We start from the raw sequence: 60,948 nt of genomic DNA, 5'->3' as shown, positions 1-60,948 counted from the left end.
ATTCCTACCCGGCTCCCACATTAGGGAATTAACATTGGGGTGCTGATACTTTGCCGCCGGCAAGGCAAGCAGAACAAGGTGCCCCCTCAGTGTTGTGTTAGTCCTACTTGGCCACTAGCTCTGGTCCATCGCGTGATGACAACAACGAGTTGCCTCTGCAGAGGTAACTCGTTGTCGTTGCACGATGGACCAGAGCTACATGGCCAAATAACTCTGACAAGAGATGGTATTCAGTGAAAGATCTTGACCACATGAGTTGAGAGACTACCAAAGATCATGGCCTGGTCCAAAACTGTAAAAATATACCCAGACCTCAGGAGCTGAGGCCTAGACAGTCCCAGACCAGAATCATGTCGATGTGGTCTCCAGTGGTGTCAAGATCCAGACTTCACACTCCGTCCAGACTCTATCCATGTCTTTTCTTTTAACCTGATCAGCCTATTTTAAAGAGTGTCTTTGCACTGTGTCCCCTCCACTATTTATACCAGGCATATAACATCCTGTGATTGTGATCATCACATAGTCCATCACCACCACATTCCTCTACTAATAACCAGCTTTTCCTTCTACATTTCCTTCGACACCCTAAATTGTGTGTGTGTGAGAGAGAGAGTGTGTGACATTCTCTCTGTGAGCAGTGGCAGTGAGTATAGAAGATAGACATTTGCATCATTACTCCTGGTAGCGGAACTTCTGCTAGATGTCGAAGATGTGTCGCTGCAGTGGCAATGATGATGATGATGATGTATGTGTGTGTGTGTGTGGTGTGCTCACACGTGTGTGTGCATGTGTGCGTGAAAGCATGTATGCACATGTGTGTGTGTGTGTGCATGTGTGAGTTTCTCAATCTACCCATCTAGCCCTGTGCTCCCTCAGAAGCCCTTTACATGGCAGTAGGCCTCCAGGCTGGAAAAGAGGATGTAGATGAACCAGAGGCCAAAGAAGAACAGGGTGGTGAGCACTTTGGTGACCTTGGGGCCCCCCAGCTCACCCCCTACAGACGGCCGGCGGCGGAGCATCAGCACCCCCATGTTGATGAAGGCGAAGATGGTGAAGAGCGTGACCGAGAAGGCCAGGGAGCCGGGGTCCACGCGGAAAGCTTGACCTTTGGTCTCCCAGTAGATGGCAGCGATGGACCACGCCACCCCGATGCCCAGGAAAACGTTGACCGCATTGCTACCTGTCACGTTGCCCACCGACGCGTCGGCATACTGGTCCTGGGTGGCAGCGACTTTACTGGCAAAGGTGTCTATGGAAAGAGGTTGGGGTTAGAGTTTAGAATATGGGGATGGGTTGAAAATAAGGTTAGGACTAGGATGACTAAGGCTGGGAGAGGTTTAAATAGAGGTAGGGAGGTATGGTTTGGGGTTATAGTTCAAATCAAATCAAATAAGTGAGAGTTAGTGCAAGAGTTAGGTTTAGGGTAAATAGCTAGCTTGGATTGAAGATAAAGTAACTTAAAGCAGACACTCAATCACACACACACACACCTCCAACCCCCCCAACACACACACACACTCACCAGGGATGGAGGTGCCCAGAGCCACAAACACCACAGCAGTGACACTGTCTTTGAGGCCCACGGTGCAGCCGAAGTGGGAGGCCAGGTCCCCGATGACGGTGGTTAGTAAGCCGATGACAATGATGGACACCACAAAGCAGGCCCAGCCGTTCCAGTACTCGGTAGGCGGCACGCAGGCAAATAGAATCTTCCAGAATACCGTCACAATGTGCATGAAGTAGTCAAAGCAGTTGGGCAGTCGCCGCTCTACTCCATCTTCCTCGTCACCTGGCAAAACAAGGCAGGTAGAGGACAGTGACAGACAGCGTTTATCGATGAGCATTTAGTATTTATCGATTAGCATACATTTGCCGGAGAAAAGACCAAACCATGATACAAACAAACCGTACAGACAAACAAACACGCAAGCACACACACACGATATACTGTATTATATACACATTATATATACGTATCAGTACATATGTGAATTATACAGAGTACCAGTCAAAAGTTTGGACACACGTACTCATTCAAGGGTTTTTCTTTATTTTTTACTATTTTCTACATTGTAGAATAATAGTGAAGACATCAAAACTATGAAATAACATATATGGAATCATGTAGTAACCAAAAAAGTGTTAAACAAATCAAAATATATTTTATATTTGAGATTCTTCAAAGTAGCCAACCTTTGCCTTGATGACAGCTTTGCACACTCTTGGCATTCTCTCAACCAGCTTCATGAGGTAGTCACCTGGAATGCATTTCAATTAACAGGTGTGCCTTGTTAAAAGTTAAATTGTGGAATTTATTTCCTTCTTAATGCGTTTAAGCCAATCAGTTGTGTTGTGACAAGGTAGGGGTGGTATAAAGAAGATAGCCCTATTTGGTAAAAGACCAAGTCCATATTATGGCAAGAACAGCTCAAATAAGCAAAGAGAAACGACAGTCCATCACTACTTTAAGACATGAAGGTCAGTCAATACGGAACATTTCAAGAACTTTGAAAGTTTCTTCAAGTGCAGTCACAAAAACCATCAAGTGCTATGATGAAACACGCTCTCATGAGGACCGCCACAGGAAAGGAAGACCCAGAGTTACTGTTCAGAGGAGACTGCGTGAAATCAGGCCTTCATGATCGAATTGCTGCAAAGAAACCACTACTAAAGGACACCAATAAGAAGAAGAGAATTGCTTGGGCCAAGAAACACGAGCAATGGACATTAGACCGGTGGAAATCTGTCCTTTGGTCTGATGAGTCCAAATATTAGATTTTTGGTTCCAACCGCCGTGTCTTTGTGAGAAGCAGAGTAGGTGAACGGATGATCTCCACATGTGTGGTTCTCACCGTGAAGCATGGAGAAGGAGGTGTAATGGTGTGGGGGTGCTTTGCTGGTGACACTGTCTGTGATTTATTTAGAATTCAAGGCACACTTAACCAGCATGGCTACCACAGCATTCTGCAGCGATACGCCCTCCCATCTGGTTTGTGCTTAGTGGGACTATCATTTGTTTTTCAACAGGACAATGACCCAAAACACACCTCCAGGCTGTGTAAGGGCTATTTGACCAAGGAGAGTAATGGAGTGCTGCATCAGATGACCTGGCCTCCACAACCACCCAACCTTATCCCAATTGAGATGGTTTGGGATGAGTTGGACCGCAGAGTGAAGGAAAAGCAGCCAACAAGTGCTCAGCATATGTGGGAACTCCTTCAAGACTGTTGGAAAAGCATTCCTTATGAAGCTGGTTGAAAGAATGCCAAGAGTGTGCAAAGCTGTCATCAAGGCAAAGGGGTGTCTACTTTGAAGAATCTCAAATATAAAATATATATTGATTTGTTTAACACTTTTTTTGGTTACTACATGATTCCATATGTGTTATTTCATAGTTTTGATGTCTTCACTATTATTCTACAATGTAGAAAATAGTAAAAAGAAAGAAAAACCCTGGAATGAGTAGGTGTGTCCAAACTTTTGACTGGTACTGTACATGACATAACACAGGTTATGTCTGACCTCCTGAACTGACTGTGACCGCCTCAATGAACTGTTCTCTCCAGGAATGAGTTCCAATCACCACGGCCAGATTGGTGTCCTTCAAGAGTTTGTCCACGGTGCTCTATCAAAACACAAAAAAAGATTAGCAATGAGAGTGGGCAAGTATTCAACTACAAAAGCAGCTGAAAAAAGCTGACATGGCATGCTCTGAAGCACAAACACATAAAATGTCACACACATTCCGTTTCATGACTTCTGTTCTTATCAAAACTGAAGTTAGGATAGACATGAGGGTAGAAGAGTAGCATCATTACATTACATAAATGTCCTGTCTCATCACTTACATGACAGTTTGTGTGAAAATGTTTCTTGGCTTTGATATACTGTACATTCTATCTACATTTACATTTTACATTTTAGCCATTTAGCAGACGCTCTTATCCAGAGCGACTTACAGTTAGTGAGTGCATACATTTTCATACTGGCCCCCCGTGGGAAACGAACCCACAACCCTGGCGTTGCAAGCGCCATGCTCTACCAACTGAGCTACAGTATCTAGTCCAGTGTTTCCCGACCTGGTCCTCGGACAGCCCCCCCGAGAGAATACCCCAGCGATTCCACACGTTTTTAGAACTAGCTCACTTGATTAAACTAGTCATCTAATCACCAAGCCCTTGATAAGTTGAATCAGGTGTTCTGGTGGTGGAATAGACCAAATATGTAATGGCTGGGAGGGGGCAAAACTAGGTTGAGCAACAGCACTGCTCTATTTAATTTTATATTTACATTTTTTACCCCTTTTTCTCCCCAATTTTTGTGATATCCAATTGACAGTTCCAGTCTTGTCACATCGCTGCAACTCCCATACGGACTTGGGAGAGGCGAAGGTCGAGAGCCATGCGTCTTCCAAAACACGACCCTGCCAAGCCGCACTGCTTCTTGACACACTGCTCGCTTAACCCGGAAGCCAGGTGCACCAATCTGTCAGAGGAAACACCGTACAACTGGCGACCGTGTCAGCGTGCATGCGCCCGCCCCGCCACAGGAGTCGCTAGAGCGCGATGGGACAAGGACATCCCGGCAGGCCAAACCCTCCCCTAACCCGGACGACGCTGGGCCAATTGTGCGTCGCCTCATGGCTCTCCCGGTCGCGGCCGGCTGCAACACAGCCCGGGATCGAACCCGGATCTGTAGTGACGCCTCAAGCACTGCAGTGCCTTAGACCGCTGCGCCACTCGGGAGGCCCAGCACTGCTCTATTCTGAAAGATGAGAAAGTGTAGTAGGAAGTAGAGATCATCCAGTTCGAGAGACTCTCAGTTAAGAGACACCTCAATCCTGTCTAATCAATCCCAGAGCACACTACATGCTAGTGGCTACAATACCGGGTCTAGTATCCCATTTGGAGTCATTCCCTGTCGGATCTGTTGGGTGAGAGGATGCCAGAGTGGGAGGGGTTAATCAAATATAACACAACACACATACAGACACGCACGCACACACTGTATATGACACAGACAAACACACACACCTTAAACTCGTAGGACTCCTCTATGATGACCTCTAGCCTGCTGTGCTCCCCTAGAATGGGCTTCCCCATCTCTGAGATACGCCTGGCGTCCTCCTCTTCTGGAGTAGGGTTCCCTAAAAGGGGAGAGGAAAGGGGAAAGTTACCTTACTACAATACATGATGGGACTATTATAAATGGAGTTAAACAAATACATATTTTGTAGTTATGATGGGGTTAGACAGTTGAACTAAGCTCATTATGCTTTTATAAGCGATATTGTTAAAGAATCAAATGGGTATATATAATTTTAATGTTCAAAAACGTTTGTAAAAATCACAGTGGGCCTTTCAATTGTTTGCAAAACATATGAGATCTTACCCTGGTTGAGCAGCAGAGCTGCAATAGGAAGAGAAAACAATTAATTTGTGATTTTGAGATGTGATTACTTATCATGCTAATCAAGCTAAAGTGATTTTTGTATTGAACCTTTATTTATTCAGGTTAGTCTTATTGAAATCAAATGTATTTTGCAAGAGAGGCCTTGTCAAAATAGCAGCAGTCGACAAAAGACAGAAGTGACCCACCTTAATACACAGTACACATGCAATGATTTGATCAACTGAGAGACATACACTTTGCACAATGTACAAACAATAAATGAATGACAGATTTATCAGATCACAATGAGCATTCTGAAAGCAACCATGCAGTGAGGACAGAATCAGTACAAATTAACCGACAACAAATAAAAAATACATATATATTCCTGCTTCTCCCTCGGCTACTAAATGCAATAGTCCAGTGAGCACATCCAAAGAGGAATAGGCTTGACTTCCATCAATGTGAAAACAAATGTGGTGGTGCTTTTTTCAATGGGAGGCCATGGGAGAGGCTGGAGCTCGGTCAACATAAAAAAAAAGCTCATTCACTATGTGAGGCCTGTTTGATTGACTAAGAGGTGCATAATGCTTACGTTGTTACTTTGGTACTGGTATGAGTGAACGAGCTTGACATCACTGTTATGTACTGTCCGTCGTATTGTGCATTTGTTATGGTTTACGACAGTGTGCTGCTTTATATATGAATGGTTGTCAGAATGAGTGGCACATGTCATTAAACGTCAGAGTGATTTACAATGTGAAACCGTGCAGACGTGCATTCTTCTACAGCAAAGCTAGATGTAACAATCATGCCGAATTTGAGAAAAACAACTTTATATCAGAGACGTGCCTACTGTGCACATACACAGTCTTGTTCTGCCTAGTGACAAACCTCTCTGGCATCTTATTGGCTAAGAGTTCCAGCCTTTCCTCTGACTTCATGGACAACGATTCCCATGGCAAGTCCCTTATCTTGTCAGTATAGTTTAAAATCTTTGGCACATCTCCCAGCCTCACTACATTCTCCCTTTAAAGATGGGCTGAACTCATTCTTCTTCTTCTTCTGTGGATTTTATATGGTGGTTGGCAACCAACTTTAAGGTGCATTACTGCCACCAACTGGACTGGAGTGTGGACCAGAGACAGTGAAGGTCTAAATCCTACCCAATAATCTTGTCTCCCTAAGGAAAGGAAATACATAATTAAATACTACATCCCCTGAACATTTCCCCAGCAGTTCACTTAATCCTGGCTCTTCAACCCCATTACTCCTCAAATCTATTAACAATCGCTCCCTTTCTCTCACATATTTCTGGCACAAATAGAACATGTTCCACTGTCTCCATCTCCTCCTGACAATGATCACACCTCCCAGTCGGATGTTTCCCCACCACTTTCAATGTACTATTTAGCCTTGTATGTCCCAGTCTCAGCCTTGTGACTACTATTTCCTACCTGCTCCCACCTTTTCCTGGATCTTATACAGGTATCTTCCCTTACTCTCCCTGTTCCACAACTCTTGTCACTTATTGTTAACCACTGTTCTTATGGGCTGAACTCATTGATTTGGCCTAGTATTTTAGCCTGCTGATTAAAAATGCAAGAAGCCATGAGCGAGAGCTGTTTTGGGGGTGTGGTTTGATGTGGGTGTGATATCCCAAACAGCCACCGTACCAACTGCGTGACGCAGCATGACACCGTGAACGTGATTGGTCAAGAATCCCAAGCTCCGAGTGTTATGAATTTCCTCTTCTCTAGAGTAGTATCTTTGACTGTGCTTGAATCTGAAAGTGCGGCAAGTGAACTGTGTGACAATAAATCGAAAATAGTGAAATCAAAGAATGGAACAAACCGAGCAAAAGCTTTAATAGAAGACAAGGACCGGTCCAATAATGCATTTCTTATTGGATTTCGTTTTTTGGACAAGGAGATTCATTTGGGAAATCCATTTGTAATATCGAAGACTGAAGAAAGCAGTGGGAAAGGTGGATTCAATCAAGGTGACTAGAAGCGGCCTTGTTTTGGTTTATTGTGTTGATGAAGAACAGAAGAAGTGTGCACTGGATCTAGCAAAATTGTCCACATCAGAAGTAACATCTATTGATATTTGGAGCAGGGCACCTGCCAAAGGAGTTATAGCTGGAGTCTCGTTGGATATAGATGAGTACCTTCGTCAGAAGATCCTAGGAGTGCACGTCGCCTGACCCGTATGGTAAATGGAAGGAAGGAGAAAAGCCTATTGATATTATTGTTGTTTGAGGAGACTCTACCTGAATATATGAAACTAGGATATGTGAGGTATGCGGTGAGAGCATCTGTGTCCAAACCATTATAGTGTGGGAATTGTAAAGGATATCAAATCAAATGTTATTTGTCACATGCACCGAATACAACCGTGAAATGCTTACTTAAATGCCCTTAACCAACAATGCAGTTTTAAGAAAATAGAGTTAACCAAATATTTACTAAATAAACTACAGTAAAGAAATATATATTGAAAAAAAGTAACACAATAAAATAACAATAATGAGGCTATATACAGGGGGTACCGGTACCAAGTCAATGTGCGGGGGTACAGGTTAGTTGAGGTAATTTGTACATGTAGGTAGGGGTAAAGTGTCGGTAGGGGTAAAGTGACTATGCATCGATAATATACAGCGAGTAGCAGCAGTGTAAAAACAAAGGGGGGAGGGTCAATGCAAATAGTCCGGGTGGACATTTGATTAATTGTTCAGCAGTCTTATGGCTTGGGAGTAGAAGCTGTTAGAGCCTTTTTGATCTAGACTTGGCGCTCCGGTACCGCTTGCCGTGAAGTAGCAGAGAGAACAGTCTATGACTTCGGTGACTGGAGTATTTGACAATTTTTGGGCCTTCCTCTGGCACCGCCTAGTGTACAGTTCCTGGATGGCAGTGATGTACTGGGCTGTACACACTACCCTATGTAGCGCCTTACGGTCGGATGCCGAGCAGTTGCCATACCAGGCGGTGATGCAACCGGTCAGGATGCTCTCGATGGTGCAGCTGTATAACTTTTTGAGGATCTGGGGACCCATGCCAAATCTTTTCAGTCTCCTGAGGGGGAAAAGGCATTGTCGTGCCCTCTTCACAACTTTCTTGGTGTGTTTGGACCATGATAGTTTGTTGGTCATATGGACACCAAGGAACTTGAAACTCTCAACCCGCTCCACTACAGCCCTGTCGACGTGAATGGGGGCGTGTTCGGCCCTCCTTTTCCTGTAGTCCACGATAATCTCCTTTGTCTTGCTCACATTCAGGGAGAGGTTGTTGTCCTGGCACCACACTGCCAGGTCTCTGACCTCCTCCCTATAGGCTGTCTCATCATTGTCGGTGATCAGGCCTACCACCGTTGTGTTGTCAGCAAACTTAATGATGGTGTTGGAGTCGTGCTTGGCCACATAGTCGTGGGTGAACAGGGAGTACAGGAGGGGACTAAGCACACACCCCTGAGGGGCCCCCGTGTTGAGGATCAGTGTGGCCTATGTGTTGTAGCGTATCCTTACCACCTGGGGGCGGCCCGTCAGGAAGTGCAGGATCCAGTTGCAGAGGGAGGTGTTTAGTCCCAGGGTCCTTAGCTTAGTGATGAGCTTTGTGGAAACTATGGTGTTGAACGCTGAGCTGTAGTCAATGAACAGCATTCTCACATAGGTGTTCCTTTTGTCCAGGTGGGAAAGGGCAGTGTGGAGTGCATTGAGATTGTGTCATCTGTGGATCTGTTTGGGTGGTATGCGAATTGGAGTGGGTCTAGGGTTTCCGGGATGGTGTTGTTGATGTGAGCCATGACCAGCCTTTCAAAGCACTTCATGGCTACCGACGTGAGTGCTATGGGACGGTAGTCATTTAGGCAGGTTACCTTCGCATTCTTGGGCACAGGGACTATGGTGGTCTGCTTGAAACATGTAGGTATTATATGGTCACGTGTCACATGTTTGTAGATGGGAGAAGTATGGTCTTGAAGAATCTGTGAATGGAAAATGTTGCAACTGTGGTGGGGATCATACTCGGGACTTCCTTGAGTGCCCTGTTAGGGTGAAGGAGGTTGAGGTGTCAAGGATCAGGGCTGTGCAGCGGATCTCCTATGTGGAGGTGGTGAAGAGAGTCGAAGGGGCAAGAGGCAACAGTGTTGAAGATATGGCGGTGGATGCATTGCAACCAGTTGCTAGTGTTTTAAGTCAATCGAGTGATCTGAAGAAGGTGGATTTTGTGGCATTTATAGCCACGGTGATTAATTGTACAGCACAAGTGTCTAAGAAGACCAATAAGCTGGATATCATTATATCTGCAGCCGAGACGTTTTTGGGACTCAAAGACTTTACGGCAGAAGCATTGCTAAGGACTATTGTCGCTGGGAAATGTCTCGCCCTCACAGGAATCTTCTGAGCCTGTGTAGGGACCTGATTATAATTGTTGTTTTTACAGAAAAGCAGGTTGATTTTGTTTAGTAATTATTTGTTTGTTGTTGGTAGTTTGTATATTATTTTACTTATTTTTACCCAATTAAATTTTCTTTTTTGGGATCCTTAATATCCATCCGCACAGTAGGTGGCGGAATGCACATCCAATTAATGCAAACGTCATTATACCATAGAAGAAGAAGAGTAGTATCTTTGATGACAGGTGTGTTTGTGATGCTAACGTTAGCTAAATAATGTGAGGATGTTTGAGTTGGAAAAAACCCAAGCTGTTTATGACGAACAAGTCTTGTTCTTTCAACATAACATTGGCGACAATGTATCTCTCGTTCTTTGTCTCATGTTATGTCAATCAAACTAGTCCAGAGACGCTGTGTGCGAATGCCTCAATTGGTGTCAATGAAAAAAAGGGCGGGCTATAGGTTTGTTTCTACTGCTACGATTGGATAGCATGCAGCTGTACTGTAGGTTGAGCCTGTACGAAGGTTGGGGGTTATGGACACTGGTACGAAACGCACTGCATATCAATTACCCAGAGCTCTTAACGGTGTACCTGGCACTCAGGCGCTTCCCCCTGCTTTTCTCTAGCCGGCTTGTGCTGGTCAGAACCGCCAATATGTCAGTGGTGGCGTGCATTAAAGCAATATGAATGTCTAGTTTTAAATGTGGTACTTGGTAATAATGCTCATTTAACTCTAGCAGGGGTATATCGCCCCCCCCTCAGCTCCTCCTTGTACTCTATGCAAATTATCTGATATACTGTCTAATTATGCAAACTCTGAATTACTGATTTTGGGAGATTTTAACCTGGATTGGCTTTCACCAGTATCCGATAAATTAAAAGATATTTGTACTGAGCTAAATCTAACTCCGCTGATAACTAAACCAACCCGTCCCAACTTTAAGAATCCAGTAAAATCTACTCTACTAGACATTATTCTAACAAATACCCCCCATAAATACACAGCCAGTGGGGTTTTTTCAAATGATATCAGTGACCACTGCTCTATTGCTTGTATTAGAGATACCAGGCTGAAACACTCTGATCCCTGTATAATCTCTAAGAGAAATTATAAACATTTCTCACAGCAAGCTTTTATCCTTGATTTATATCACTCTGAGCTTTTATCCACTTGCTGCTTTCTGGACCCGGTTTTAGCCCTTGCTTTTTTCTCTACTATTGTTACCTCTATGTCTGATAAACATGCCCCGCTTAAGAATCACAGAGTAAGAAACCAAACCAGTTCTTGGTTCTCTCCTGAATTGTCAGATCTTTTTCTGCAAAAGAATCGGGCCTGGGCCTTGGCGAGGAAAACAGGTACTCCAGCTGATTGGCTGTTTTTTAGGCAATTGAGAAATAAATAATAATAATAATATGCCATTTAGCAGACGCTTTTATCCAAAGCGACTTACAGTCATGCGTGCATACATTTTTTTTGTGTATGGGTGGTCCCGGGGATCGAACCCACTACCTTGGCGTTACAAGCGCCGTGCTCTACCAGCTGAGCTACAGAGAACCACATGTACTGCAGCTGTCAAAAAGGCAAAATCAAATTACTTCCTTAATGCTATGAGAAATTCTGCAGGAGATCCTGCAAAATTCTGGAAAACCGTTAATTCACTGAAACGGGGGAATTCTGCTGTTTCTCTTCCTAAGCAAATTATCTCAGACTCCTGTATTCTAAGTGAAAAAAATGATATTTGTGATGCTTTTAATAAGCATTTAATCTCTGCTGGTTTTTTATTTGAAAATAAAAGTGTGGTACTGGCCAGTTAGTTGATTTTTCGTCTTGCTTTTCAAGCGTTACTCTGAAAAATGGTAACCCTGTTTTTAGTTTACAGAAAATAACTGAAGCAGAGGTTCTAGCTGCCCTGTGTGCCATTGATACTAAGAAATCCTTAGGCGCTGACAATTTAGACCCGTACTTACTTATGTGTGCTGCACCTATCATTGCTGATTCAGTGACACACATTTTGAATCTAACATTAAGCACAGGAAATATCCCTAAGGTGCGGAAAGCAGCTTTTGTTCTGCCATTACATAAGGGAGGTGACGGTAGTGATTTGGAAAACTATCGACCCATCTCTAGGCTCCCTTGTCTGGCAAAGATCCTAGAATCTATAGTCAACAAACAGTTACAATCTTTTCTTTCAGTTAACAGTATTTTTAGCCCCAATCAATCTGGTTTTAGATCTAAACACAGTACCACATCGGCCACTATGCTTGTTGTAAATGATATTGCAAATGCCTTAGATGATAGAAAGCACTGTGCTGCGTTGTTTGTAGATTTGTCAAAAGCTTTTGACACTGTAGACCATGCTATCCTTTTGAGTAAGCTGTCATCTATAGGACTGGGCACTGATGCCTGTCGATGGTTTTATGACTATCTTAAAGATAGAACTCAGGCCGTCATGGTCGACGGGGTCAAGTCTGACCCCTTACAGTTACTTAAAGGGGTCCCTCAGGGTTCAATAATTGGCCCACTATTGTTCTCACTTTATATAAACAACATTGGTGATGATGTCAGATATTGTAAATTCCATTTATATGCAGATGACACAGTGATGTACTCTATTGCTCCAACAGCGGACCAAGCTTTAATGCAGTTGGAGTCTGATTTTAGGATACTACAGGGGTCTCTTTTACAGCCTAAACTTGTTTTAAACGCTAAGAAAACAAATGTCATGTTTTTTTCTAGGTCTAAACTCAATTAGAAACACTTTTGTAATCACTAGCTTGGATGGTACTCAAATTAAACAGGTCTCTGCATATAAATACTTAGGGGTATGGTTAGATGATAGGCTTTCTTTTAAAAACATGTTACTGAATTGGGAAAAAAGCTCAAATTCAAGATAGGGTTCCTTTACAGAAACAGGGCTTGTCTGTCCTCCGTAAATAGAAAACAAATTGTGCAGGCTACTTTTATGTCCGTTTTAGATTATGGTGATATTATCTATATGCATGCATCGGCAAACACATTAAAACCACTGGATGCTATTTACCATTGTGCACTCAGGTTTATCACGGGTGATAGTTACGAAACTCATCACTGTTTCCTATATCAACATGTGAGTTGGGCCTCTCTATCTGTGAGGTGAGAGCAACATGCTCTCTTGTTTATTTATAAAGCACTTCTTTTAAAACTACCTCCATATATATCATCATTAATTTCCACTAGATATACTAATTTTAAAACCAGATCACAGATGTGGATTACATTAGAGACTTCTGTGGTCTCCACAGAGTTGGGTAGGACTGCCTTCAGTTCCTTTGCACCTTATTTATGGAACAAACTGCAGATCCAACTTAAGTTAGACACTCTGGTGTCCCTTGCCCATTTAAAAAATGTTATGGAGGATCAATATGATGTTGTCTGTGATTGTTTCTGTTGAATTGTGTTTTTGTTTTGTATGTTTGAAATGTTCTTGTCTGTATGTCTAAAACTGTACATGTCAACATGTTTACACAGGGCACAGCCGTAAAAGAGATCCAGGTCTGTTTTTCCCTGTTAAAATAAAGATTAAAAAAAAAAAAAAAACAGACAGGGAGAGACTCTAATCTTGGCTCACTCCCTATTGCTGGGGAGCAGTGAGCACATGCTCTCGCTTCGGGTGAATCATGTCCCCAGTTGACTCAACTCCGGTGTAGATCTTTTATCCAGGTGGAGTGGAGGCTACACCCCTGGGTGGTCTCCCTAATATGGGAAATGTTTGGCAGAGCCGACGTAGATCTTTACGCATTGCAAGAAAATGCCCAGTGTCGTTTTTTTTATACAGCAGTGTATACACTGTGTGTCCAGGATGATTTTCCCCTAGGGACAATAAAATTAAAGGGATACTTCAGGATTTTGGCAATGAAGCCCTTTATCTACATCCCCAGAGTCCGATGAACTCGTGGATACCATTTGTATGTCTCTGCGTGCAGTTTGATGGAAGTTGCTAACGCACCTAGTATTAGCGCAATGACTGGAAGTCTAGGGTAAGTGTTTGCATGCTAGTTAGCATTGGCTGGCGAAACGACCTCTAACTTCCTTAATATTGGCTGCAGAGACATAAAAATGGTGTCCATGAATTCATCTGATTCTGGGAAAGTAGATACTGTAAATCCCGAAGTATCCCTTTAATCTTATCTTATCTTATAAAACTCTTCCAGAGAGATTGCAAGTGTAGTGGTAAAAGGGTTCTAACAATATGTGCCAAACGTCTATTTTCGCTGTGTGTAACAGTGGATAGTAGGTTGAACAAACCTTTTGAGATGGCCATTTTATTCACTAACACTAACCCTCACACACAACATACCCCACTGACCTGAGATTCCTCGCTTTAGCCATTTGGGCTCTTCCAGCACAATGAAGAAGTTTTCCTGCTTCTCATATTCCTCCACATTTACAATGCGTACCTGTAGAGTCTGACTGTGGAGAGACATGCAAGCATGCACCCACACATGTGTACACACACACACACATGCATGCACCCACACACACAGAGAGATAGAGAAGAGGGTTGTCATCAATACACATTGTTATATTTGCAGACTTTTTAAACACTTTTGATGAGGATAAAAGGAAAACATGTTATGATCACAACAATCACAGGACACCAACGATAAATATTTTGTTGAATAATACAACTACAAACACACACACGGGCGCATGCACGCACACACACACACATTTAGCAGACACTTATCCAGAGCGACTTAGTTAGTGCATTCATCTTAAGATAGCTAGGCGAGACAACCACATATCTCAGTAATAGTAAGTACAAATTAAGAGTATTTCCAAAACGCTATATCCACACATTTTTCACGTGTTTTTTCATCAGAAATGATTGCTTATGGGTACCTTCATATGCGTGTAAAATATTAATGTTCTCAGATTTTCTTATTCATAGATTTTAGATGTGTTCTTTTGCAAAACACTATACAGTATATCCATTGTTTAGCTGGAATGGAATGTTCGTATCCTGTATATTTGACTGTGACATGTGGTTGTCTCGCCTCTCTATCTTAAGATGAATGCACTTACTGTAAGTCACTCTGGATAAGAGCATCTGCTAAATGACAAAAATGTCAAATGAAAATGTTTTATATCCAGATCTCATAACTGTATTGAATTATTATTTATTTATTTCTGTCACAAATGTGTAATTTGTACAGTTCTTTATTAAAAATGTAGTTATTTGTTACAGTTGACTGTGTAAAACCTAGCAGTACTACTTATTTCTCTGAGAGTGACGTGGATATATAGCATAAAAAAAAAAAAACATGATTATTTGTCTCTCTGAAATGAAACGATCAAGTAACAGATTTTAAACAAATACATGTCTGACATTGAACAACCCTATGCCATGATTAGACAGTGAAAAAACACACCAATCTCTTTCATAATTTCTTTAAACAATAAAAGCTAATTTACAAACATTTCTGAAAATGGATATATAGCGTTTTGGAATGAAACTCTTCAATTGTTCCTCAATAAGTGCGAGTGTTAGTTCACAAAATGCAAGGGTTTAATTTCTGCTGCTCCATAGGCAAGCACCATGTAGTGGACACAGACTTCGACTGGAAACAGTGGAATGTGCAGAGGAGCGGGGTGACATGGGAGAACATGGGCATGTTGAACACCAGGCGGGCTGCCGCGTTCTGGATAAGTTGCAGGGGTTTGATTGCACAAGCGGGGAACCCAGCCAACAGAGAGTTGCAGTAGTCCAGACGGGAGATGACATGGATTAGAACCTGTGCCACTTCCTGTGTGAGGTAGGGTCGTACTATATGGATGTTGTAGAGCATGAACCTGCAGGAGCGAGTCACTGCTTTGATGTTTTCGGAGAACGACAGGGTGTTGTCCAGGATCACGCCAAGGTTCTTTGCACTCTGGGAGGTGAACACCTGGAGTTGTCAACCGTGATGGAGAGGCCTCGCGACAGTCCCGTGAAGCAAGCAAACAATAATTTCCTACCCTCTGAAACATTAACAAACACCCTGCCATTTAAATCACATCAGTAGCTGAGGTGGAATAAATAATTGTACACATAGTGGAGGCTAAATAATTCACAGTGCATCACATACACAACACACACACAAATACACACATGAACTAAACAACAGATAAACAGTACCTTAAACACTCATATTGGCATGAGAACATAGGCTACATGTACCGTTGGCCAACTTACATAAGTAACACTATGTAAAATACAATGTATTTAGCCTAAATGTTGACTACTAAGTGTGATAGTAAGTATGGATGATAAATTAGACAAAGTATGCTAACTCCAGATCACAACAGAGCAATTTCCCCTCACTCAGACTCACTCACTCACACTTTGCCACTGACTCTCCATAGCTGTTCTCCATCTTATTATTACCATAATACCTACAGTATATGACTCAGAATTACATCACTGTACAGTATAACTACTACCACTTACGCCTCGATCACACCGACAGCATCCTTGCGTTTTGGTACACCAGAAGTATATTCATTTCCAATGGAACACTGCGTTTGCCTTGCAGCATTGCGTAGTAAATGCAGTGGCAGTGCGTTCTGTGTGGTGCATTTGTTGGATTTATCGAACGTATGCATCAAAATGTATGCGTAGATGGCTTGACAGAAATGGTAGCAGACAGTGAATGTTTAACTTTTGTTGCACACATATCCAGATGATACTGCGTACCATTTTGCACATTGATGCTGTAGGTGTGATCGAGGCGTTAGTGCACCATTACTGTAATACCTACAGTATATGACCTGAAATGACATCACTGTACAATATGAGTACTACCGCTAAGTGCACAATTAGTACAACATGCAAACACAGCTTATATTGTCTGAAAGTTTAATGGGAAAAGGATCTGTCCGCTAACATTAGCAAGAGGCATGAAGCCCCTGAACCCGGGCATGATTATCATTCGCTGTCAATAATCAACTAATGGACGCTGCTCCACATGGGAATCACTGACTGACACAGTGACAACCCATAATAATCCCCATCACCACAGTTACTGTAGCCTTAGGACACATTTCCATCAATATAACAGTCTACAGAGAGTACATGTGGACACCTACACAGACACACACACACATACTGTACATAAATATAACATGATCCCATTCGCTTAATGGGAGTGATTCGTATAACATTCAGTACATGTGGACACATACATAGACAAATGTGGACACATACTGATGGAAAAACACATTTACAGACATACAACGATGCATTTACACTGAACTGTATGACCGTTCCCTCTAGACCTCAACCCTCATCTGTACTCTGGTCAATTACAGCACTGCTGCTAACAAACCTTCCATCTGGTGCTTTAGCGGAGAGAGTAGGCATTAGGCAACCTTGTTTTGGAGCCACAGTGTCTACTGGATTTCTCAGCTCCCTGTCTGCACATCATTGATTTGTTTGTGTAACTAAGTGCACACAACTGGTTTTCCAGGTGTAATAAGACACCATTTAAAAGGAAAGAGCAGCAATCAGTAGATACTGTGGCTAGCAAAATCCAGAGTAACCCTTCCCTGGTCAAATCTCATGTACCAGGCTATAGGCTCTTGACTGTTAAAAGAGACTACCTAGCGTAGACATCTGGTTGAAAATATGTAATTACAACCAGATTATAACTAGTTTACAAACAATTGGTTGTAATTTGGTTGAAATCACGTTATTAAGTTGAAATTACATCATTACAACCGGTTTACAACCAACAGGTTGTTATTTGGTTGTAATGATGCCATTTCAAACAGTTTTTCCCGCTGGGTACCGTCCCCCTACTTTAGAGTTGGCATAGAGCAGGCCTCACCTGGTCTGTTCGTTGGAGAACTCAAGCTCGCCCTTGTTCTCCTCGTAGTCCACGCCGGCACGGGCGCTGCCGTCCTCAGTGTGGTAGGGCAGCATCACGGTGCCCCGCGAGCCCGAGTTCCGCACCACGGTCACCACCATCGTACCCGAGCTCTCGCTCACTCGCAGCACGCGCTCGCCGAACGTGAAGATGCCAGCGTGGTCGTCGTCCAGAATGGTAACCATGGCGACTAACGGCTCCACCAGCCGGCCCTTGGGCGGCGTTCCCGGTGAGACTTCGTTGCCGCCCTCATCCAGACGGAGGTTCTGCAGCCGCACAAAGAAATGCTCGTCTTCCTCAAAGACGTCGTCGTCCAAGATGCCCACCTGAAAAGGACAGGGGACACACAAAAGTTGTGATGGGGATTACTGTATGTATTGAGACAATCTTATTTAAAGGCCCAGTGCAGTCAAAAATGTGATTTTCCTGTGTTCTATATATATTTCCAGGGTGAAATTGTGAAAATGATGATAATGCCCTTTTAGTGTAAGAGCTGTTTGAAATGTCACCCTGTTTTGGTGGGATGGAGTTTTAGCCTGACTGTTGACATACTCCAATAAGAAAGAGAGTTCTAAACCTCTCTGCCAATAACAGCTAGTTTTCAGTTTTCCCCTCCCCACTCAGACCACTCCCAGACAGTCCTAGCAAAATTCTTGCTTGAGAAATTGCTCTTGCTAAGAAGCTATTTTTGTTTATTTTTTAGCATTTTGATGGAAAACAATCACAGTAAGGTACTTCATTGTTACCCAGAAATGATTTGATATTGAAGTAAAAACGGCTGCATTGGGCCTTTAATCTAATCTCATCTGAAATTATTTAAACTAATCTCTAATCCATCCAAGAGCAAATTGTGCCTTGCCACTGTCGCCTCTTTTCACTCTTTGGAGGTGCAGGCCCTGACAAGTTGCTAACAAGTACTGTACTTTTATTTGTAAAAAGTACTGTAAACAAATACAAGTTAATTAGTTAATTGATTGATTATTTGGTTGACTGAAGTATTACTCAAAACTACAGTAAACAGCTCCTATTCATCTCCCTCCTCCTCTCATCGTTTCCCTCTCTCTTTTCCCCTCTCCTTCCTTCTCTCTCCTCGCCATCTAACCTTAATCTCCTTCCGGCTCTCCCCTGGTTTGAACACCAGCGTCCCCTCGCTAAACTCATAGTCCGCCCCGGCGTTTGCCGAGCCATTCTCTGTGTGGTAGTCCACATAGAAGGTGTGCTGCCCCATGCCACCCTCACAGATCACCGCTAGGCTCAGGGTGCCACAGTTCTCCGTGCACTGGTACTGGGCACGCTCAAAGGACAGGTGGGCGCACGTGGCCCTGTCGTCTTTCTCCGGGGCTCCGCCCTCCATAGCGGCGGCTTTGCGTCGCGTGTGCTCGGCGGCATGCTTCTTGAGCACGTTGCCGGCACCGATCATCATGCGTGTGGCTTGGATGCGGTAGAAGGCGCGGCTCTTCCTCTGCTGCACCAGGGCTGAGTAGTTGGCCATCTCGATCAGCTGCTCCAGGTCTTTGTCCGGGTGCTTCTGTTTCAGGTCCTTCAGGATGCGTACCACCTAGGTTAGGTCACAACATTAACACAATATTAACTAAATGTTAATACCAGGCTTATACAAGGCTAACAAAATAATACCGCAATGTAAACACAATGTTAACACAATGTTTGAAATACAACGTTAACACAATGGTTGAAACACAGACAGGAAGATATATATTTTTTTAAAGACACGGAAAGGAACAGCACCAGGGCAAAGACACGTAAAGGACCACAATCATCTCCCTGCCCACTCCCATATTGCTAAACTCTTCTGACTCGTCCTGACCATTCTCTCTCCCTGATCCCCTTGTTCAGCCTACCTCATCTCTGTTCTGGTCCAGCTCCTTGCCAGTCTGAACAGAGACTGTGCAGACACTGGAGGAGTTTCCAGCTGTGGAATTGCCATCCGAGAACTTAGCGTCCATGATTACGTCGATCCCCTTGGGCGCCAGGTCACCTTCCGTTTCCACAACGATGCCATGCCGCTTGTCGGCACGGTAACGCTTATGCATGTACTTGTAGAAGAGCAGGCGGCGGTCGGCGATCCAAGCCAAGATGACACACACAGGGAAATAAAGCAGAGTGACCAGAGCCTCCCATACCTGCAGAATCAACACACAACATTTGTATAAAAAACAACACACACAAATGCATACAAAATCTGTCTAGAAACCCCCGCTGACACACAAATACACACACATGCAAATAATACAAACACCCACAACTCACCCCCCCTCCCACACAAACAAACAATGCACACAAACACACACAGACCTCCACTACTCCAGGGGAGATAACGGCTAGGATAAGGTAGAGCCAGATGTAGGCGAAGATGCTCCAGAAGGCTGTGATGAAGAACACTCGCAGATGTTTGATCTTTCGCGACTCCCCGTCGGGGATGACCCACACACACACTCCGATGATCACAAACATGTTGAAGGCAGCGCTACCCACGATGGTGCCTGGTCCAAGCTCCCCCGCGTCAAAGTTGTGCCCACACACCTGCCGTCAACAAGACAGAAAATAAATCAAGTTGAATAACAAAATAAGCTCGGGTTATGCTACTTCCATTACGGTATCTGTCAATGGGGAACCCAGTCGAATTTAAGCAAATCAAAGGTCCCTCAGGTGTAGCATGTAGTACAAAGGTTTTGTGGGGACACTCAGGGGTAGTGTGTAGAGCCCTGCACTGGCATTAATTTTAAGCCTGAGCCCTACCCATGCCATTCAGGCCCTACCAGGCCGATTGCTTCTGCCAAATTGAAGGCCTTGCCCTGCCCGAAACCCAAAATCAGAAATAACTTCCTCTATTAGTAAATGCATTAGCTGCTCCTCTCTGTCTGTCACTCGCTTCCTGCGTACAGCTCGCTCTGCGCTCTGCTCATGGTGCTCTGAGTCTGTGAGTATTTGAAGGGTTTGTTGGGTCACCGGCGTACCTCGATGACAGAGAGAAGGATCTCTGGTGCAGAGGAGCCCAAGGCCATGAGCGTGAGGTTGGACACAGTCTCGTTCCAGATCCGCACAGTGGTCACTGACGTCTCCCCGTTGGGTTTGGTGATAGTCACCTCTTTCTCCTACAAAGACAACGATTGAAAGACACACATCAAAGTTAGGGGAACATGTAGCTAGTGTTTTACCAGCAATGCAGTGATATTGCCTAGGCTCTGATGCTAAAGGACACTATTCCAAAAGTTCCAGATACTTCACCAAAGTTCCCAGGTTTTTCAGAAATCCCGGTCGGAGAATTCCCAGAACCATTTCTGAAAAACTTCTGAAAAACCTGGGAACTTTGGGGAAAGTTTTCAGAATCACCACAGGATGGGAATGACTGAAGAAGGACAAAACAAAGAGAGAAGTGGTCACTGGTCACCTGGGAGGTGATGACCTCGATGGAGGCCATGAAGCGATCGGCGATGATGGACACGCCCAGGAACATGTACATGAGGCAGGCGAAGTAGACTATCGCCCTCCCCGTCTGCTCCGCCAGTGGAGGGCTGAGTGGCAGCCACACAGGTAGCACGATGCCAGGTCTACACATCACCTTGTCCGTGCACGCCCGCTTGCCCCCTGTGCTGTTACCAGAGGGGGGAGATGGGGTGCCCGATACAGATGCCCGCTCCACCACCTGAGGCTTGGAGTGGGAGGAAGAGGTGGCCGGGTGGGGCAGGAGGAGGAGGATGGAGAGGAGGAGGAGGAAGGATGGGAGTGGGGGATACACAGGGTGGGCTCCCATGCTATCCCTGAGTTAGGTGGTGCCTGTGGTCACCGGAGGAACAGCTGGGTAGAAACACTCTCCTGAGAGAACATTGAGAGAGAAAGAGAGCGAGAGAGAGAGAGAGAAAGAAAGAGAAAGAGAGAGCGAGAGAGTCCAAAAGAACAAAAGGGGTTGAGGATGTGGCTCTCTAAAATGTTCACTAGGGTATGTTAATAAGGTCTACAATACATTCAACTGTGCCACTCTCCACATACATGAATGCCATAGCGGTACTTCTGAGATTAATTAAAGGGATAGTTCACCCAAAAATAAAAATAAATGTTTCCTGACCTACCTACTTTAAAGTAGTTTATTTTAACATTCTGAATGTCAGCAATGCTGCTGTAATTACAATTGTATTATTATTAGTATAATATGTATTGCTATTTTTTGTTTGTTTTGAACTGTTTCTGTTTCTTGTGCTATTTTTTGTATGCTGCCTTGGTGGGGTGGATTAAGGACTGGGGATGTTGTACTGTTGTCGATGTCTCTATGTTCAACTTGAAAATCTACAAATAAAGTTTAAACAAGTAGTTTGTTTCATATTTGTTTACTTAGCTACAGTCACCAACGGTTAATATTAGCAGCTAGGACTAATACACAATGGAAGTAAAGGGACCCGAATTAGCATGCTCTACATTGTCCAACATTACCTTACAGTAACTTCAAACCCGAGTTCTCCAGAAACGTACCATTGTTTTACAGTCATCAATGCCAATGCTAGTGGTTGGGCACTGGAGCTTAGTAAACAAAACCCAAAGCATGGATTGCAGTCTCTTCTGGCCCACAGACCACTCTCAAGGTAAGGAAATATAGACGTAAAAATGAAAAGAACAAGGACTAATGAGTGTGTCAGTGAATATGCATGTTACCTCACTCTGGCTGTATCAAATGCCAGTCTAGACAAACGCAGAGTGTTATCAGTCAGCAGCGATCTAATAGAGAGGAGAGGAGACAGAAACAAGAGAGAGGGGGAGAGAGAGTGAGGAGGGGGAGAGAGAGTAGGGGCACAAACAAACACAAACTGAGAGAGAAGGTATAAAGACACTGATATAAGACCACTGCAGGACGCAAACAGTAACAATGACATAAACAAAAACATGAAAGAACATTCAAACACAGAAAGATATGAGGCCTGTATAGTGCTAAAGGTGGTGCAGTGGTAACACTTCATTTACGTACCATTTAAAGGAAGGTTTTACATCTAGGTTATAGACTGTTAATTATAGCTTTAATATGTTTATAAATCATGAACTAATAACTAAATATCTAAACTTCTTTTAAAAGGGAAAACCCTTTACCACCCCCCTCAAACAGTATCTTAATGTAAAGTCTTGCCAGAGTACCTTTGAAGGTGGAGGTCAGATGGAGGTGGGGTAACACTAAACTAATCTGACTTCAACCCATCCTTACCCCAGAGTGGAGCTGCCCACTGGCCATGGGGGTCTATGTCACAGTGTGAGGCCACCTATAGGGTCACCTGTCACCAACCCCCCCACCTACCTCTGCATAGGTAACCCTAGGGTGGTGTGTGTGGCACCATGTGTTATTCATTGAGAACTTAAGGTCATTACTTGTTCAATTAGTCATGCCAGGCCCAAGCCTGGCTGTGACTGGTCCCCAATAAACATGCATTATGAAAAATGGGTCCTTACAATGGAAAGAATCTGGCTATTGGCAGGTCAAGCATGCTGCCACAATCACTTTGAAAAACAAAATGGAGGCAGACTTCTTAATGGTTATTGATGATACTTTTCTGTAACTAGCTACAAATACGGGGTACATTTTCAGGGCTAGAACAAACAAGACCTATGCTTTAGGCTAATGCTAATTTTAACTGTTAATAAGTAAGAACTTTAATACCCATGTATGTCACCTAGGCAGTGGTCCCCACACTGTGGGTCAGGAACCACTTGTGGGTTGCGGCAGGGGTACAGATGAGTCGCAGGATGACTTTTTTTTGTGCATTGTTACAAGTCAATTCATTAAAATTGGTCAAAAGAGCGCATAGTCAAATCTACATACAGTTCAATATTTTAAAGAGGATGATTGTATAATTACTTTTTACTTATTGTCTGGTCTGGGTATGTTTTTTCACCACTCGACCCTTATGGTGGGTTGCAACTCAAGACACCTAAATTGGTGTGTCAGTACGCAGAAAGTATGGGAACACCGGATCTAGGGAACACACACACACTTACTGTATTCAAAATGTGCATGCATGCTTGAAAAAGAAAACTTGGCTTGACCACAAACCCAAGGGCTCTTTTAAATGTAACCAGTGCAACCATTGCAGAAATATTGCACAGAAAAAGTATTTTGTTGACACAGATTCCAAAATGGAGTATGACGTCAAGCATTTCATTAACTGCAAAACCACTCATGTCATCTATAGATTGGAATGTCCTCAGTGCAAGGTGTTCTACATTGGACGGACAAAGAGACGCCTTCAAGACCGCTTAGCGGAACACAAGTACGCCATACGGGTAGGCAATGAAGACTACCCCATGGCAAGGCACTACAAGTCCTTACACCATGGTAACCCTGCCTCCCTACAAGCTATGGGTACTGATCATATTCCGGCCTCTATTAGAAAAGGGGACCGTCTGAAACAGTTAAACCAAAGGGAACGTTTTTGGATTTACAAACTACAGGCCACTAAATACCCTGGTTTAAATGAAGATATGGATTTCTCACCCTTCCTGTAGGGTTGTGATAGGTCCATTTGCTGTCATCTAGTGGACATAGTGCTCAATTGCCCTCAGCTATGGGGCAACTGTTGTTGTTCATGTTTTGCTGGTTTCTAGTGTACTATGGAATATATTGCTTTCTTATTTTTGACACTTTTCCCAGTCATATTTAAGGTTAGAACTACCTTTCTAAGTGTTCTGATACTTCTAACTTGGAGTTGTATTTGTATGATGACATAGTTACAGTATTTCACTTTTTAATGTGTATAGTATTGCTTACTAGGTGTGTCCAATCAACTTTGTAACCACTCCCTCTTCAAAAAAGATTCTAATTGGAAAAGCTGTTCAAAAGAGGACATTGTATTATTTCTTTGTACTCCCTGACGAAGGCCATACAGCCGAAACGCGTCAGATAAAAAGAAAATCTTGTTTCTATTGAACATGCCATAGTAATAAAGGCATTTTAATTAATTATATGAAGAGTGCCTTGGTCCTCCTTTCTTTTTGATGACCAATTCACCCCTTTGACCAAAGAGCACCTTCTGTCTACCAACATTTACTATTGTGTACCTTAGTAGCGCTTCCCTTCCTCCTCTTTCTACACACTAACGGTATTCAAAATGTGCATGCATGCTTGAGTGTATGTTTGTGTAAGTCAGTGCATGCGAGGTTGTGCATGCATGCATGCATGTATGTAACATGGATCATATATGCATGTATGTGTGAAGAAAATATGGATGGGTCATCTATGGACTTTAAAGAATGTGTAGAGTATGAGCTTGTGTGTTTGTGGGGGGGAGGGTGAGTGAGTGAGAGTGAGTGAATGAGTGAGTGAGTGTGAGTGACGGAAATGGAAGCGTGCTGGCAGGTGTGCGTTGCCCACGGTAACAGACACCGCAGTGCTGCATCATTGATGCTGCCTGTGCCTTGGCAAGCTCATTATTAGGTTGTGATTGAGAAATGTGGCCCCGAGCACCATGCACCGCATCGCATTTCACTTTCCAAGGCCTGCTATGGTTACCATGGCCTCAGACTGAGGGCCACCTTACACCAGACAGTGAGGGGCCCGAACCAAATATATCCCACCGACTGTTCACACCTGGACAGGAATACTGCACAGGTGACAGAGCACAGCAAAGAGAGATGTTGTAGTAATACTAATCAACAGACTCACAAAATACATAAACACACAGGGAGTTTAATACTCCTTGTGACTCTTCGGCTGTCCTAATATGGACACCATACACACAAATAGAGGACACCGCTATGACACCCTACCAGAAAACAAACCTCATCGACAGACACCTAGCTGCCTGTGAACTCAAACTCTGAGGCCCGGTCCAGAAACAACCCCTCGCCCGTAAACCTATACACTTCATGTAGATCTGAGAGGATTGAATAGATATAAGCAATATACACTGAGTAAACCAAACATTTGGAACACCGTCCTAATATTGAGTTGCACCCCCGCCCCCCGCTTTTGCCCTCAGGACAGCCTCAATTTGTCGGGGCATGGACTCTACAAGGTGTCGAAAGCGTTCCACAGGGATGCTGGTCCATGTTGACTCCAATGTTTCCCACAGTTGTGTCAAGTTGGCTGGATGTCCTTTGGTTGGTGGACCATTCTTGATACACAAGGGAAACTGTTGAGCGTGAAAAACCCAGCAGTGTTGCAGTTCTTGACACAAACCGGTGTGCCTGGCACCTACTACCATACCCCGTTCAAAGGCACTTAAATATTTTTTCTTGCCCATTCACCCTCTGAATGGCACACATACACAATCCATGTCTCAATTGTTTCAAGGCTTAAAAATCATTCTTTAACCTGTCTCCTCCCTTTCATCTACACTGATTGCAGTGTATTTAACAAGTGACATCAATAAGGGATCATATCTTTCACCTGGATTTACCTGCTCAGTCAGTCATGGAAAGAGCAGGTGTTCTTAATGTTTTGTATACTCAGTGTATTAATAGCTTCACCTTGTCCTCTGATAGGCTTGGTAGGACTTTCACCATTTTGCTTCTATCTGTCAAATTATTTCAGATCTCCACAAGTGATTACGGGTGCTGTATTGTCCGTTATTGAGGCGTTTTCTGCTCGGGACCTAGACCCATTCTGTGGCAGTCCAAATGTGTTTGCATTGTGTTTCTGATTGGGTGGTGCACTCACTCTGGGTTTACAGTGCATGTTGGGATCAATGGCCTGTAGGTTCTCCCTCTGGACCACCATCAGGCAACACTGCCGATGAAACCCATTTGTGAGAATAGTCGATCGATAGAGTCATTAAGGTAAGAGAAGTGCAGAGATTATTTATCACTCCTATAAGTCCTATAATAGACTTACAGTGCATTCGGAAAGTATTCTGACCCCTTGACTATTTCCACATTTTGTTACGTTACAGCCTTATTCTAAAATTGATTAAATCAATGTTTTTCCTCATCAATCTACACACAATACCCCATAATGACAAGGGAAAACAGGTTTTTTGAATTTTTTGCAAATGTATTAAAAACAAACACCTTACATAAGTATTCAGACCCTTTGGTATGAGACTCGAAATTGAGCTCAGGTGCATCCTGTTTCCATTGATCATCTTTATCTTTGAGATGCTTCTACAACTTGATTGGAGTCCACCTGTGGTAAATTCAATTGATTGGACATGATTTGGAAAGGCACACACCGGTCTATATAAAGTCCCACAGTTGATAGTACATGTCAGAGCAAAAACCAAGCCATGATGTCGAAGGAATTGTCCGTAGAGCTCCGAGACAGGATTGTGTCGAGGCAGAGATCTGGAGAAGGGTACCAAAAAATTTATGCAGCATTGAAAGTCCCCAAGAACACAGTGGCCTCCATCGTTCTTAAATGGAAGAAGTTTGGAACCACCAAGACTCTTCCTAGAGCTGGCCACCCGGCCAAACTGAGATTTTGGGGGAGAAGGGCCTTGGTCAGGGAGGTGACCAAGAACCTGATGGTCACTTTGACAGAGCTCCAGAGTTCCTCTGTGGAGATGGGAGAACCTTCCACTTCCAGAAGGACAACCATCTCTGCAGCACTCCACCAATCAGGCCCAGATGGAAGCCACTCCTCAGTAAAAGGCACATGACAGCCCTCTTGGAGTTTGTCAAAAGGCACCTAAAGGACTCTCAGACCATGAGGAACAAGATCCTCTGGTCTGATGAAACCATGATCGAACTCTTTGGCCTGAATACCAAGTGTCAAGTCTGGAGGAAATCTGCCACCATCCCTACGGTGAAGCATGGTGGTGGCAGCATCATGCTGTGGGGATGTTTTTCAGTGGCAGGGACTGGGAGACTAGTCAGGATCGAGGGAAATATGAACGGAGCTAAGTACAGAGAGAATGGGAGAAACTCCCCAAATACAGGTGTGCCAAGCTTGTAGCGTCATATCCAAGATGACTCGAGGCCGTAATCGCTGCCAAAGATGCTTCAACAAAGTACTGAGTAAAGGGTCTAAATACTTACGTAAATGTGATATCAGTTTTTATTTTGTATAAATTTGCTAAAAATCCTAAAAACCTGTTTTTGCTTTGTCATTATGGGATATTGTGTGTAGATTGATGAGGGGGGAAAAAAACAATTTAATCCATTGTAGAATAAGGCTGTAATGAAACAAAATGTGGAAAACGTCAAGGAGTCTGAATACTTTCCGAATGCACTGTAGTTCCCTGGCTAGAGTGTGTTTTAAGATCACAATGGGTGTGAGCTTTTATGGGCTTATGACTTCCGTTGTGTTTCAGTCTCTCTGCTCAGCAGATGTGGCCTCCGATCTGCAGGGGGCAAACTGTTGGGATTGTGGCTGCTGCTGCTTAGCTGTTTGTCTTATGTGGCCAAATGCAGCCCACTTATGGAGCGATTTCAGTGCTAACAGAAATTGTATTTGAATTCCATAATTTTGAATTTGTATTAGGATTTTGTATTTTAATTTAATATTATTGCATTTGTAATGCATCTGAATGTAATCTGAATGCATATGATAAGTTGAATATATGAAACTTTGATTAACTTGAAATGATGGTTTATAAACTTGATACACAGACAATGAATGCAATATCTACAATATTGAAACTGAATATATAAATATTGAATTTGAATATAACATTTAATTGAAATAAACTTTCTAAATGGAATGCAATATTAAATCAATTCAGTTTCAAATTATGAAATAGAAGTTCAATGTATTAATTCAATGATTCAATTTGTACATTAAACATAAACAAATATTACATTCAAATTCAATATCCTAATACAAATTAAACATTATAAAATTCAAATACAATTTCTGTTTGCAATGAAATCACTCCATACCTGCTGGCCAATTCTTGCATTTGTCACAGTGTTTTTGTGTGCTTGTTGACTAAAACCAGAAAGTATGTAGAAATTAGCTCAGTTGGTAGAGCATGGCGTTTGCAACGCCAGGGTTGTGGGTTCGATTCCCACAGGGGGCTAGTATGAAAATGTATGCACTCACTAACTGTAAGTCGCTCTGGATAAGAGCGTCTGCTAAATGACTAAAATGTTAATGTTAATGGACTTAAATATTTTAATAATTTAATCTTTTAAATTATTTAACTACTTTCTAACTCTCTAACAATGATGAATAATGAGATTTAAGCATTCCACGTGCCTTCCAAGTAAGCCCGTTTCCCCTCTCCTCTCCGAGGTGTCAGTACCGTAAACCGTCTCCTCCATCGCCTGTTCTGTTCCTGTACAGGACACTGAGCTGTGTGACAGCTTTTCTCCCGTTAACCCCAGCGACACGTCCGCTGTCTGTCAGCGACACCGATAAGTGATTGCCTGGGATTAATTTACACAGATAGCAGCGTCAGCAAAATGGGAGTTAGCACCTTTTACCGTTTCATATTTTCTCTCCCCACATGGTGACGGAGGGGAAGCGTCAGGTAAGGTAAGGGATACTGTCTCTCTAGGTTCAGGTGAGGGAGAGAGTGAAAGAGAGAGAAAGTGAGAGAGGAAGAGACAGAGACACAGAGTTGAGTGTTTTACACTTAAGCAAAGTGAGGTCTTTCTATGTAAATGGACCCCGCTGCTGAAGGAATAATACAAGAGAATACACTCAAATGGACCAAGAATGGTTTTTAAAATTATATAGAGAAGAAAAGTTCCTATCAAAATGTTTTTGTTGTTTCATTTCATAATAAAACAATATACAGTATTAGCCTAAACATGCTACATTGATATTTGGTTAAAAAAAATATTATATTACCAATGCTTATGTTGACAATGGCTAGTTAAAAAATACCAAAGTGTGGATTGCAGTCACTTCTTGTACATAAAGCTCTTTCAAGGTAAGGAAATAAATGTCTAAATATGCCATTTATCTGAACTGTTCCTTGTAATAAATGTAATTTCTCTGAACTATTCCTTTAATAAAATGCCTGTGTTGCCATTTTATAGCATTTAACAGGAGTAAAGAAGACCACAAACCTTCACTCAAGTGAACTGTAACCATCATGGTGCAGGTGGCTGTATACTCCATTTGCATTGATTCTGTCAATGAGAGCATGCAGGCTCCATTCTGGCTCAAACACAAAACACTGGACTCTCTACAGTGGCTCTGTTCTGGCTCAAAGACAACCCAGTTTCAAGTCTTTCACTGTGTTTTTGTTCCTAAAGTGACCGTGTTTCAGGAGGGTTAGCATGCCAAAGTCTGCCTGGGTTCTGTGAGCACTCAGAGGCCTGTAGACAGCATTAATCCTCACAAGGACGGCTTAGAAATAACCCTTTTGGTCTTTTCACGGAACACACTTAATTATTTCAATGCCCTTGAACATTTGCCACAGCAAAACCACAAATGTGATAGCAAAATGTAGCTATTCGCAATAAAGCAAACGATCCATTATGCCGTAATGGTAATGCTAGTTCGAGTTACCCCAAATCATGGCAGTTAGACAGTCACCCTGTTTGCCGTTAAACGAAAGAAAGGAAAGTGATCCATCCCTTTAATAAGTAAAGCGAGGGCTGTCCATGGAACCTGTAAGAACCAGATGAGTCAGAGTGTAAACTAATCTACCTCTGGCCCCGGGCCACACAGACAGACTATCATAGCACTGTTACAATTAGACCTATTATCATTAGGCCTACTATCATAAAACTGTTACAATTTTGATATAAGGGAGGGATATGTGCATGTAGATGTTCAAGATTATTAAGAATAGGATTGGCAGACACACAGTCATTTATGGTTACCGGTATTTCGCAGACGCTTTATCCAAAGCAACTTCCATAATGTTACACTTGTGACTTCACTGAAAAACGAATTTTTTAAGAGTAATTTCTGGCCAAAACATTGCATCTGTTGAGACAGAGGTAATAATTACCACTTGAAAATGAATTGGATCCTGGACCTTTGGTTCAAAGTTAGGCCTAACCTAGGATTTGTTAAACAATCTCCCGGTTAGGTTGTTTTCCTTATTAATTTTTTCAACACATAATGACTGTCCAGAAATATGTGAACCTTTTCAGTTTTGAAACTTTCCATTAAAAAAGGGATGATAATAGGGATGCAAATGTCTGACTTAAAGGGAAGTTCAGTACTTCACAACTTAATGTTAGATGGTTACTCAGCCTGAAAGTAGTCTATGGGCCAGGATAAACTGTAATCCAAGGTTCAGATTTTTTCAAACAGCCACTACAAACTTCAGCGAACTTTCGCCACCGCTAGCTAAAAGTCAATGGTAGTAATAGGGGCAACCTCAACCGTGCAATTTACAAAATGTCATGGCCAAATCAACTGAAATTAACTTAATTATTTTGTTTGACATTACTTAAAAGAGATTCTCTGGTACTTTTGTATACTTTTTAGGTAGTAGTTCTGAAAGTAGAACTCACGAGCCAAAAGTGGTCCACGAAACATGCATACAACGTCACATATGTGCAGATATGTGCACCATGCATTGCTCTCTCGCTCTGCTGTGTGTGCATGATGTGCCTCTTGCTAGCTGCCACTCATATGGCAAGGGGCTGAAGCTCATTGGTTGAACTCAAATTGCTAGGGGACTGGCCCATGTGGTAGAAAATGTAAGAAATTGTCAGAATGCGACGGTGAAATGCGGTAGGCGAAGTCAAACGCAGAACACAGAGCTTACTGGAAACGTACTTTACTCGAAAGTAACCAGAGTAGAAAAAACTATCTCCACATAAGGAGGATAAACAACCCGCACACGAACACTGCCGATGACGAAATACAATAACACACAACACACAATGAACGACAGAGGGTTAAATAGGGAATACAATACAACATAATGGGGAACAGGTGTACACAATCAGGACAAAACAAGTCAAACACCGAAACATAGATCGGTGGCAGCTAGTACTCCGGGGACGACGAACGCCGAAGCCTGCCCGAGCAAGGAGGAGCAGCAGCCTCGGCTGATTCCGTGACAGTACCCCCCCTTTGACGCGCAGCTCCAGCCGTGCGCTGACCCCGGCCTCGGGGACGGCCAGGAGGACGCGGAGCAGGGCGAGTCGGATGACTCCGGTGGAAGTCCCTCAACATGGAGGGATCTAGAATGTCCCTCCTGGGGACCCAGCACCGTTCCTCCGGACCGTACCCCTCCCACTCCACGAGATACTGCAGGCCCCCCGTCCGACGCCTCGAATCCAAGATGGAACGGACTGAGTACGCCGGAGCCCCCTCGATGTCCAACGGGGGCGGAGGAGCCTCTCGTACCTCACTCTCCTGGAGTGGACCAGCCACCACCGGCCTGAGGAGAGACACATGGAACGAGGGGTTAATGCGGTAATTAATGGGCAGTTGTAACCTATAACATACCTCGTTCAATCTCCTCAGGACTTTAAAGGGCCCCACAAACCGCAGACCCAGCTTCCGGCAGGGCAGGCGAAGGAGCAGGTTTCGGGTCATGAGCCAGACCCGGTCTCCCGGTGCATACACCGGAGCCTCACTGCGGTGGCGATCGGCGCTCGCCTTTTGCCGCCTGATGGCCCGCTGCAGATGGACATGCGCAGCGTTCCTAGTTTTTCCAGAGTGCCGAAACCACTCGTCCACCGCAGGGGCTTCGGTCTGGCTCTGATGCCAAGGTGCCAGAACCGGCTGATAACCTAACACACACTGGAAAGGCGTAAGGTTAGTGGACGAATGGCGGAGGGAGTTTTGGGCTATCTCTGCCCAGGGAATATATCCCGACCACTCCTCTTGCCGGTCCTGGCAATATGACCTCAGAAACCTACCCACATCCTGGTTAACTCTATCCACCAGCCCATTACTCTCGGGGTGAAAACCTGAGGTAAGGCTAATCGAGACCCCCAGACGTTCCATAAATGCCCTCCAGACTCTAGAGGTGAACTGGGGACCCCGATCAGACACTATATCCTCAGGCACCCCATAGTGCCGGAAGACGTGTGTAAACAGGGCCTCAGCAGTTTGTAGGGCAGTAGGGAGACCTGGCAGGGGAATGAGACGGCAGGCTTTAGAAAACCGATCCACAACGACCAAGATCGTAGTGTTCCCCTGGGAGGGAGGAAGGTCCGTGACAAAATCCACCGATAGGTGAGACCACGGCCATTGTGGAACGGGTAGGGGTTGTAACTTCCCCTGGGCAGGTGTCTAGGTGCCTTACATTGGGCGCACACCGAGCAGGAGGAAACATAAACCCTCACGTCCTTAGCTAAGGTTGGCCACCAGTATTTCTCACTAAGGCAGTGCACTGTCCGACCAATACCCGGATGACCAGAGGAGGGTGACGTGTGAGCCCAGTATATCAAACGGTCGCGAACCTCGAGCGGCACATACCTCCGACCCTCCGGACACTGTGGAGGAGTAGGGTCGGAACGTAAAGCCCGCTCGATTTCCGCATCCACCTCCCACACCACCGGTGCCACTAAGCAAGACTCTGGGAGTATAGGAGTGGGCTCAATGGACCTCTCCTCTGTGTCATATAGTCGGGACAGGGCGTCTGCCTTTGCGTTCTGGGACCCTGGTCTATAGGTGAGCTTAAATACAAAGCGGGAAAGAAACATTGACCACCTTGCCTGGTGAGGATTCAGCCTCCTCGCTGCCCTGATGTACTCCAGGTTACGATGGTCAGTCAGAATGAGAAAAGGGTGTTTAGCCCCCTCAAGCCAATGTCTCCACACCTTCAGGGCTTGAACCACAGCCAGCAGCTCCCTATCACCCACGTCATAATTGCGCTCCGCCGGACTGAGCTTCTTAGAATAGAAAGCACAGGGGCGGAGTTTAGGTGGCGTACCCGAGCGCTGAGACAGCACAGCGCCGATCCCAGCCTCGGAAGCGTCCACCTCCACCTGAAATGCCAAAGAGGGATCCGGATGCGCCAGCACCGGAGCCGAGGTAAACAAGTCCTTCAGACGTTTAAACGCCCTGTCTGCCTCAGCTGATCACTGCAGGCGCACCGGACCCCCCTTTAGCAGAGAGGTAATGGGAGCCGCTACCTGTCCAAAGCCCCGGATAAACCTCCGGTAGTAATTGGCAAAACCCAAGAAGCGCTGCACCTCCTTTACCGTGGTGGGAGTCTGCCAATTACGCACGGCAGAAACGCGGTCAATCTCCATCTCTACCCCTGACGCGGACAACCGATGTCCCAGGAAGGAGATGGACTCCTGAAAGAACAGACATTTCTCCGCCTTCGCATACAGGTCATGCTCCAACAGTCTACCAAGCACTCGACGCACCAGGGACACATGCTCGGCTCGTGTAGCGGAGTATATTAGAATGTCATCAATATATACCACAACACCCAGTCCATGCAAGTCCCGGAAAATCTTGTCCACAAATGATTGGAAGACTGAAGGAGCATTCATTAACCTGTATGGCATGACGAGGTACTCATAGTGACCCGAGGTGGTACTGAATGCTGTCTTCCACTCATCTCCCTCCCTAATGCGCACCAGGTTGTACACACTCCTGAGATCCAATTTTGTGAAGAATCGCGCCCCGTGTAATGACTCCGTCATACTAGCAATCAGAGGGAGAGGATAGCTGTATTTGATGGTGATCTGATTTAGACCACGGTAATCAATACACGGGCGTAAATCCCCATCCTTCTTCTTCACAAAAAAGAAACGTGAGGACGCAGGGGAAGTAAACGGCCGTACGTACCCCTGTCTCAAAGATTCGGTGACGTAGGTCTCCATAGCGGCCGTCTCCTCCTGAGACAGAGGATACACGTGACTACGTGGAAGCGCAGCGCCTACCTGGAGGTCTATCGCACAATCCCCCTGTTGATGAGGTGGTAATTGAGTCGCCTTCTTCTTACTGAAGGCGAGAGCCAAATCGGCATACTCAGTTAGAATGTGCAAGGTGGGAACTTGGTTCGGGCTTTCCACCGTCGTTGCCCCTACGGAAACGCCTACACACCGCCCAGTACACTGATCAGACCATCCCTGGAGAGTTCTCTGCTGCCATGAAATGTTGGGGTCATGAGCTGTTAACCAGGGAAGGCCCAACACCACGGGAAACGCAGGAGAATCAATCAAATACAAATGTACTATCTCCTCATGACCCTCCTGCGTTTTCATCCGGAGAGGCGCCGTGACCTCCCTAATCAATCCTGACCCCAACGGGCGGCTATCTAGGGCATGAATGGGGAAGGGTACATCAACACGTACGATAGGAATCCCTAACTTATAGGTGAACTGGCGATCGATAAAATTCCCAGCTGCGCCTGAATCTACTAGCGCCTTATGCTGGGAGTGAGGAGAAACCTCGGGAAATATAGCTCTGGGTGAGTTGGGTGCCTACTCACCTGGAATGACTCATCAGTGCGTCGCCCACTGCCTCGATTCCTAGGAGACCCTCCCCAGCACCGACCAGCAGTGTGTCCTCTGCGGCCACAGTTGGTGCAGGGGACGGCCTCCCTCCTGGTCTCCCTCCTGGTCTCCCTAGCACCAGCACCCCCGAGCTCCATAGGGGTCAGCTCGGATGTGCTGGGGGATGGAATGGACGGCCCCGAATCCGGACGTCCGCGGGTAGCCAACAGGGTATCCAGGCGAATCGACATGTCCACCAGTTGATCAAAGCTGAGGTTGGTGTCCCTGCAGGCCAATTCCCGACGCACGTCCTCCCTCAGGCTGCATCTGTAGTGGTCGATGAGGGCCCTCTCATTCCATCCCGTGTTGGTAGCTAGCGTCCGGAAGTCCAGCGCGAACTCCTGCGCGCTCCTCCTCCCCTGTCTAAGGTGGAATAGACGCTCACCCGCCGCTTTACCCTCTGGGGGATGATCGAATACTGCCCGGAAGCGGCGGGTGAACTCCGCATAGCTGACCGTAGCGGCGTCTATCCCACCCCATTCGGTGTTGGCCCACTCCAGCGCCTTGCCAGACAGACAGGAGATGAGGGCGGACACGCTCTCGTATCCCGAGGGCGCCGGGTGAATGGTTGCTAGGTAGAGTTCAACCTGGAGTAGGAAACCCTGACACCCGGCCGCGGTGCCATCATAAGCCCTCTGGAGCGAGAGCCGAATCCCACTGGACTCCGGAGATGGAACGATGGGTATGGCTGATGGTGGTGGTATCGTAGGAGGAGGTGTGGGCAAACCTCCACTCTCCCATCGCCTCAAGGTGTCCATCAACCCTTGCATGGTGGTGCCCAGGTGCTGGATCATGGCCTCTTGGTGGACTACGCGCTCCTCCAGTGATCCACTTGGCACCGCCGATCCTGCTGACTCCATGAAGGTGTGTTATTCTGTCAGAATGCGACGGTGAAATGCGGTAGGCGAAGTCAAACGCAGGACACAGAGCTTACTGGAAACGTACTTTACTCGAAAGTAACCAGAGTAGAAAAAACTATCTCCACATAAGGAGGATAAACAACCCGCACATGAACACTGCCGATGACGAAATACAATAACACACAACACACAATGAACGACAGAGGGTTAAATAGGGAATACAATACATCATAATGGGGAACAGGTGTACACAATCAGGACAAAACAAGTCAAACACCGAAACATAGATCGGTGGCAGCTAGTACTCCGGGGACGACGAACGTCGAAGCCTGCCCGAGCAAGGAGGAGGAGCAGCCGCCTCGGCTGATTCCGTGACAGAAATAGATTATGCATGTCCGTACATTATGCATGTACGGACTACACATTGACACATCCAGCCCAAAGCGGGAGGGTTAAAACACTTCATAGTCACCAAAGTTCTGGAGCATGTCTTTAAAGGTGATTTGGCAATATTTTATCTTTTTATTTTCAATTCAAAATACTTTATTTATCCAACAAGGGGCAATTATGTAGGTAGGAGTGCAAATACATAAAAACAACATACAAGAAAATACGACATAATCACAACTACACAAATTCATCTAAAATGAATGGAAGAAAAATCCATATTTGCGGCGCTTATCTTTTTAATTCATTTGGGGTTGAGGCATGTAGCTGGATCTACACAACCGATGATATAAAAATGTGGACTTGTATTGACATTAGACTACTTTGGAGGTCTGAACATCTGACCATTTATTTCTTTATTTGGGGGGGGGGGGGGGGGGGGTGTAATGTCCCTTTAACAACAATTGAATTCCAGTTAAACTTTATCCTACACTATTAAAAGGTAAAATGGTAATAGCATGTTACTGTTATTACATGAAAAATACATATTGGTCTCTGTGCGAGTGAGATTCATTGAAACAAGTGTGGCTATGTACCATTTGGAACCAGGTAGTTATTACTGTGTTGAAATGTACCTATGCTGACCTATATAACTAGGTATGTAACTATGAAACCAGTTAAAACGTATCTCTGTGGAAATGTTAATGCAGGATGTTAAAATGTTGAAGTACTAGAATTGAGCCAAATTACAAATGTCTTATTACACTCTTAGAAAAAAGGGTTCCAAAAGGGTTTTTCGGCTGTACCCATAGGAGAACCCTTTTTGGTTCCAGGTAGAACTCTTTTGGGTATCCATTTAGAACCCTCTGTGTAAAGGGTTCTACATGGAACTCCAAAAAGGTTATATCTGGAACCAAAAAGGGTTCTTCAAAGGGTTCTCCTATGAGGACAGCCGAAGAACCCTTTTAGGTTCTAGATAGCACCTATTATTCTAAGAGTGTACATACTAGACATACAGGTAAGTTCCAAAATAAAGGAAACAGCAACATAGTCTTAATAGTGCGTTGGGCCACCACGGGCCGCCAGAACAGCTTCAATGCACCTTGGCATAGATTCTACAAGTGTCTGGAAATCTATTGGAGGGATGCAACACAATTATTCCACGCAAAATGTCATAATTTGGTGTTTTGATGATGGTGGAAAACGCTGTGTCAGGTGCTGCTCCAGAATCTCCCATAAGTGTTCAATTGGGTTGAGATCTGGTGACTGAGACAAACACACAAACACACCCTTTAAACCCCATGTGCTCCTTTGAGAACCATCTTTCAAAGTCACTCACGTCTCTTCTTCTAGCCATGGTAGGCAAAATAATGGACAACTGGGCATTTTTATATATAATCCTAAACATGATGGGACGTTAATTGCTTAATTAACTCAGGAACCACACCTGTGTGGAAGCACCTGCTTTCAATATACTTTGCATCCCTCATTTACTCAAGTGTTTCCTTTATTTGGGCAGTTACAGTGAGGGAAAAAAGTATTTGATCCTCTGCTGATTTTGTACGTTTGCCCACTGACAAAGAAAAGATCAGTCTATAATTTTAATGGTAGGTTTATTTGAACAGTGAGAGACAGAATAACAACAAAAAAATCCAGAAAAATGCATGTCAAAAATGTTATAAATTGATTTGCATTTTAAAGAGAGAAATAAGTATTTGACCCCCTCAATCAGAAAGATTTCTGGCTCCCAGGTGTCTTTTATACAGGTAACGAGCTGAGATTAGGAGCACACTCTTAAAGGGAGTGCTCCTAATCTCAGCTTGTTACCTGTATAAAAGACACCTGTCCACAGAAGCAATCAATCAATCAGATTCCAAACTCTCCAACATGGCCAAGACCAAAGAGCTCTCCAAGGATGTCAGGGACAAGATTGTAGACCTACACAAGGCTGGAATGGGCTACAAGACCATCGCCAAGCAGCTTGGTGAGAAGGTGACAACAGTTGGTGTGATTATTCACAAATGGAAGAAACACAAAATAACTGTCAATATCGCTCGGCCTGGGGCTCCATGCAAGATCTCACCTCGTGGAGTTGCAATGATCATGAGAACGGCGAGGAATCAGCCCAGAACTACACGGGAGGATCTTGTCAATGATCTCAAGGCAGCTGGGACCATAGTCACCAAGAAAACAATTGGTAACACACTACGCCATGAAGGACTGAAATCCTGCAGCGCCCGCAAGGTCCCCCTGCTCAAGAAAGCACATATACATGCCCGTCTGAAGTTTGCCAATGAACATCTGAATGATTCAGAGGAGAACTGGGTGAAAGTGTTGTGGTCAGATGAGACCAAAATGGAGCTCTTTGGCATCAACTCAACTCGCCGTGTTTGGAGGAGGAGGAATGCTGCCTATGACCCCAAGAACACCATCCCCACCGTCAAACATGGAGGTGGAAACATTATGCTTTGGGGGTGTTTTTCTGCTACGGGGACAGGACAACTTCACCGCATCAAAGGGACGATGGACGGGGCCATATACCGTCAAAGCTTGGGTGAGAACCTCCTTCCCTCAGCCAGGGCATTGAAAATGGGTCGTGGATGGGTATTCCAGCATGACAATGACCCAAAACACACGGCCAAGGCAACAAAGGAGTGGCTCAAGAAGAAGCACATTAAGGTCCTGGAGTGGCCTAGCCAGTCTCCAGACCTTAATCCCATAGAAAATCTGTGGGGAGCTGAAGGTTCGAGTTGCCAAACGTCAGCCTCGAAACCTTAATGACTTGGAGAAGATCTGCAAAGAGGAGTGAGACAAAATCCCTCCTGAGATGTGTGCAAACCTGGTGGCCAACTACAAGAAACGTCTGACCTCTGTGATTGCCAACAAGGGTTTTGCCACCAAGTACTAAGTCATGTTTTGCAGAGGGGTCAAATACTTATTTCCCTCATTAAAATGCAGATCAATTTATAACATTTTTGACATGCGTTTTTCTGGATTTTTTTGTTGTTATTCTGTCTCTCACTGTTCAAATAAACCTACCATTAAAATTATAGACTGATCATGGCTTTGTCAGTGGGCAAACGTACAAAATCAGCAGGGGATCAAATACTTTTTTCCCCTCACTGAATGTAAGCCTTCATAAAGACTTTAGAACTGTCAGCAGACATGCTCAAACTTTAATTAACATAACCATAGACCACTTAAACTGGTACAACGCTTCCACTCACGGATGGCCAAAAATAACAAACTGAAAGCCAGGCACCCACTAATCCATGCCTCCCCCTTGGAAACAGAAATGTACCTTCTCTGTACCCCTTTTTTTGAGAGTGTGTGATGATTGTACCTACAAAATATTGGGTACAAAAATGTACTATTATACTAGCTTATCCGCACATGTACCCTAAAAGGTACCGAAGAGTACCATGTTAGAACATATGTCTACCTCTGAAGGTACATTGTGTATTTATTTTATTTTTTGTACTCCAGGGAACAATACTGTAACCTAACCGTACCCTTTTTCTGAGAGTATAACGTGAACCTGTGAACTGGGTCAGTCAGTGCTGTAAATGTATCACCACTACCAAATCAGTATCACACTGACATACGATCCCTTCAGAAAGTATTCACACTCCTTGACTTTTTCCACATTTTATTGTGTTACAGCCTGAATTTAAAATGTATTAAATTGAGATGTTTGTCACTGGCCTACACACAATACCCCATAATGTCAGTAGAATTATGTTTTTAGAATTTTTTACAAATTAATCAGAAATGAAAAGCTGAAATATCTTGAGACAATAAGTATTCAACCCCTTTGTTATGGCAAGCCTAAATAAGTTCAAAAGTAAAAATGTGCTTAACAAGTCACATAATAAGTTGGATGGACTCACTCACACTGCAATAAGAGTGTTTAACATGATTGTTTCTCATCTCTGTACCCCACACATACAATTACCTGTAAGGTCCCTCAGGCGAGCAGTGAATTTCTAACACAGATTTAACCACAAAGACCAAGGAGGTTTTCCAACGCCTCGCAAAGAAGGGCACATATTGATAGATGGGTAAAAAAAAAGCAGACATTGAATATCCCTTTAAGCATGGTGAAGTTATTAATTACACGTTGGGTGGTGTACAAAGATGCAGGCGTCCTTCCTAACTCAGTTGCCCGGAGAGGAAGGAAACCGCTCAGGGATTTCACCATGAGCCCAATGGTGATTTTAAAACAGTTACAGAGTTTAATGGCTGTGATAGGAGAAATCTGAGGATGGATCAACAACAGGGAAAAGAAGGAATTCAAAAATTCCAAAGAGTGCATCCTGTTTGCAACAAAGCACTAAAGTAATACTGCAAACAAATGTGGCAAAGCAATTAACTTTTTGTCCTGAATACAAAGTGTTACTTTTGGGGCAAATCCAGTACAACACATTACGGAGTACCACTCTCCATATTTTCAAGCATAGTGGTGGCTGCATCATGTTATGGGTAAGGATAAACAGAAACAGAATGGAGCTAAGCACAGGCACAATCCTAGAGGAAAACCTGGTTCAGTCTGCTTTCCACCAGACACTGGGAGATGAATTCACAATTCAGCAGGACAATAACCTAACATACAGTGGGGGAAAAAAGTATTTAGTCAGCCACCAATTGTGCAAGTTCTCACACTTAAAAAGATGAGAGAGGCCTGTAATTTTCATCATAGGTACACGTCAACTATGACAGACAAAATGAGAAAAAAAATCCAAAAAATCACATTGTAGGATTTTTTATGAATTTATTTGCAAATTATGGTGGAAAATAAGTATTTGGTCAATAACAAAAGTTTCTCAATACTTTGTTATATACCCTTTGTTGGCAATGACACAGGTCAAATGTTTTCTGTAAGTCTTCACAAGGTTTTCACACACTGTTGCTGGTACTTTGGCCCATTCCTCCATGCAGATCTCCTCTAGAGCAGTGATGTTTTGGGGCTGTCGCTGGGCAACACGGACTTTCAACTCCCTCCAAAGATTCTCTATGGGGTTGAGATCTGGAGACTGGCTAGGCCACTCCAGGACCTTGAAATGCTTCTTACGAAGCCACTCCTTCGTTGCCCAGGCAGTGTGTTTGGGATCATTGTCATGCTGAAAGACCCAGCCACGTTTAATCTTCAATGCCCTTGCTGATGGAAGGAGGTTTTCACTCAAAATCTCACGATACATGGCCCCATTAATTCTTTCCTTTACACGGATCAGTTGTCCTCGTCCCTTTGCAAAAAAATCCACCCCCATGCTTCACAGTAGGTATGGTGTTCTTTGGATGCAACTCAGCATTCTTTGTCCTCCAAACACGACGAGTTGAGTTTTTACCAAAAAGTTATATTTTGGTTTCATCTGACCATATGACATTCTCCCAGTCCTCTTCTGGATCATCCAAATGCAATCTAGCAAACTTCAGACGGGCCTGGACATGTACTGGCTTAAGCAGGGGGACACGTCTGGCACTGCAGGATTTGAGTCCCTGGCGGCGTAGTGTGTTACTGATGGTAGGCTTTGTTACTTTGGTCCCAGCTCTCTGCAGGTCATTCACTAGGTCCCCCCGTGTGGTTCTGGGATTTTTGCTCACCGTTCTTGTGATCATTTTGACCCCACAGGGTGAGATCTTGCGTGGAGCCCCAGATCGAGGGAGATTATCAGTGGTCTTGTATGTCTTCCATTTCCTAATAATTGCTCCCACAGTTGATTTCTTAAAACCAAGCTGCTTACCTATTGCTGATTCAGTCTTCCCAGCCTGGTGCAGGTCTACAATTTTGTTTCTGGTGTCCTTTGACAGCTCTTTGGTCTTGGCCATAGTGGAGTTTGGAGTGTGACTGTTTGAGGTTGTGGACAGGTGTCTTTTATACTGATAAGTTCAAACAGGTGCCATTAATACAGGTAACGAGTGGAGGACAGAGGAGCCTCTTAAAGAAGAAGTTACAGGTCTGTGAGAGCCAGAAATCTTGCTTGTTTGTAGGTGACCAAATACTTATTTTCCACCATAATTTGCAAATAAATTCATTAAAAGTCCTACAATGTGATTTTCTGGAAAAAAAAATCTCAATTTGTCTGTCATAGTTGACGTGTACCTATGATGAAAATTACAGGCCTCTCTCATCTTTTTAAGTGGGAGAACTTGCACAATTGGTGGCTGACTAAATACTTTTTTTCCCCACTGTACAAGGCCAAATCTACACTGGAGTTGCTTACCAAGAAGACAGTGAATATTCCTGAGTGGCCGAGTTACAGTTTTCAGTTAAATCTACTTGAAAATCTATGGCAAGAACTGAAAATGGTTGTCTAGCAATGATCAACAACCAATTTGACAGAGCTTGAATAATTTTTTTAAGAATAATGGGCAAATGTTGCACAATCCAGGTGTGGAAAGCCATTAGAGACTTGAAAGACTCACAGCTGTAAGGTGCTTCTACAAAGTTTTGACTCAGGAGTGTGAATACTTATGTAAATTAGATATTTCTGTATTTCATTTTCAATACATTTGCAAAAAAATTATTAAAAGATGTTTTCACTTGTCATTGTGGGGTATTGTGTGTAGATGGTTGAGAGAAGAACAACTATTTTGAATTCAGGCTGTAACACAACAAACTGTGGAATAAGTCAAGGGGTATGAATACTTTCCGAAGGCACTGTAAGTTTAATTTCTTCTCCATGTTGGCAATGGATTGAAAAGATAAGACTGTTCACAGCTTGAGTTTTCCTCATCCGTCTCCGGTGGTTCAGGATAACAACCATCAATTTGGACAGCAAGCAGAGCAAGCTATTAGAGACTTGAAAGACTCACAGCTGTAATCGCTGCCAAAGGGGCTTCTACAAAGTATTGACTCAGGAGTGTGAATAATTATGTAAATTAGATATTTCTGTATTTCATTTTCAATACATTTGCAAAAAAATTATTAAAATATGTTTTCACTTGTCATTGTGGGGTATTGTGTGTAGATGGTTGAGAGAAGAAAAACGATTTTGAATTCAGGCTGTAACACAACAAACTGTGGAATAAGTCAAGGGGTATGAATACTTTCCAAAGGCACTGTAAGTTTAATTTCTTCTCCATGTTGGCAATGGATTGAAAAGATAACTCAAGCTGTGAACAGTCTGTTTTCCTCATCCGTCTCCGGTGGTTCAGGATAACAACCATCAATTTGGACACCAAGCAGAGCTGTGCAGGGTTGGCTGAGCACACAGCTTGGTTTACAGCACACATGCCTTCCATTTGCACGCCTGCCACCCAGTTACTGTTTTATGGCAGATACCTGCTTAAGCATGGCCATCTACTTCACTTGTCGTCGCTCCAAAACCTCCCTTACTCAGTCAGACCCAATCAGACTCCTTTTCTACTGCCTGATTCCAAATAATACCCCCCATTGGTCAACATTCCCCCCTTTCAAAGGCCCCAATGTTAGATTGAAGTGCTGAAGAGGGGGGTCAATTTGGAATTGAGCATATCGCCCTCTTCTGTCCTCATCTCTTTGGTTTCTCTTTGGTACCGGTTTCATCGCTCTTTAGCCATTCTCACACACACTCTCTGGATATCTCCTCTTCGTATCAAAATGTTGCCCTCCACCCACTAAAGTTTCCTCTACATGTGCCTTGGGAATACGTAACAGGAGAGAGAAAGAGAGAGACAGAGACACAAAGCGAGAGAGATACAGACAGAGAGAGTGCGAGAGAGACAGAAAGAATGAGTCACTTTATTTGGATAGTCCCTATAGATGATCTACAGATGGTCAAACGATCTGTTAATATGCAACTGCTTGCCAAGTTTATGGTAAAGGTTAGGTTTAGAATAAGGGTTAGGTTAAGGGTTAAGGTACGGGTTAGGGCTAGGATTAGGGTACTGGTTAAGTTTAGGGTTAGGATAAGGGTTAAGATTAAAGGATAGTTATTGGAAATGTTATTGACAGTTATTGAACATTTACTGAACATCTACAAACCATCTACTTGGAACTATCCATATGAAGTAATACCAAAGAAAGAGAGAGAGAGAGAAAAAAAAAATCAGAAAAAAGAGAGAAAGAAAGAGGCTCCATGGGTCCATGCCAAAAGAGGAGAGGTGGACAGAAAGAGGATGCTAGACAAACCAGTGACAGCCAGCAGATAGCGACTCCGCTCCTGAGGTTTCTATTACTGCCATGACACCCCGCCCAGCCCAGCCATCGTCCTGCAGTCCTGTCACCTTAGAAGGAGCAGCATTCAGCACGGACCCAGAGAGAAACACTGGTTATGCAATATTCAGTGATAAGCAAGAAACAATGAGGCAGCGAAAAACAGAGCCAGGTAGCTTAGTGGTTAAGAGCGTTGTGCCAGTAACCGAAAGGTCGCTGGTTCTAATCCCCAAGCCGACTAGGTGAAAAATCTGTCGATGTGCCCTTGAGCAAGGCACTTAACCCTAATTGCTCCTGTAAGTCGCTTTGGATAAGAGCGTCTGCTAAATGACTAAAATGTAAATGTAAAGCCAGGGCCTGTGCCCCCCTTACTATACTTACGTACACACACTGGCCGGGACTGGGAGAGTGACATTGTAGCATGCTAGTGCCAAAAACAGGACTTCAGCGGTTTCGCTCCATACTTTGTAGAAATCCCACAGAAACATATCCTTTAGATCACTGAGTCTAAAGCCTAAAACTAGTTTTAGAAATTTTATGGAACATGACATAACCATTTGTTTTACATTAAAGTTAAATAAAGCCTTCGACACGGTAGAAGAGACCGTTATGACGCAAAACTGGTTCAGGCAAAAAAAGGAGAACAACCTTCTGAGAGAAGCCTTACTAGACATCCAAACTAGATAGTTGAGGGAAAATCTAGTACTTACGGGTATTCAGGAAAAGGAGGGAGAAATAACAGAGAATATTATGAAGGACTTCCTGCATACAGCGCTACAAATCCCACTCAAGGCTGTCGATAAAATCCAACTCGAACGTGTACACCGTTTCGGAAAAAGAGGACAGAAATATGAGCGCCCAATCGTTGCCAAATTTGCTTTTTTTAAAGATAAAGCTATGGTGAATAGCCTAGGAAAAAGACTTGCTGCCACGAAAATAGGCATGAATGATCAGTTCCCGAGGGAGATTGTAGAAAGGCGCAAAGTTCTGTATCCAATCTTCAAGGAAAACAGATAAAAAGGGAAACGTGTTGCACTCGTGGTGGATAAACTATATATTGACAACCAAATGTTCAGAGACACAAAGACTACTCCATGGCTATTCTAAAAGTTGTAATAGAGGAGTCAAATATTGGAGCACCTGATACTAGCAATGATAGGGATTGTAATATTAAATAACATTTATAGTAAATATAGTATTTTATAAAAGGATAAAACGACATAATAAGCAGAATAATACATCTTTAAATACAAATAATTAGAACATGGCTTTTTTGGCGGGAGGTTGTTGTTTTGGCGGATGGTTGTTGTGGTTGGTCCTGTGTTCTCTCTGGCGTCCTTTCCCCCTTGCGGCAGATGTGGATGCGGGTGCTTTTGCACGCTCGGCCCATTTCTTCCGCAGTCAACCATGTGGTGTGCATTTTTGTGTTTGAAAAGGTGCGGCATTAAGTGAGTGAGAGGGGAAATGGTTACATATCCCAGAGCCGACGGGGGTCTATGAGCAGGGGTAGTGAGAGAGAGCTTTCAATTTTGTGTAGATGAGGGATATACATTTTTAAATATAGTATACATCTAATCTAATTTTCCATTGTCCTATCATGATGGAAAGATCCCTAACCCTATAACCTGGACACCCACCTGAGCGACCCATACACCAAAAGGAAGTTCCCATCTCTTTTATGTACCTGCTGTGAGTATGCAGCCTAAACAGAGAAATAAATGCGGTCAGAGACCTACTTGAGCAGCACCGCCCCCTCAAGATTCTGAGCCTGCCTGGGTTGGTCCTACAAAGCCAGAGCCCCCTGATGGGAGAGCATAATATTCAAGGAAATTCTCAAAGCTGCTAATGAGAACCTTGACGACCTTTTACCTAGCCGGTGGGGATTCCGGTGGGGTACGCCCACCCAGGTAGTGGCAGTGCTGGCAACACTGGCTGCAGTAACCCATGGGGAGGGGGTCACACTCTGCTTGCTGTCCAAATTGATGACCGCACGGAGATGCTTGGGAAAATGGTTACAACAGGGGATCAGAGTGTTTGTGTCTCAGGTGAAGAGGGTGAATCTAATCTCCATCACCTAGGACTTGACATAGATTAAGTAGATTAATCAAATCTCACATTGTTATCAATTTCTGCTCAATCTGCATGGTTTCTCAATCAGCTTTAACTCGTAAATCAGGTTATTTCTCGAGTTGGTCTCTGGGATATAACAGCCGTTGAGTATCTGATTTTATGGTGGATTGTGGAGGAGGGGGGTTGAGTGTGTTGGAGTATGTGAGTATGTGCGTGTGTGCTTGTCTGGCATCTGTTGTGGGGGGGGGGGGGGGGGGGGGGGGGATGTTGGGGGGAAGGGGGGGTATGGGATGGACCACGGCAATTATTTGCTTGGATAATAATTGCTTGTCAATGAATTAAATGTAATACAATGGCAATCCGGGTTATATGTTAGAATCCTACGCATGAACTGCCGACATTATTATGCATATTAATTGATAATGATGGAAAATAGGATATGCATACATTTTTTAAAATAGTTATATAGATATATATATAGAGAGGTGAAAGCATTGGAAATGCTTTTGGCGGTTAATCTGCTTCTGTTTTGTGGGTGGCACTGTGTGCTGTTTTCGATGGATGGGTCCTGGCCTCTCGGGGCCTTAGGGATCCGGAGGGACGTGGGTGGGATGCTGATCACTGGGATGACGGCTCAACTTGGGATGGGGAGGGGCTTTAGCGGGGGAATTAGTGGAGAACAATTGAAGGGTTACTCCGTAGCAATGCAAATATCAAGGTACAGCTATATGGACACTCAATCATTACGGTATTTTTTATTGGTAAATGTACAAACATATATAATGATAAATAGACTTGAAACTTGTATCTCATTATGGTGTATGGTGAAATAAGTATAGCCAGTTATAATTGTAATGGCTTAGCTGATAATAACAAAAGAAGAACAATATTTACATGGCTCAAAGAGAAGGAATATAATATCTATTCTATACAGGAAACTCATTCAACAATTCGAGATGAAGTAGCGTGGAAAAAAGAATGTGGGGGGGGGGGGTGGGGGGGGCATGGGGGATATACTTTTCCCATGGGCAAAGAAATTCAAAAGGGGTGATGATATTAATTAATAGTAATTTCGATCCGAATGTGCAAATTGTCCAAATAGATACGCAAGGTAGATGGATTATTTTAAATATGTTATTGGACCATAAACAGATATGTCTCATTAACCTTTACGGTCCAAATAATGATGATCCACAATTCTTTGACAATATAATAAATTATCAACCCTGCAAGCAATTCAAGACAATATTATTATGGTGGGGGATTATAATACTGTTTTAAATAGCTCAATGGACCGTAAAGGAAATCACACCACAAACAATCACCCACATGCTCTTAAGGAAATTGTGAATGTCATGGATACATTAGAACTAGTAGATATATGGAGGCTTAAATATACTGATCTAGTGAGATATACATGGCGGAGACTGAATCAAGCTAGTCGTCTTGACTTCTTGACTTCTTTCTTATCTCATTCTTGTTGGCACCAAAAGTTTAAAAAGTGTTGATAGGGGACAGAATGCGGTCGGACCATCATATAATAGGCATATACATTACTCTTACTGAATTTCCACGTGGGCGAGGTTATTGGAAATTTAATCAAAGCCTATTGGATGATAATTTATTTATAATTAGAACAAAGGAATTTATAACTGACTTTTTCCCAACATAACATAGGTACAGCGAATCCCCTTATTGTATGGGACACCTTTAAATGTGCCTTTAGAGGCCATGCAATTCAGTACTCATCTCGAAAACAAAAGCAATTTAGGTCAAAAGAGTTTATACTAACAAAGGAAATAGAAAGTCTAACAGAACAGATAGATGGCAATAAAAACTGTAACAGAGGCTCAGAATAAATTAGAGGAAAAACAAAAAGAAATGGAGAAACTTATTCAAGGAAGATCAAGTGTAATATATTATAAAAATAAAGCAAACTGGATGGAATATGGGGGAAAATGCACAAAATTCTTTTTTTAAACTTCAACATAGGAATGCTACCAAAAATAACTTAATGAAACTGGTTACAATTGATGGAGTCACCCATAATTCACCAAATTATATTTTGAAGGAAGAAACAAAGTACTTTAAGCATACGTTTTCTTTTCAGTCGCCTCCATCTCCTCTAACTGAAGCTAATTGTAGAGATTTTTTTTCTATTGATAATGTCAAATTAACAGCCAAACAGAAAGACTCATGTGAAGGTGAAATTACAGAGGAGGAACTTCTGGATGCAATTAAAGACTTTAAGTCTGGGAAAACTCCAGGGTTGGATGGCATACCAGTCGAGGTATACCAAACCTTTTTTTATATACTAAGCGGACCGTTATTAGCATGTTTTAACCACTCCTATGTAAATGGTAGATTATCTGACACTCAAGAAGAAGGTCTGATCTCATTATTACTGAAACAGGATACAAGTGGAAAATATATAGATCCAGTCCATTTACAAAATTGGAGGCCCCTTACACTTCAGTGTTGTGATGCAAAAATCCTAGCAAAATGTATAGCGCATATAATTAAAAAGGTATTGTCGGATATTATTCATTCTAATCAGACAGGTTTTTTACATGGAAGATACATTGGAGATAATATAAAGGCAAGTATTGGAAACAATAGAACACTCTGGAAAATATGGGAAACCAGGCCTGCTATTCATAGCAGACTTCGAAAAGGCATTTGATAAAGTTCGACTGGGGTTTATATATAAATGCCTGGACCATTTCAATTTTGGAGAATCTCTTATAAAATGGGTCAAAATCATGTATAGTAACCCTAGGTGTAAAATAGTAAATAATGGCTATTTCTCAGAAAGTTTTAAACTGTCAAGAGGAGTGAAACAAGGTTGTCCACTATCGGCATATCTATTTATTGTGGCCATCAAGATGTTAGCTATTAAAATCAGATCCAATAATAATATCAGAGGATTAGAAATCCAGGGCTTAAAAACAAAGGTGTCATTGTACGCTGATGATTCATGTTTTCTTTTAAATCCACAACTAGAATCCCTCCACAGCCTCATAGAGGATCTAGATACATTTTCTAACCACTCTGGATTACAACCAAATTATGACAAATGTACTATATTACGTATTGGATCACTAAAAAATACAATTTTTACATTACCATGTAGTTTACCAATAAAATGGTCTGATGGTGATGTGGATATACTCGGAATACATATCCCAAAGGAAATACATGATCTCACTTCAATAAATGTTAATAGAAAGTTAGCAAAAATAGATAAGATCTTACTACCATGGAAAGGAAAATACCTGTCAATTTGTGAAAAAAATCACCCTGATTAACTCTTTAGTATTATCCCAGTTTACCTATTTGCTTATGGTCTTGCCTACGCCTAGCGAACAGTTTTTTAAATTATATGAGAAAAAAATATTCCATTTTATTTGGAACGGCAAGCCAGACAAAATTAAAAGGGCATATTTATATAATGAATATGAATTCGGAGGACAGAAATTATTAAATATTAAAGCATTAGACCTATCACTAAAAGCTTCAGTCATACTTAAATCCGAACTGGTTCTCAAGCAAATTAGTAAGATTGTCTCAACCAATGTTCAAGAAAGGCCTTTTTCCCTTTATTCAGATTACAACAACTCATTTGCAGTTATTTGAAAAGGAAATCATCTCCCAAATATCACTATTTCTAAAACAAGCCATAGAAAGTTGGTTGCAATTTCAATTTAATCCTCCAGAAACGACAGAACAAATAATGCAACAAATATTGTGGTTAAATTCAAATATACTAATTGACAAAAAACCTTTATTTTTTTGATAGAACGTTTAAAAAAGTTATAATCTTCGTAAATGATATCATCGGTAGGAATGGTGGAGTTATGTCACACATGCAGCTAACAAAAACATATGGAAATGTCTGCTCTACCCAAAATTACAACCAAATAATTGCAGCCTTACCACAAAAGTGGAAGAGGAAAGTGGAAGGGGGAGAAAGTAAGGAACTTGTCTGTCGGCCTTGCATTAAAGAACATAATTGGTTAAGGAAAACTGTGATAAATAAAAAAGTATATCAGTTTCACTTAAGGACCAAAGGATTGACAGCCGTCCCATATAGATTGCAAAATAGTTGGGTAGAGATCTTTGACGTACCGATCCCATGACATAGTGTTTATGAACTGACACGCAAAACGACACCGGATTCAAAAACTAGAATCTTTCAATTTAAAATATTATATACAATTCTTGCAACCAATTGAATGTTATTTATATGGGGATACAATCTTCCCAGCTCTGCATATTTTGCTGTGAAGAGACAGAATCATTAGATCATTTGTTTTGGTTCTGTCCATTTGTAGCTTGTTTTTGGACACAGGTCCAGGAATGGCTAAAGGATTGCAATATTTACCTGGAGCTAACCTTGCAGATGGCATTACTGGGTGATCTGAAAAGTCATAGTCAATCGATCAATAATATAATAATACTTTTAGCAAAAATGTTTATTTTTAATTCACAATCTCTAGAAGCAATGAGAATAGAAATGTTCAGAACTTTTGTAAAACATCACAGTACGGTTGAAATATATATGGCAAATAGAAATCCTATATGGATGGTGTTAAGAGATAGATGGGAGGTATTGAATAGAGTTGAAGGATGGGACTAATAACAAATAACAACAAAGATAGTTAATAATGTAAGCATACTGTGTCCATAATAAGTATATAGGTTGTATGTTGGGAGCTTTTGGGAAAGAGCACAGTTAGAAAGATATGGCATATAGAAGCAAACCGGATGGACATCATGAAAATGATTGGAGAGGTTGAGAGTAGAAGTAGTTCAGGAGCAAAAAAATTATAATTATATATATATATATATATATATATATATATATATATATATATATATATATATATATATAATAGAATTATTGTAAAATTAACTGTGTCCATAAGGTGTAGATAGTAAGTATAGACCGGAAGTAGAGGCCTGGGCATTGTTGTTCACTAATTTACTCCAAGTAGGGAAAGGATGGCGGGGTTGAAAAGTAATAAAGGGGAGTATATATCCAAAAGTCCAAAAGACTTCTCAACAGCTTCTACCCCCAAGCCATAAGACTCCTGAACAGCTAATCATGGCTACCCGGACTATTTGCACTGCCCCCCCACCCCATCCTTTTACGCTGCTGCTACTCTGTTAATTATTTATGCATAGTCACTTTAACTCTACCCACATGTACATATTACTTCAACTACCTCAACTAGCCGGTGCCCCCGCACATTGACTCTGCACCGGTACCCCCCTGTATATACAGTGGGGGAAAAAAGTATTTAGTCAGCCACCAATTGTGCAAGTTCTCCCACTTAAAAAGATGAGAGAGGCCTGTAATTTTCATCATAGGTACACGTCAACTATGACAGACACATTTAGAAAAAAAATCCAGAAAATCACATTGTAGGATTTTTTATGAATTTATTTGCAAATTATGGTGGAAAATAAGTATTTGGTCACCTACAAACAAGCAAGATTTCTGGCTCTCACAGACCTGTAACTTCTTCTTTAAGAGGCTCCTCTGTCCTCCACTCGTTACCTGTATTAATGGCACCTGTTTGAACTTGTTATCAGTATAAAAGACACCTGTCCACAACCTCAAACAGTCACACTCCAAACTCCACTATGGCCAAGACCAAAGAGCTGTCAAAGGACACCAGAAACAAAATTGTAGACCTGCACCAAGCTGGGAAGACTGAATTTGCAATAGGTAAGCAGCTTGGTTTGAAGAAATCAACTGTGTGAGCAATTATTAGGAAATGGAAGACATACAAGACCACTGATCATCTCCCTCGATCTGGGGCTCCACGCAAGATCTCACCCCGTGGGGTCAAAATGATCACAAGAACGGTGAGCAAAAATCCCAGAACCACACGGGAGGACCTAGTGAATGACCTGCAGAGAGCTGGGACCAAAGTAACAAAGCCTACCATCAGTAACACACTACGCCGCCAGGGACTCAAATCCTGCAGTGCCAGACGTGTCCCCCTGCTTAAGCCAGTACATGTCCAGGCCCATCTGAAGTTTGCTAGAGTGCATTTGGATGATCCAGAAGAGGATTGGGAGAATGTCATATGGTCAGATGAAACCAAAATATAACTTTTTGGTAAAAACTCAACTCGTCATGTTTGGAGGACAAAGAATGCTGAGTTGCATCCAAAGAACACCATACCTACTGTGAAGCATGGGGGTGGAAACATCATGCTTTGGGGCTGTTTTTCTGCAAAGGGACCAGGACGACTGATCCGTGTAAAGGAAAGAATGAATGGGGCCATGTATCGTGAGATTTTGAGTGAAAACCTCCTTCCATCAGTAAGGGCATTGAAGATGAAACGTGGCTGGGTCTTTCAGCATGACAATGATCCCAAACACAACGCCCGGGCAACGAAGGAGTGGCTTCGTAAGAAGCATTTCAAGGTCCTGGAGTGGCCTAGCCAGTCTCCAGATCTCAACCCCATAGAAAATCTTTGGAGGGAGTTGAAAGTCCGTGTTGCCCAGCGACAGCCCCAAAACATCACTGCTCTAGAGGAGATCTGCATGGAGGAATGGGCCAAAATACCAGCAACAGTGTGTGAAAACCTTGTGAAGACTTACAGAAAACGTTTGACCTGTGTCATTACCAACAAAGGGTATATAAAAAAGTATTGAGAAACTTTTGTTATTGACCAAATACTTATTTTCCACCATAATTTGCAAATAAATTCATAAAAAAATCCTACAATGTGATATTCTGGATTTTTTTTTCTCATTTTGTCTGTCCTAGTTGACGTGTACCTATGATGAAAATTACAGGCCTCTCTCATCTTTTTAAGTGGGAGAACTTGCACAATTGGTGGCTGACTAAATACTTTTTTCCCCCACTGTATAGCCTCCGTACTGTTATTTTATTTTACTTCTGCTCTTTTTTTCTCAACACTTTTTTTGTTGTTGTTTTATTTTTTACTTTTTTGTTAAAAATAAATGCACTGTTGGTTAAGGGCTGTAAGTAAGCATTTCACTGTAATGTCTGCACCTGTTGTATTCGGCGCATGTGGCCAATAACATTTGATTTGATTTATATAAAAAACATGGGGGATTGGAAGTGATGCAGACAATTACATTGATAGAAGATACAATCTATCTGCAATATTAAGCTGATCCACCCCCCCCCCCCCCCCCAAAAAAAAACAAAAAAAAACTGGTTCAGGCACAAAGTGATGTCATTACACTGTAACAACAATTCTTCCGGATGTCCAGTGTTAATCCATACGGATTCAAGCCATAATCATGTTGTGTGTAGAAAATAGGTAACAGTTTACAATTTAATTTACGAGTTACTAGTTACAAATGAGGGAATTGGGGGAAAATAAAAATATTTTAAACAAAACAAGTCAGATTATGTCAGAGATGAATACATAGCAGTGCCTTTTGAAGCCATTCCAAGCCACTCTTTGAATTCAGGGCAACAATTTAGTCAGAACAACAAAGTGTTAAACAAAAAGCACAGACGCAGACAGTAGGCCCTCACAGACAAAGCTATAGACACTGAATGAAAACAAAACAGGCACCCTAACACACACACACACACACAGTTTGGGACCAGGCTAATAATACCCATTAGTGCCCTCTCAGTGCTACAACAATAAGCACTTCATTCCCAGTACCAGAGAGAGTAGCCCCCATGACCGTGCTACTCTGTGCCGCTACCGCTGCTAACTTCCCAATAGGAAACACACTACTTTGTCCAGCTACGTAAGACGGCCTTGAAGCATGCCCAACTCACATTTGTAGCCAGAGATCATTTTAACCTTGATTGGTCATTTGGACAACACATTAAAGCCAACCTTCAATACTTTTCCATCATAATCAATATTCTAAACCATGGTAATACTAACTGTTCATAGAAACAAAGCTATGAATGCCTTTTTTGTTATTGGATATGCTGCGATTTCTCCCCCCTCATTATAAGCGAACATAGGGAGACAGTGAAAGTGGAAGAAGATCTCATAGTTAGGAGATAGACATGGAGTACATCAATCATCAAGGGAATCCATCAATCATCCATCAATCCACCTGCGCCTGTTTGAATGGACGGGATGAAACAGTCTGTTAGACAGTGTATCCGATGGCCTATACGGCCCATCTAATGATTGATCCGGTGTGTATGTATGGCCCCTTCTTCCTCCACCTCCCCTTCACCCACTGCCACCTACTATGAAGTGGGACGTGTCTATGCATGCTAAAATACTGAAGCCTTGGTTTACTTCTGACGACACATGCGAAGGGGCAGGGACGTGCACAGACCTTTCAGGGGGCAGGTGCTCAAAATAAGGGGACAGGTGCTGAAAATTCATATATCTCGTAATTCATCTCAAAATGTATAACATACTAACTGCCTCTGTAGCGAAAATTGTAAGCAAGCTAGTTACAGTGCCTCCTAAAAACATGATTGACAATGGGAAAAGAGGGTAGGCTATCAGCTAGCTTGATCATTTATTTTTATTTATCTTCAATGCTCTTAAATAATAACTTCATAATATAGCCTAATAATATTCATAATCTTCTAACTCATGATATATGGCTGGCTGGCTAGTCGCTTGTGTGGATATTTTAGTACTGTACATGGTGGTTAACTACCGAGGTAAACATTTCTTCTATTGGATATTCATTTTTCTCTTGGCAATAGTTATTGACTACAAAAATGACATATCTGAATCAGGGGAGGATGGAATACAATCCACACCTTTAAAAAATATATTTTAAAACATATGATTTCGGATTTCAATCTTCAATATCTCTTACAGAAAGCATTCCATGATTATGATCATTATATATTTTGGATCAGGGGAGGATGGAGAAAAATCCACAGCTTTTTTTTCCTTCTTCCTGCTTTCAATCTTCCACAGCTCTTCCACAAATCGTGCCCTGATTATGAAAATGATATTTCTAAGGCTACATTAAGAACGATCCAAAACTAAATTCTGGATTGTATGTATGACGTGTATAGAGAAGCTATAGCTAAGGAGGTGTCTGAGGCTCCTTTAGCGTCTGTCCAGGCAGACGAGACCACTGACATCTCCTGTAAATCACAGATGGAAATAGTGCAGCGCTACATGTTACCAGACAACAGTGTGTGTGAGAGGAGTTTGTAGAGGTGAAAGACAAAACTGGTGTTGGCCTCTTCAACATCATCAAACTGAACATGAAGTTGGTTGCACAAACCTACGACGGGGCGGCGGTGATGAGTGGTAATGAATACCTTCCTAATATCAAGTTGCACCCCTTTTTGCCCTCAGAACAGCCTCAGTTCATCTTGGCATGGACTCTACAAGGTGTCGAAAGTGTTCGTCAGGGATGCTGGCCCATGTTGACTCCAATGCTTCCCACAGTTGTGTCAAGTTGACTGGATGTCCTTTGGGTGGTGGACCATTCTTGATACACACGGGAAACTGTTGAATGTGAAAAACACAGCATCGTTGCAGTTCTTGACACACTCAAACCGGTTGGCCTGGCACCTACTACCATACCCCGTTCAAAGGCACTTACATTCTTTGTCATGCCCATTCACCCTCTGAATGGCACACATACACAATAAGTCTCAATTGTCTCAAGTCTTAAAAATCCTTATTTAACCTGTCTCCTCCCCTTCATCTACACTGATTGAAGTGGATTTAACAAGTGACATCAATAAGGGATCATAGCTTTCAACTGGTTAGTCTATGTCATGGAAAGAGCAGGTGTTCCTAATGTTTTGTACACTCAGTGTACACGGTGTCCAAACGCTACTGAAGGAGACTTACCCAGATGCGCAGACTTTGATGACAAAGTAATTGAGAAGTTTGCCAACAAGAAGGACCGCCGCGCCACCTTCCTGTTCAAGTGAGCACAGCACAACAACGGTGTGTCTAAAAATATGTCTTGTATGTTGCTGTATAAGTTATGTAATATGCCAGGGAGATATGTATACTGTTCCTAAGAAACTAATACTAAGTGTATGTTGTGTAGTAAGATTTTAGTAGCCTATGTGTCTCACCCTAAGATTTTGGTCCTTCTCCCCCTCAGAACTTAGCCTAGTGTTCTGACTTGGTGGTGCACATGTAGCCTATAGCCTGTTTTAGAGAAATATTGTAAGAGCTTTCAGTGTCTGCATATGTGCTGCCCCCGTTATTTAGCCTACTGACTTGGTGTACAGGGAGAATACTGTAAGAACATCCCATGTTCTGAATTCTGTCGTTGTCCATTTCAAGTGCTGAACGAATAGGCATATAGGCATATAGGCATATAGGCTACGTTCGTCAGCTCGCTCAGGTCTTAATCAAAATTACGGCTTGCCTCTTATCCGCTCACCGTTCCCTTCTTATGCCATAGTTTTTTATATTGCTTATATAGGTCTATCTCATTAGCATCTTATTTATCATTTTAGGCAATGTTAGAATGATGCATGTCATTGTTTTGCTTACTTTGTGTATTAGAATTAGCTCATGTGCTTTTCTCCACAAGGAGGGGATACTATATCATGTTGTTGGGTCTGTAACCCTGTTTGCCAGTGACAGTCTCTTCCCATTCAAATATTTTTGTTCAACAAAAACTTCAGTAATAGACCCATGTAATTCCAGTTCATATTGCGAGGGTTGTTTTGTTTGCGCAATGCGCTGTCTGTGTGTTGGTATATTGTCTATAAAAGTGGATCCTCGTGATTGTATTTTCCTTCCTTTTTCGAACACAAAATAAAATACTTCAAATGGTAGGCTAACCACCCTGTCCGTGAATCTCTCTCTGTGTGGTGACTTAAAGAAGACAAAAAATTAAAGGACTCAACATCTTGCTTGAATTTAGCTGAACTAACATCTACCTGAATTTCTGCCAATGTCCATTTAGAAAGTGCTGAACGAATAGGCCTACCTCGTCGCAGCTCGTTTGCTTGCACTTGTTTACACTTAGAGCTAAGTGTTAATGACATAAGAACAAACATTACACATTATGATATATCAAATCAATTTGTATTTGTCACATACGCCGAATACAACAGGTGTAGACCTTACCGTGAAATGCTTACTTACAAGCCCTTAACCAACAATGCAGTTTAAGAAAATAGTTACGAAAATATTTACTAAATAAACAAAAAATAATAATAATGTAACATAATTAAATAACAATAATGAGGCTATATACAGGGGGTACCAGTACCGAGTCAATGTGCGGGAGTACAGGTTAGTCGAGGTAATTTGTACATGTAGGTAGGGGTAAAGTGAGACATCTATGGCAGCACCCAAGGGGGCTTGAACTGCCTAGCTCGCCCGTAGATTTTGCGGTGACGTAGTGTCCCCATGAGTGACAGAACCCTGAGCACATCACGGCACAAACAGAGAAGATTAACAACGCCTACACTCTGTGCTTTTGCTGGCTGCCACTCCATCACAGAAAGCACGGAGCTAGGCTGAAACAGCTTCATTTTGGAGCTGCCTTACATGCTGACCAAACCGGCTCCACAAGTGCGTCCGCGTGCGCTAACATGTGCATGTTGATTTTGTCTATCCCCACCAGAAGCGTTCATGAAACGCAGGTTAAAATACCAAAACCAACTGTGATCCAACTATATTAATCTGGGGACAGGTCGAAACACACATGAAACCTTTATGGACATTTAGCTAGCTTGCTGTTGCTAGCTAATTTGTCCTGGGAGATTATTTTACAATGAAATGCATATGGTCCTTTTTTTTGCTGGATCTTTCTTGAATTTTGAGTCACACAAAATCGTGTGTTCTCTACTCCGACAATTCATCCACAGATAAAAGGGGAAACGTTGTTAGTTTTTAATTTGTTTTCTTTGATTAATCTCTCCCCGTTCATTCTTCTTCTGTGGATTTTCTATGGCGGTTGGAAATCAACTTTAAGGTTTATTACCGCCACCAACTGGACTGGAATGTGGACCTTGTTCATCTTTCAATCACCCACGTGGGTTAGTATGTTCCTAAAAACCAATGAGTAGATGGGAGAGGCGGGACTTGCAGCGCGTCAAGTGTCTAAAATAGAACCAAGTTTATTTTAGCGCCTGGCTACACAGATGCCCATTGACACTTGCGAGCAGTTTGAATGAAATGATTGAATATCGTATATCTAAATGTATTTTGCAACGCTCGTGCACGCAACACGTACAGTTTGGTCAGCATGTTACTCAAAGAAAGAGACCAAGTTTGTATGCTGCTTTATTAACTCAAGGATTTTTTTAAAATATTGTTTGCTAAACTGATGTGACACACATTAATTCCAAAATTACATGAAAAACAGGCCATAAAAAATATATAATGTACAGGTGGGGTTCAAAATGCCCCGAATGACAGGTCGCCACTGATCCTCTATGGCTAAATTACTGGCCTACTCATGGTGTAGTAGGCTATTCTGAATTATTTCATTTCTTTCTGAACAGGCAAACCCTTCCGGCTATGATTCTATAAGGAAATAAATGATGATGTGCTGCAGCCAACCAGACCAAATATTGATGATGATGCAAATCAAGTGTTATCAAGTGTTAATCAAATGTTATGCTGCTGGGGTATTACTGTTGATATATACACTGAGTGTACAAAACATTAGGAACACCTTCCTAATATTGAGTTCTACCCCCTTTTGCACTCTACAAGGTGTCGAAAACGTTCCACAGGGCTACTGATCCATGTTGACTCCAATGCTTCCCACAGTTGTGTCAAGTCGGCTGGATGTCCTTTGGGTGGTGGACCATTCTTGATACACACGGTAAACTGTTGACCAGTGCGCCTGGCACCTACTACCATACCCCATTCAAAAGGCACTTAAATCTTTTCTTACCCATTTTCTAATTTATTTTTTAATTTATTTTAAATGTAACCTTTATTTAACTAGGCAAGTCAGTTAAGAACAAATTCTTATTTACAATGACGGCCTACACTGGCCAAACCCGGACGACGCTGGGCCAATTGTGCGCCGCCCTATCAGCCTCTGAATGGCACCCGAACTTCACAACGACTTGGGGGCAGTGGCTTCAGAACAACAACGACAAAAACTGTATACAAAAAACAAAACAATTTATACCACCACCCAAAAGGGCACTTGGCGAGTGGGAGGGCAAAGGGGCAGGTGCTCGGGCACAGGTAGACCCCTATCTGTGCTCATGCCTGCGAAGGGGGGGTCGCGTTTCAGGGCGCTTTAGTGGTAGATTGCGTGGGGTCTAGCTGAGGATATTGTTTTCAACTGCTAAGTATTATAATTAGCTCATGTGCTTTTCTCCACAAGGAGGGGATACTATATAATGTTGTTGGGTCTGTAACCCTGTTTGCCAGTGACAGTCTCTTCCCATTCAAAATATATGAAATAATTGAATATGATGATTACAAAAGATATAGAATGACAAAGCAGTAAAACGTTATCCTAAATATTTACCATCAACATAGTGAATACCATTCTTGTTTAATATGTGGGTTTCCTCATGAAATATTCTTTATATATCTATTTTTACAAACTTTTATTTAATAAACTATGTCAATATGTATTTGCTGTCAATGTTTTTGCGTCAAACTGGTGGCAGTAGTGAAACATTTTACAGAGTGAAAATAATGCCATTGTTGATTAGATGCTTTAAAAAATTAATTCGTCAATTTTCTCTACTAGAAGCTCATGGACAATATGGACACAGATATAATAAATGAATACTATATAGGAATACGTTTTATTAAAGTTATTAAAGTATAAATTACCAAAGTTACGATAGATTACAATAGATTTTCTGTTAATTACAAAAGAATACTGAAGATTCCAGTAACTTTGGTAAATTACCGGTAGCTTTGCAAACCTAACCAAGACCCATACATGCAACAGTATCTTTTGCGCTTTTGACAATTATTTTACATGAGGCCCAATTCACATGATATGCCTAAATACTTATAACCACTAGGCTAATAAATAATCACATCATTTTCTTTCAATTATTTAATTAACCTACATCATGTTATTTCAAGTTATCCCTTTGGAGTGCAATATCACATTGTTAAAAAATATCCCTAAATTAGGCATGCATTTGAAAGCATCTAAGGTCTAGGGGAGGTGTTCCCAAACTTTTTTGCCCACGACCCCATTTTGATATCTGAAAATTCTCATGACCCCAACCATGTGAAAAAAAATACGTAATTAACAGCCAATGTTTACTTTTTTATTTGGAGCTATGGCAGTCAATTGAAAAACATTCTAACAGTATTTCTGATCGTCTTCCCATCACATACTGTACTTTTAATGTGGGGCTATGACAGTCAATTGCAAATTAGTCTGGAAAAATCTCACCACCACTAATGAGATGGTTGTGCTTGATGCATGTCGCGTCGGAGCTTCTCAAAGTCAGGGGGCGTGGTCGACAGGACGCACCTAATCTCTGCTGTCACATCCAACCTGGATCGATATTTGGTTTTAATGCAAACGAGAGCACTGAATCCAGCTTCGCACAGATATGAGCTGGCTAAGGGTACCATGGGGTTTAATGCTC

At 42.7% G+C, this 60,948-nt stretch overlaps 1 protein-coding gene across 4 annotated transcripts; it reads right to left on the bottom strand.

Moving 5' to 3' along the window:
- Positions 1 to 872: 872 nt before the first annotated feature.
- On the bottom strand, positions 873 to 21,339 carry slc8a2a (solute carrier family 8 member 2a; the record flags this gene model as incomplete). Of its 4 annotated transcripts, none has more annotated exons than XM_084177780.1 (11): positions 21,082 to 21,339; positions 20,648 to 20,785; positions 19,986 to 20,213; positions 19,532 to 19,813; positions 18,775 to 19,230; positions 17,634 to 17,998; positions 14,114 to 14,235; positions 5,034 to 5,146; positions 3,523 to 3,625; positions 1,523 to 1,789; positions 873 to 1,249 (listed from the first exon to the last, which is right to left on the bottom strand). In XM_084177780.1, the coding sequence occupies exons 1-11, from the start codon at positions 21,247 to 21,249 to the stop codon at positions 873 to 875; spliced, it is 2,619 nt and encodes an 872-aa protein (XP_084033906.1). In that variant the 5' UTR covers positions 21,250 to 21,339. The 4 variants fall into 4 exon arrangements, with proteins under 4 accessions (XP_084033906.1, XP_084033909.1, XP_084033907.1 ...); XM_084177783.1 differs by having other exon boundaries at positions 14,132 to 14,235; positions 21,082 to 21,288; XM_084177781.1 differs by having other exon boundaries at positions 14,102 to 14,235; positions 21,082 to 21,285.
- Positions 21,340 to 60,948: the final 39,609 nt, after the last annotated feature.

This window comes from Coregonus lavaretus, assembly GCF_964263955.1.
Source record: "Coregonus lavaretus genome assembly, chromosome: 15".
Taxonomy (NCBI): domain Eukaryota; kingdom Metazoa; phylum Chordata; class Actinopteri; order Salmoniformes; family Salmonidae; genus Coregonus; species Coregonus lavaretus.
The sequence above is the reverse complement of the archived record's forward strand: the minus strand, read 5'-3'. Positions and strand labels throughout refer to the sequence as shown.